We start from the raw sequence: 72,089 nt of genomic DNA on the forward strand, positions 1-72,089 counted from the left end.
AACCTCTGCTCCAAAGGTGGGGCTGGAACTCACAACCCTGAGATCAAGAGTCGAGGGCTCCACTAAGCCACCCACGTCCCACTACACATAGCCATTTAAATATGTTTACTTTACACTTTAAAGGAAAAGATAGTGAGGAAAGAATGCAAATCATGTTATAGTTTATAAATCCTAGGATTTGTACTAAAGTCATTTGCATTTTTTTTAGCCTCCTGGCATCTGAACTCCTTCCCTAAGCCTGTGGAATTTTTGCCCTCTGGTACAGAAGCCCCAAAGCCAGATACTCGCTTTCATAGACTCCATTGCTTTGAGGACAGGGCACGTGAACAGGGGCAGTCTGCATCCAGCTGGACATTGATCTGGGAACTGTTGAGAAAAGAAGCAGGCTGTGGGGATTCCTTCTGGCAGCAGCAGGGGCTGTAGCTTTGAAGATACAGTCACAGCTATAGCAGGGGGTCATCCAGCAGCCAGTGTCAGCGTGGGCAGTGTCAACGTCAGGGGAACAAGGTGCAAACCATTCATCTGGTGTTTGGTGAAGGTGGGAATAGTATCCTCAGCAGATTGAGTTCTACAGCATAATGTTCACTTCAAATATGTGTTCTCTGCTTTATCCCGCCCATTTTTCTAGCCTTCTCTCCACTGTTCTAAATGCCTCTATAAACTATCAATACCTTTCACAAAATTCCTTTTCCACCAAAGTCATCCAGAGTTAATTTTTATTGCTGGCAATAAGACCCTGTTGGAAAAATAAAATAATAAAAGCGCTCTAACATAGAATAACAGCAGAGATGATGCTCCCTCCAGATAACAGAGATTTTACAAATAAGTAGAAGGTATTTGGTCTTTCAAAAAAATTTTTTAAGTTGCTTTCAATAATTTAATATTCTGAGGTCAATACATGCTTCCAAAGTATTTTTCATAATTAATGTTATGTTTTAAAAAAGGAGACATTTTCAAAATATCCACTGCAGGGGAGAGGGGGGAGTAGACTTCTGTCATAATAATTTACACAGTGGATGACTGAGATTCTAAAAGAAAACGTTAAAATTAAAAAAAAAAACTGTTAAATGGAAACAAATACACAGCTAACATTTAAGGAAGTATTCTGTCTATGTTGTAGCACTCAATAGATAGGTTTGAGAAGATGCTATTGTATTCTGTGTGACTCTAAGATCTTTGAGACTAAGCATCCTACCTTTCCTTATCAATCGTGAACTTATCAGCCATCAATTTTACTGAGACTACTTTATATCTACTCAAAATTTCCACCTACATAAACTCGTTAGGTAAAGAGTTTCATGAATTTACTCTTTGCTATGTGAATTAGTACTTTTAATTTTTTGGTTCCATTATTCTTATACTATAGAATTTTATACATAAATCTATGTCTCTGTAAAACGTCTTTTGAAGAAATAATATGTAAACTCAGAGAATTATTTCCATTAAGGTTATTTATTTATTTTTTAATTTGTATCTATCTTCATCAGTCCAAGCAAAATCCCCTTTTAATGTTGTTCTCTTTTTTTTTTTCACCATTTTTCCTCAACACCTTCCATTCCTATGCTCATGGCCTTTCCCCATTGGCACATATTCTGTGTTTAATATAAGTATTCTTGAAAAATACAGAGTTGTTTTATTTTATGTGTAAATATACCAAATTACCTAAATTTTAACATGATATGAATTTCATTGCTCCCTACCTTGCCCTCAGGAAGGTTCCATTTTAGTGGAGACAAAAGACAAGTTCACACACAAAATAAGACAATAATTTCAGGTAGTGGTAAATGTTATTAAGGAAATACACAGGGTGGTGCAATAGTGATTGAGTTACTTTATAAAGGGTGGTTTCTGAGAATATGTCATTTGAGCTGAGATCGGAAACATAAAAATACTGTTATGAAAAACATCCAAAGAAAACATAGGCTCTGAAGAAAGAACAAACTAAACTTCTGAGACAAGTAGAAGAGACGACTGCTGTGTCTCACTCGAGTGCAATGAGCCAGAGAAAAAGCAGTTGTAGACAAGACAGGAGAAATAGGCAAGAACTGGATCATCTAGGGTCTTGTAGGCTGAAGCCAGGAGCACAGTTTTTTTTTTTTTTTTTTTATTCTAAGAACATCTGGAAGCCCTTGGAAGAGTATAACGGCAGGGGAGCAATGTGTTTTTTATTTAAAAAGCAAACTTTAGTTGCTGTGAAAAAAATCGGCTACTGGAGTGAGAAAAAAAGCAGGGAAATCAGTTAAGAGATCATCTTGGTCTGTGTGAGAGATGATGGTCTGGAGAAGAGCAGGAGGGCTGGAGATAGAAGCTTGTGGACCATAGAAGCCCAGAGAGGAAAGAGTTTCAAAAAATCCAAAACTGAGGTTGTAGTCAATCATTTCAAATGCTGCTGAGCTTACATATTTGAGGACAGAAAAAGAAATATTGGATTTGGCAACTTGCAAGTTGTTAGTGACAGAAGATAGATGGAAGTCATTGAAGAATGAATGAAGGCTTTTTTTTTTTTAAATTCAGAATACCAGATTCAACCCTCTGGTCCCTTCCAAACTTCCATGAAAATGACAATAAAGATGTAACAAAAATTCATAAACCCATAGGGAGAAAGAGCAGGGGAGGTTCAACGACAAAATTTTGGAGTTTGCAAAACAAATCAATTCGTAGTAAGTGTCAACAGAATGGAGAAAGGTTAGTCCAAAGCTAGTAGGGGAGGAAACAGGGCAGCAATCAATCCACTTTTCAGTGCAAGACCACTAGAAGATCAACCACTGGTGGTACCAGGTGCCTCTGGAAGTGAGGGGAAACATGGAGTTGGAAGAGGAGGACTAGATACGACTCTACCCCTCCCATCCCTTGATCCTCTCTGATACCCAAGGGGAAGCCTAGAGAGTCACTCACTGGAGAGTGCAAAACAGGAGGGTCTCTAGAACAGGGAACTTCAAGTGCAGTTGAGGACAGGAGTCTTATATTGAAAGCCCTCTTCTCCCAATGACAGTTAGGTTTACATCCTCCAGAAAGGTGATTGGAAGATTCTACTCTATGAATCTAACTAGTCATTTTGTTTCCCAGTATAAAAGTCCCATCAGGTCACCCTGTAAGAAAGACCACAGTCAACAAGTCCTCTCCATATACAGATTTTTCCAGTAAGCATTCGATATTCCTTTGTTAAAGATAAACAGGCAAGAAACACCAGACATTTGAGGAAAATATCTATTATGAAATTCAGAGAGTAAAACAGATAGGAAAAAAACTGCAGGTCAGAAGAAACAGTTATGCAAATTGATGAAAACTTTAAAATAAAATTTTAAAAACTACCATTAATATCCATACAAAGATGAAGTAAAAAAAATTACATTCATATAGTATAACAAAATCTTATACAGGAAGCATTCAGAGAACAAGAATGTGTTCATGGGAATTATAAATGATAAAAATTTTAAAATTCAATGCAAGGCTTAGAATAATATATCAAGAATACCCCCTAAGAAATAGAATAGGCAAAGACATGGAATAAAGTGAGCAAAGGACCCTTCCAAATATATTAGAAGATCAATATATTAGAAGTCTGATATAATAAGATTTCCAGAAGGGAGGAGTTAAGATGGCAGAGCAGCATGGAGATCCTGAGCTTGTCTCGTTCCTGAAACGCAACTAGATCAGCACCAAACCATTTTTGCACACCTAGGAAAGTGATGTAACAAAAAGCCACAGAACTTGGAAGGTATGCAGTGCAGAGGTGTGAACTGGGAAAACTGGGGGAGAGAAAAGCCACAGAGGAAGGGAGCTGCTTTCGCAGAGAGAAAAGAGAGAAAAAGAAAGGAAGAGAGTGCAGCACATCGGGACCTTGCAAGAAAAACACTCCACACTGACAGTAGCTGGGAAAGAGTGAAAACACTCGCAGGGGACTGAACAAGAAATCTGTTTCCCAAAACCATTGATGGGGAGAAAGGAGAGGGTTTCAATGCCACCAGGATTCTATAAATAGTGGAGTGCAGAGTCTGAAGTTTCGGAGTTCAGTGCCTGGTGGTGCTCTGATGAAAAGTAGGGCAAATCTCCAGAAGCAGTGAGTCTGATGGATCCGGATCCATATAGCACACAGGGAGAAGCCAGTCTGCTGCTTAGAGTACATTTGGTAGAGGCCATACAGCCTCAAAAGATATAAGGTGACAGAATGGATAAGAAAATAAGACCCATCTATATGTTGCTTACAAGAGACTCATTTTAGGCCTAAAGACACCTGCAGATTTACAGTAAGGGGATGGAGAACCATCTGTCATGGCAATGGTCATCAGAAGTAAGCTGGAGTAGCCATACTTCTATCAGACAAACTAGATTAAAAAAAAAAGACTGTTAATAAAAGATGAAGAAGGGCATTGTATCATGATTAAGGGGTCTATCCACCAAGAAGATCTAACAATTGTAAATATTTATTCTCCCAATGTGGGAGAACCCAAATATATAAATCAATGATCAAAACACAAAGAAACTCATTGATAATAATGCCGTAATGGTAGGGGAATTCAATACCCCACTTACAACAATGGACAGACCATGTAAGCAGAAAATCAACAAGGGAACAATGGCTTTGAAAGACACACTGGACCAGATGGACTTAACAGGTGTATTCAGATTATTTCATCCTAAAGCAGTAGAATACACATTCTTCTTGAGCGCACATGGAACATTCTCCAGAATAGATCACATACTGGGACACAAATCAGCCCTCAACAAGTACAACAAGATTGGGACCATACCTGACATATATTTCAGACCACAACACTATGAAACTTGAAATCAACAACAAGAAAAAATTTGGAAAGACCATGAATACTTGCAGATTAAAGAACATCTTACTAAAGAATGAAAGGGTTGGGGCGCCTGGGTGGCTTGGTCAGTTAAGCGTCCGACTTCGGCTCAGGTCATGATCTCACGGTCCGTGAGTTCGAGCCCCGCGTCGGGCTCTGTGCTGACAGCTCAGAGCCTAGAACCTGTTTCAGATTCTGTGTCTCCCTCTCTCTCTGCCCCTCCCCTATTCATGCTCTGTCTCTCTCTGTCTCAAAAATAAATAAACGTTAAAAAAAAAAAAAGAATGAAAGGGTTAACCAAGAAATTAAAGAGGAAATTAAAAAGTACATGGAAGCCAATGAAAATTAAAAAAAGACAGCCCCAAACCTCCGGGATGCAGCAAAGGAGGTCATAAGAAGGAAATATATAGCCATCCAGGCCTTCCTAAAGAAGGAAGAAGAGTCTCAAATATACAACCTAACCTTACACCTAAAAGAGTTGGAAAAAGAACAGCAAATAAAGCCCAAAGCCAGCAGAAGGGAAATAATAAAGATTAGAGCAGAAATCAATGATATTGAAATTTTAAAAAGAGTAGAACAGATCAATGAAACCAGGAGCTGATTCTTTGAAAGAATTAACAAAACTGATAAACCCCTAGCCAGGCTGGTCAAAAAGAAAAAAGACCCAAATAAATAAAACCAAGAATGAAAGAGGAGAGATCACAACCAACACTGTAGAAATAAAACAATAATAAGAGAATATTATGGGCAATTACATGCCAACAAATTTGGCAACCTGGAAGAAATAGACAAATTCCTAGAAACATACAAACTACAAAAACTGAAACAGGAAGAAATAGAAAATCTGAAATGACCCATAACCAGTAAAGAAATTGAATCAGTAATCAAAAATCTCCCAATAAACAAGAGTCCAGGGCTGGATGGCTTTCCAGGAGAATTCTACCAAACATTTAAAAAGTTAACATCTATTTTGAATCTGTTCGAAAAAATAGAAATGGAAGGAAAACTTCCAAACTCATTCTACGAGGCCAGCATTACCCTGATTCTAAAACCAAAGACCCAACTAAAAAGGAAAACTACAGACCAATTTTCCTGAAGAACAAGGATGCAAAAATTTTCAACAAAATACTAGCAAACTGGATCCAACAATACATTAAAAGGATTATTCACCATGATCAAGTGGGATTTATTCCTGGGATGCAGGGCTGGTTCAATATCCATAAATCAGTCAATGTGATACATTGATAAAAGAAAGGATAAGAACCACATGATCCTCTCAATAGATGCAGAAAAAGCATTTGACAAAAGACAGCATGCTTTCTTGATAAAATCCCTCAAGAAAGTAGGGATAGAAGGAACATACCACAAGATCATAAAGGCCATATATGAAAAGCCCACTGCTAATATCATCCTCAATGGGGAAAAACTGAGAGCTTTCCCCCTAAGGTCAGGAACACAACAGGGATGCCCATTATCACAACTGTTAATCAACATAGTGTTGGAAGTCCTGGCCTCAGCAATCAGGCAACACAAAGAAATAAAAGGCATCCAAATTGGCAAGGAGGAAGTCAAAACTTCACTCTTCATATACGACGTGATACTCCATGTGGAAAACCCAAAAACTACTAGAATTGATACATGAATTCAGCAAAGTCACAGGATATAAAATCAATGTACAGAAATCGGTTGCATTTCTATACACCACTAGTGAAGTAACAGAAAGAGAAATCAAGGAATCGATCCCATTTACAATTGCACCAAAACCCATAAAATACCTAGGAATAAAGCTAACCAAAGAGGTGAAAAATATATACACTGAAAACTATAGAAACCTTATGAAAGAAATTGAAGAAGACACACAAAAAAATGGAAAAATATTCCATGCTCATGGATTGGAAGAACAAATATTGTTAAAATGTTGATACTACCCAAAGCAATCTACATATTCAATGCAATCCCTATCAAAGTTTCTCTCCAAAATATCATTGGTACAATACCTCATTTCTAGCCTGTAAACTTCTTGAAGATAGGGACCATTTTGTGTATCATTAGTCCCTGGTGCCTACTACAATCACATAAACACACAAAACAATTCCTAAATATTGTTGAATATTAGAGAGCAATAGTTCTACATATGTGTGCAGGAAAAAAACTCTTCTCCAATGCAGTTAGACTGATAAGTGATGGATAATTTGAAAAATGTAGTTAAAATAGAAGATCATAAAAAAGATATGTATCAAATATTTTTAATTTAAAACACATACGTTCATTCCTACATTTGTATGCATATTAGTTTCTTCACAAACATTCTATTGTAAGGCCTTTTGTGTATATTAATTTCTTCACAAACATTCCATTGTAAGGCCAAGGCCTTTTATTTGAGTATGAACTGGCTTATGAGAATTATGCAACATCTTTCATGCACAAACCACACTAAAAACGCACCATTTGAAGATACTTTGTTTTGTTTTTTCAAAAGTAAATTGGAAGCAATTTGAGTAGACTCTTCAGAGATTTTTGTTTTCTCTAATTCTCATCCAAACATAATGTAGCAGCATTTTTAAAATAATTTTATTATTTTTTAGTTTTCCCATTCAATCTTATTTTCTTAGAAATAATTCCATGTATTTTCGGATGGTGTACACAGTGTTTATAATTAAACTGCCTATCAACAGTAAGGCCAATTCTCTGGCAATCTAGTGTCTTAAAAATTCATCGTTATTGATTGTAGTAATAGGCAAGTTTACTATATTGCTTATTTTCTCTCGTGGCTGGTCACATCCAGTTGTAAGTCAGCCCACCCAACAGGTTAACCCTGGCAGGTTTGGCCAGGGTGTAGAGTTCTTGGGACTTGGTCCTCTGGAAAAAAGGCAGCATGCCAGGTTTTGTAAAGCAACTATACCATTTGCCATGGTCACTTGAAACTGAACAAAAGCTCCACGATTTCACACTTGTGTATATTCAAATCTCTCAGGTAGATGGCAACCAGACTCCATAAATAAATGCTTGTTACCACTGTTTCAAAACTGAGACTTTTAAAAGCAACTACCTCTGTCTTGAAGGGTAAATCCCTAATGAAATTAGTTATGTGACACCTGAACAACAGTCTAAGGCTTCCAAATTAGGTAAGAAGGACTCTCCTTTGATGCATTTAATACAGTCATAATAAAATCAACTAAATAGATTTTGGGTGAGTCTTGACATGACAACATATGACTAATACACAGAGTGCACTCAGATTTTTTTTTTTTTAATTTCAGATTTGTTTTGTGAGATATAACAAAATAAGAGCAGTATTTCTTACTCTAGAATAACAAATTGAGAAATTGTGCATTTAAGTGGGCATCAGTGTGTATTTCACAACACATATTAGTTGTATTTAGCTACAGTAATAAAAATACTTTTACTTTTTAAAGAAATATCAGATATGAATGGCAAGCTGTCACATCATGAAATATAAGTAACAATGTCACTATGCTATTTCAAAATTATTTGTCTTTCTGCTCCACAAGATCTAAGCTCAAAGGCAACATAAGATTCATTCTGCCTACCTTAACTTTGGGTACAAAGTTAGATATATGATAAATAGTTGAACTGAAATATAAGTTGCCATTGTAATACATTAAAGAATGCAGGTCTTTTAATGTAAGTTCAAAGTTACAATGAGGTGATGGGACCAATAATTTTAAAACATTTTCTTTTGTACAATTGAGGCTCAGTAAGGCTTAAAATACGCAGCCAATCATACTTTACTTCTTAAATAAGAACATAGGAGATCTCTATATAAAATGACTGAAAGGGAAAAAAAAGTGTTAAATCTCCTAAGCAGGCATCACATTTTTTTTAAAAAAAATTACTCTATCAGATGCTCAAGGAAAGTTATCAGAAATTAGTACAAAATGTTCGAAATATCTAACATAGAATCTTCTCCATTCCCCATTTTTTATACGATTACCATGAAATATTTGAGTATTCCTTAAAAATATCTGATGGCTCTACGATAGGTACTTAGAAATTAAATATACAAAATTCATGCCTTCCCCCATCCAATATGAATTATATATTTTATCCAAAAGAGGAAAGAAATTTAAATCAAATAATTACAACAGTGATAAGGATTCATTTTATTGTGTTTTCCATATAGACAGAGGTTTTTTTGATGAAGAAAAATCTTTACAAAGATCATCTATAATTGAATCAGCACCAAATAAAATTTAGCTTTTAAATGAGTCAGGTATTCTACATTTGGAATTCAATTTCACAAACATTCAAGGTTAGTGGCTTTTGGTAAGAAAAAAAGACTAGCAGAAAGGAAAAAGACACTTTTTCAACAGATAGTAACATAGTTTTTTTTTTTAATTGCTCTGGGAAAACACAGTATAGTTATTTAAGAAATGTCTTTTAAGCAATATTTAAGTGCTTCAAGTCAAGAGGTCTTCAGACTAAAAAATATTTTAAAATTTGCCAAGATACTGCAGCATCAAAAATATTCTCCTTATTCACTTAATTTCATGTTGAAGGAAACATTTGACAGATAAGTAAACAAAAGGCAAAAAAGTTTACCTGCATTTTTATATAATAAATTTTAGATCTATAAAAATTTCCTGGTTTGTACACAAAGGCCAATGCTTGACCTTCATTGATCCATTTTTATGTAGTTAAAAAAATACAGTATCAAATCTTTCTCCCTCCCCCCAAAAAACTAGAAGAAATATTTTAAATTGTGAGTGTGTGAATGTAGCTATGCATATCTTTAAGTGCACAAAATACACAAATATCACTTTACTTGGAAAATTATTTTCATCATACTGTAAACATCTCTTTCTCTAAATCTGAACATTTCAAAATAGTCTTTGGTATTCTTAGCTATTGTGCTTTGAAATGGAAACTTAAAAGATTTCTGTAGCAGTGCTACATAGACATTTTAAGATATAAATAAGAAAAATGCACTTGGAATAAGTTATAATTAGCTGCTTTTGCATAATTTTCAACAACTACAGTGTATGCTTAGTCACAGTTTTATGAGAAAGAATATCTTCTTTTTCAACTCCTTAATTTTAAGGAACACTTAATCATTTTGGCTAAAAATCCATTTTTGCAGTGGATCTGACGGATTGCATGACACTAAGCTTGGATGCTCTCCATTTGCTGAAAGGCACATTTTTAAGAATGGATTATATAGAAGTTGATCCTACAATAAAAGGAAACACAATAGGCATTAAATTTCAAGACTCATAGCTAACTGATAGATATGGAAACTACATTACGATCTCATGGAAGCTAAAGGGAGACCCACATACCAAATGTACATTGTTCTTAACTTTTAATCTTCCTCAGATCAACTATGTCATAAAATCTTGTTGGTTTTTGGCATTTTGGCATTTATGCCACTACTGTTCAATTCACAGAAGGTATTACATAAATAAAGAGATGTAGACAGAGTGAGGGCTGAATCAAGTTTTCAAACAAGAAACATTCCATTGGGATATCCGTAAGTGACAAACTCTTTTAAAATATTATGTTATAAACACCAGTCTCTTATAGTGTTCTGGTAGGGCACAAAACAATTTTTAGGTAAGAACTGCTATGTTCTAGCTAAGCCTTAAAACAAAAACAGAGGGGCACCTGGGTGGCTCAGTCGGTTGAGCATCCGACTTTGGCTCAGATCATGATCTCACAGTTTGTGAGTTCGAGCCCTGCATCGGGCTCTGTGCTGACAGCTCAGAGCCTAGAGCCTGGAGCCTGCTTCGGATTCTGTGTCTCCCTCTCTCTCTGCCCCTCCCCCACTTGTGCTCTGTCTCTCTGCCTCTCAGAAATAAAAATTAAAAAAAAAACAAACAGAAAAACAGAAAATATATTTTATATATTCTTTCAATTCTAAATTCATAAAAAAGTTCTAAAACAGGTGAAAAGAATTAATTACTGTAGGTGAGGAAAATATAATGATTTTTTTTCCTTTCTGTCAGGATAAAAAAAATGTGGCTGTTGTCAGAAGCCTTATAAGAAACTCTTAAAAAGACAGATATAGGCAACTATTATTAATAATTCACAAAAGTGTTGATCTGTATAAATCATGCCTTCACTAAGCAACTTTACTATTATTTTGCTTCTAAGAGTATTTAATTCCTAGATATATTCTCTTTATCACATTGGTAGATATACACAATAACAAAGTTAACAAAGAGAAATTCTGATGGATAACATTAATATGCTATGTTTCATTCATTTTCTCAGATAAGCAATTAGAGCTAATCAAAATAATTACATGGAGAGGTGAATTAATTGCACTCAGTTACCTTTTGGATCTCCCATATCTGTTCTCCACTGGCCACTGTCTTGTGACCTTTGTAGGCACATGCCCTCAGCTGAACAAGACCTTGAGCAGCATGAAGACATAATTCCTTCTGGATGTTGTGGCGAATTTCACGTTGAGCCGAGTATTCAAAATACTGTGAAAAGAAGAATGCTATTACTGACTTGTATCCTCAGTTGCAAAATAATGGTCCAATAGTAATAATAATAATCACTGAATAATGAAGTCATGTGTACTGAACAAAATAATGCAATAAAAGTAGGCATTAGAAACATAAGCTGAGCTTTTATGACAGAAGATGCTAAATGCTTTTCCAGCGTATCAGCAATAGGTAGTTACTTAAGAATGTATTGTCTTCCTCTCATGTCAGAAATAGGAGGTTATCAGGTGGGATGGAGGCTAGCTAGGACAGGTACAGCATGGAAAAGGATCTGGAAACTTCTAGCAAGCATATTAATTGCCTCTTCCTCTCTGCAAAGTGTTCCTTTTCTCTTATTCCTCTCAATTAATGGCATTTTCATTTACATTAGGAACAATTCTCCATGTCTCAGTTTCCTTGCCTGTAAAATGGGTAATTTATTTATGTTTTTTCTTTTTTCGTTTTGAGAGAGAGAGAGAGAGACAGAGAGAGAGAGAATCCCAAGCAGGCTTCACACTCAGCATGGAGCCTGACACAGGGCTCAATCTCACGATTCTGAGATCATCACCTGAACCCAAATCAAGAGTCAGACACCTAGCTGACTGAGCCACCCAGGCACCCCTAAAATGGGTAATTTAATAGTTCCTACCCTACAGTGTTATGAGGATAAAAGGGATAATAAGTGTAAAACACTCAGAACAATAACTGGTACATGGTAAACTTTTAATTCATTTTAGCTGTTATTACTAGGATTGATGTTTCTCTCTCCCCATATGTCCAGTTATATAGCTTCTTAGCTCTACCAAATTTCCTTCTCAGACGTCACCATCCCACTTTCCTTGGTACATCACTTCTCTTATTCAGGCACTCAGAATCTTTACTGTAATACCTCCAGAGACCTGCAGTCTCTGCCCCCATAATCCAATTCACCCTGCTGCCAGTCTTTCATAACACTGATTCAATCTCCTACCTCCCTTACTTGAGTGAGTCACTAATGTTGCTAAGAGAAGTCTACACTTCTTAACTGGTACGTGAATTCTTCCATTTTCAATCTTATATCAACCAATGCCTGAACTGTATGCTATATTCTTTCCGCACAATTCTACCAACGCAGAGCATATGCATCCATAACTCTAAGACTGCTTTACTGTGCTGTGCCTGAAATATCCTTCTGGATCCTTCTCTGCCTAGCTAATTCCTTTTTAGCCTCAAAAAGCCAATTCAAATGTTACTTTGCTTCTTTAGTTTCCCTGAACTTGTCCTACTGAACAAAATTACACCTGTTTCAGGGTTCCCGTGGCATATCAGAAATAACTTTTATTGCACTCTATCGGAATTGTGTGTGTAGCTAGCTGGCTTCACAGACCAAAGTCAGGCAGTGTATCTAATAATAACATCCATTACAAATGAAATACTTCACAATGTTGACATTCCAAAGATAAAATAAGTGAACATAATGGATTTTTAATAATGAAGTGATTAGTCTTAGCACTAATATTTATTGAGCCTTTATTATGTGCTAAGCAGGGGCTGTTTTAAACCCTTTATGTATATTAGACTAGGCACTTCACAAACATTAGCTGAATTAACCTTGAGTTCCCCTGATCTTGGCCTCATGCTTAATTTAGCTCCTTCCATAAATATATCCATCATTTTTATAACTGATAGGTCTTCAGATGGAGACACTGAAAGGAGTATAGATCATGAAAATAGTACTTTGGCTAACATTCCTCAAGAAAGATAAATCTTAGAATTTCAAAGATGGTGTGAAAAGTTGGTCCAGTATCTTAGTTTACCCATGTTATATATTTTTTAATCATTAAAAGGTAGTTATAAAGAATAGGAAAGAGTTGAAGATACTTAAGCAACCAAAAGAATGTATAATTAGCTAGCTGGGGATAGTGGAGAGACATAACTTGGAACCAGGACAAATGCCCTGGAGTGGAAAGTAGCAGCAGCAAAGCATTACGTGTTATAAAGCCATAATGACTTACACAGCATTATTGCACCAGTATATTTGATCAATATAGTCACGTTATCAAATTACTTATTTTTTTTTGAATGTTTATTTATTTTTGAGAGAGAGAGAGAGACAGAGCATGAGTGGAACAGGGGCAGAGAGAGAGGGAGACACAGAATCCTTAGCAGGCTCCAGGCTCTGAGCTGTCAGCACAGAGCCCAACGTGGGGCTTGAACCCACGAGCTGTAAGATCATGACCTGAGCCACAGTTGGACGCTCAACCGACTGAGCCACCCAAGCGCCCCTCAAACTACTTATTTTTACTTGGCATACACAAATACTGTTATAATGGAGTTTTAATGTTATAAAATTGTCATTATCTGGTCAAAATAGTAGAAGGGAGCATGAAGAAATGATTAAGTTGGATGACAGATCAAAAACACTTAGCACTAAAGGAACTAAAATTTGCAATGTAGTTTAAATGCAATGCTTGACTTAAAATTTAAAGGAAAGAAACCAAAATAAAATCGACCACTGTGGTACAGTGCTAGAAACCAGAGTCATCTTCTTAATATTTAAACCAGGACCCACACCTGGGTGGCTCAGCCGGTTGAGCATCCAACTTTGGCTCAGGTCATGATCTCACAGTTTGTGAGCTCATGGGGCTCACTGCTGTCAGCACAGAGCCAGGTTAGATCCTCTGTCCCCCTCTCTGCCCCTCCCCCACTTGCATGTTTTTTTTTTCTCTCTCTCTCTCACACACACAAATAAACATTTAAAAAAATGAAACCAGGAAATATTATTCTCCTCAAAACTCTCAGATGGCCTCTGTCATATTCAGAACTAAATCCAAGTTCCTAGGGGAGGTCTGCAAAACCTTCAATGACCAGGCCCTTTATCGATGTCTCTGACCTCATTTCCTACCCTGTCTTCCTGGACCACTCTGCTGCAGCCACACTGACTTGCTGACCGCTCCATTTACCTGCCACTGGCTTCTAGCCTTGCACCCCTTCTGCCAGGATGCCCCCTTCCTGGAACACGGTTCCTCTCCAATTCCTTTAGGCCTCTGCTCCAACATCACCTTTTCAAAGAGGTCTTCCTGAACCTCTGAAAACAAAGCCCCCCTCCACCCTGCTCCTCACATTCAAATCACCCATCTACCTCACTTCATTTTTCTTTATGCCCAAAATTACATATGTTTATTTCTTCTCCTTCAAGAACACAAGCTCCACAAGGTAGGATTTTTCAATACAACAGTGCTAGTTACATTACAGGCTCTAAACAAATATTTATTGAAAGAACATGTGAACTACTTCTCCATCCCCCGAGTTTTATTATTTTTTAATTTATTTTTATTTTGTTAAGATTATTTATTCTGAGAGACAGAGACAGTATGAGTGGGGGAGAGGCAGAGAGAGGGACAGAGAGAAACCCAAATAGGCTCTGTGCTGCCAGTGCAGAGCCCAATGTGAGGCTCAACTTGGGAAACTATGAGATCATGGTCAAGAGTCTTATGCTTAACCAACTGAGCCACCCAGGCACCATGCCTTCCATCTAAATTTTTAAAAGACATCTATACTGTATTTATAATTTACAAGTTATTTCAGAGAAAAGACTATAAAAACATCTTTATGGCAAGGACAAGAGAAAAACAGATAAACAATGTATAAGATATTTTCAACTCTTATGATAAAATAAATGTAATGGTAGAGGAAGCTTAGGAAAATTTGTAAGTATTTACATTTAGTGATAAGGTTTTTACAAATGACTAAATACTTCTTATTGTCCAAAAACTTAATTTTAACTAGCATGGTTCAGTATTATTTCCCAAAAAAATTACAATTATTTATTTTTCTTCTAATATATAGAAGGCAATGTTATTTTAAAACGTGTGTGTGTGTGTGTGTGTGTGTATAATATATATATATATATATATATGCACATATGTAGATATATGTGTGTATAGGTATATATGCATGTGTCTATACCTGTGTGTATGTGTGTATGTGAATCTCCATCACATTCTATAATTATATCTCAATCACTAGCTATGGCTTCTGGGCTTCTGTGTTCTCTACCCTCAGTAGATTAGTTGGTTTGATGAGAAGGGACTAGAACTAGAGTAAGCTGAGGTTAATGACTAGGAAGAAACATGGAAGAGGATGGACCAGGAGATAAACTGATACTTTCTTAAAGCTGACATCACCAAAGTTCCATCCGCTTAAAATAGGACATTGTGAGTATTTAATAGTACGAAAATCCTCCACACACATCTTGAACTCTACACCAAAATACCTGCAATTCACAGAAGAAAGACATACCAGCTCTCCTCCTTAGAACCCCCCTTCACATTCTTCCCATCCTGTTCTCACTCCCACCAGCCATCTCATAACTGCTATGTACCTTTCAAAAAACGTTTTCAAATGTCATCTTTCCAAGGAAAATGTATGGGCACCCAGTCTAATTCATTCAGATGCCCTCCCCCATACTCTGGAAGCACTGAATGCTTTATCCCAGACCTTATCATGCTGACGGTAACCATCGGTTTTGAAATATAGATTTCTTGAGGGAGACAGAATCTAAATTTCTTGAACCCAGCAGAATACCTGGCATGAAGGGGTCACTCAGTGAATTTGTTGAATTAACAAATGAGTAGAGTTCAATCCTTCCAGGAGTTAACTTGTAAAAGGCAAGGCAAAGAAGCTAAATGCTAAAATTGTATGTTAATAAGTTCTCTACCCATAGTAGGCCAAACAGTGACACTTGACATTTGTCTTAATTGCTAAAACAGTCAAAGCGTGGTAACAAGCAGATAAATCATCAGTCAAGGATAATCAAGAACATGCCTTTTTTTATTAAAAAAAAAAATTTTTTTTAATGTTTTTTTTTTTAATTTATTTTTGAAGGAGAGAGAGACAGAGCATGAGCAGGGGAGGAGCAGAGAGAGAGGGAGACATAGAATTTGAAGCAGGCTCCAGGCTCTAAGCTGTCAGCACAGAGCCCGATGTGGGGTTCGAACTCACGAACTGTGAGATCATGACCTGAGCCGAAGTCGGACACTTAACCGACTGAGCCACCCAGGTGCCCCATAACATGCCTTTTTGTAAAGAACGTATTGAAATAATATCATGATCCACAAATATAACTTATAATACTGCTCTTCTGGTATCACATTTAATATAATTTGCTATCAAATGCAGTTAAATATAGCCTTTATGTATAATTTTGCAAAAGCACCTTGCCAATAGTCCCAAAACATAAAAGACCCACATACAAGATCCTGTTTTTTTTTTTTAATTTCAGATGGCATGACTCTATTATTTTCTCATTTGCCTTTCTACTGAATGGGTAGGCAACTTCAAATTGTTTTCCGAGTCAGAATGAAAGTCAAAACAAAGTATGCAACAACTTTAATATTAATTGCCAAACATTATTAACCTAAAAGCATTTTAAATACCAATTTATACCAAAATATAAAGCTGATTAGGGACTTCTGACAACTTATTTGTAAGAGCCAACAAAAAGGGAGGATTTTTAGCGCAGTGCTCACCTGGTTTCCCCCGAGTCCATGGCATGTATACAAAATTAATGGTTTGCCTCCTTGATTATTTTCTCCAACATCCAGACACAAAGGCTGACCAATGCTTTTAATCTAAAGGGAAATTTTCAAGTTATAAGAATTTTTTTTTAATCTATGTGGTTTATATATTTTTTTCAGTTAATTCCAGGAAGTAGTATTAATAAATAGTAATGTAAAATCTCAAAAGCAATAAAACCGGGAAGTATTTCAGCAATTTTCACTGAACCACATAAATGTTTGTGGCAAGGCATAAACCAAGTAAAAAGGAGGATGAAAACACTCACATATCCAGATATAACAGGATTAAGGTCTGGCACATATGCTTCTGGATAAATAGTGTTCAGATACCATGTAAAATTTTTACATTGAAGGCGGTGCTTTATTTCAAATCTTTTTGAAAGATCACCAAATGATTTCTGGAGAAAGAGAAGAAGTAAAAAGAATGCTTAATCAAAACAGCACTGATAAAGTAGTTTAAATGCTACTATTTGTGTTTACATTTGGATCTTAAAGAAAAAAATTATGGGCCAAAATGCAAGATACAATTTAAAGTATCCACCATTTATTCAGGCAACAAGTATGCCTGCCTGCTTGTCTCTGCCTTCAAAGAGAGTCACGTTACCACTGTGGTGCTGATGTAATACTATTTTATCCTTTCTTTGTGGTACCAGACGTCCCCCATGGGCAAAAGGTCTCTAGAGAAATGCTGTGGGCCAAGAAATGGTAGTGGGGGCATCCAAAATGGATCCTAATTTTATACCCAAAAATGATCTGTAAAGTGAGGTGTGAGGAATCAGGTATAAAGAAACAGTTGCCAATACAATGTAATTTATATCTCTTCTCTAGTCAAGACTACAAAAGACAACACACTTGGGAGTATATTTTTTTTCTAGTTTTAAATGAGTTACTTACTCCTAACAAAATCTTAAACATAATAATGTATTAGTAGAAAAAGGCAAGTTTTTAATAACTGCATTTTATTTTCCTTTATCGTGAAAGGACTAGGAAAAGAATTTTAAAGAACACTATTAAACTGAAAAGGTATTTGGTCTATAGGCAAAATTTTAAAGGAAAATTATATTTGGTACCTATTATATAGAAAGTTTAAATACTCAAGCTTATCATTTCAGTTAAGAAAATATTTTCTCTGCCAACTGTAATGTCTTGACCAGGGATTTTAGCAAAAAATATAAACTCTAAAGGACTTCTGACTAGCTTATTCATTTTATCACAAGATCTGTTTGCCTTGTGGTAAAAATAGGGGTTTACTGGCTCCCCTGCCCTATTGTGGGAGATAAGCACTTAGCGCCCACTTGCCTGCTTAGCCAAGTACACAATCTGCCCAATTTGTCCTGGTGGCCTTAAATAAAAAGATAGCCATCTAACCCAGTAGTGCTCTGACTTTGCATGCCACTGGCATGTTACAGGAAGTTACTGGAGACCACAGAAAAGCTGGAAAGAGGTAACCAGACCTTCTTTATGACAGTCAAAATGTTGATGCCCTTTAATCTCAATATATACCCTCTGCAAATCAGCACTGTTTCTTAAAAAGGGGGTTGGATGCCATTCACTGAAGCATGTTCTTAAAATGTTGAGCTTGTGAACCACACCCAATATTGAACTTGTTGGAGCTCGGTTCTAATGTCTTAAGCATTACAATTCTGCACAGCTTTTACTATGACGGGTCAGTAACAATAGTGCCATACATTTGTGAGCACTTACTTCTTTATTTCATAGCTACTCTGGGAGACAGGCAAGTGTTTCATCTCTGAAAACAGGGAAGCAGAGAGAAGCTTGGCTGAGCACACACCTCATGTTGGGCCAACTCTCAACCACCTTATGAAGTGTCATCCCATTTTACAGACTCAGAAGGGCTTTGCAAAGGTAACCCCTCCAGTGAGCTGTGGAACCAGAACTTGAAATAAAAAAGCCTTGATACTTCTGGTTTATTCTCCTACCACACTCTGACATTGTCTCCATCTCCAGTTCAAAGAGCCACTTAGCACCTTTATTTAGGTGTTAATCACATCACCTAAAACCAGTTAAAAGTGGTTCCACTTAACCATATTCTTTGGGTAAAATACTACACCAAAGCAGTTACAAAAACTAAATATCTTCCATACTTAAAGAGTAACATCAAGTGGAATGCCTAAATTTTTAAAAAGGCATATTACTTGATTTTTCCTCAAGAAAAAAAAAAGAAAACATCGGCATCAATCAGTTATGTGTGTGTGTACACACACACACACACACATAAATAGATATAATATACATAAATATTATATATATTTATATATAATATACATATGTATATATATAATATATATATTATATATTATATATATATTAATATGTATATTATATATATATTATATATATATATATTTGAGAGAAAGAGTACGTGCATGTGCACACGAGGGAAAGGGGCAGAGGGAGAGAGATGACCTGAGCCAAAATCAAGAGTCAGACACTCAACTGACTGAGCCACCAGGTGCTCCAATAAGTTATATACTCTGAGTTAAAAAACTCAATTTCAAAATTAACTTTTAAAAATGTTTTGCACTTGAACTGACACAAATAAGTAAAAGAATATGTGAACTTGATGTGGATTTTTATTGTAATTTAATGATTTAGCTCTAACTTACTTGTTTAACAATTTTTGCTGCATCTGTGTTTCTCCTATAAAATATTTCCTTGTATTCATCCATCCAGACTTCTGCAAGGCGAACTTGGTTGCGAGCAATCACCTGAGTGCCTTTTGGAAAGGTATGAGGGCTTTTGCTGCGAAAGACATGTCCAACAACAGAGCAAGGCATAATCTCCAACTGCCCACCACATTGCCATACCTGATAATTAATGATATTTGTTTAAATTCACAGTATTTTTAAAATATAAAAGTGTTGCTTTTAAATTCACCTTTAAGATACTAATAAAAACAAAACAGAAAAGATTTATAATAACTTCACAAATAGTCTCTGTCCTCTGCCAGTTCAACTTAAATTCTTAAATATAAAAAAACAACTTTATGAAATGGTACAAATACTAAAGACAACATAAGTATACTTTCAGGAAATATTTCAACAAAATAGTGATTTCAGATCTCTCATAAAAATAAAGCCCCACATTTTGTTTTTTGCAAACAATTATGCGAGCTCTCTAATATATACAAAAGACCAAAGACTCTTCTGTATTTGAATTCTATCTTCTTATACAAGTTATATGGCCACTTCACTTGAACCAGATTCTCTCTTCTCTGGCATGAACTAGCAGTCTTGGAGTAAGTGGACCCAGACTCTATTTACTCCTTGCATATTCAATTTTCTAATTTAGAAAACAATTCCAGATAATACCAAAGTACAATCTTTTAAGCTTGTGAAGTAGTTGGTCATTATTAAAGACTCATACCTATTTAGAGATAGAGGGACAAAAAAACTTATTTGCATTATCTCTAGATAAAATGAAAAATTATTAAATCAATACTTGCTCATTTAAAAATCTTAGCAATCAGTTCTGCCATAAACAAACAGTCACTAAGCAAAAAATCGAAAATGAAGACATGCTTAATAATCTGTGCTAGCATTAGGGCAAGAGATCATATTCTCTCTCTCTCTCTCTCTCTTTTGTTTTTAAACAAATGAGAAAACTCAGTGGTATTTTTAATTCAACAAATTGTGCCTGAGATCTAACACACGCTAGGGGTTGGGAATACTTAAATGGATATAATAAGACCCCTCCCTTGAGCAGTTCAAATTTGGCTAAGATCATCATTGCCATTATGTAATGGAGCCAGAGCTAAAACTTAAATCTTCTAACTACTAGTTCAGTTCTTTTCCCAGTACCTTCCAGTCTAAAGGATGAAAGATGAATGATAGAGTCATTGCAGAAAATGAATCATGAAATGAAATAAGTGTATGTGGAGACCATCCAAAGTTTTTGTTTTGTTTCTCATATTGACTTTTAATATGTATAGGGGGAAAAAAAGGTCATTTAATCCAAAGAGTTAAGGTCTTTTTAAAATTATACATAAATGTTTTTCCATTCTGACTCCCTTGATAATCAACTCATTTCCTGAAGCACTAGATTGAATTATATTTATCTTGGCTGGAATTCAGTAGCTACAAGTGCATTAATTGGTGCTATTGGCTGGACACAGGAGTTTAACTGATTCCTCTTGTTACACTGGCAGCAACGAGTAAATATATTAACGTTTTAAAAAGAAATACCCGTATTCTAAAATTTCTAGCAATTGAATTTTAGAAAGCACAAAAAGTAAAGCCTGCACACATCTAGGATAATCATATCAGCCAATTAGAACAAAATGTGTATTTTATTGTCTAATATGTGTTATATTTATAAACTTACTCTGAAAGACATTTCTATATTTTCACCTCCCCAGATTTCCATTTCTTCATCATAAGTTCCAATATATTCAAAATATTCTTTTGATATGGAAAAAAGGCCTCCTGCAAAAGTGGGTGTTCTGAAAAATAATCCATTGTCGAATTTTGTTATAAAAATAAAATACGGAAAAACAAGTTATTTAAAGAGTGACTAAATCAAATCACAAACAAATTAGATCACAATTTCAAGAAGTTTTATATTGGTTAATAGAAACTAAAAATGCTACCTTCAGAGTCAAATTTTATGGGGAAGCGGGGAGGGAAGTACTTTAAATATATTTTCCCAGAGAAACAAAATTATTAAGTGTCTTCTAACCAACTCTAAGGATTCTTTACTAATGATTATGAGAAGACAAAAGGCCTCACTGATTCTACTTCCTATTCGGTAACATCATGTTTAAGTATATACATAAATGGCTTCTCTATTCCCAACATAGGATGTGTGTGTGTTTCTTTATTTCATTAGTGTGAATTACCTTGGAGGCAAAAACTGTAAAAAGCAAAGTGTGAATACATATTCAAATAACTGAACTGCATATAAGACTTTGGGAGCAATCGTCTTACTTAATTGGGTAGGTTTCATCTTTCCTTCTTTGCCTCTCGTGATCAGGAAGCGATTCCCAGCCAAAGGAAAGGCTCCAGTCAAAGTTTCCACGGTTGTGATTGCTTCCATAAGGAGAGGGTTTGTTGAATTCAAATGTGTTCAGATCTATGGATGCAATATCCGGACTCACCACGGCAGTGTAATTCTCAGCTATCCTGGCCAACAAAGGTTCTAACCAACCATAGAAACACTCACCTGGAAGGGAACACAATTCTAATTAACCCAAAGAAAACACTGAGGGTTTTCTCTTTTGTGGTTTGAAGATGATTTAGAGAAACAAGAATAACAGCCATTCGTGTTTTGAACATTTACATAGGGGAGATTTCTTAAAGGTTTCTGGCGATAAGATGAGGGTTGGATGAAAAAGGTAAGGCACAATTCAGCATAGTTAGGAAAGTTTATCTACAGAGGATGATTTTTTTTTTTTAACGTTAGAGAGGAAATAAAATGATACTGGTGTATTTAAATTTCAGATGATGTGTTTTCCTCTAAAATGTGCCTTGGATCAAAGGTAAGTTTTTGCTGATCCATGCCACCTAGCCCCAAAAGTGTTCTGATTTATATAAACTTGTCTCCCTCAGTAAGGTATAGTAACAAAATCTTCATTTCTCTGAGTCTTAGGAGAAAATAAGCCAACGAGTCAGAATATTCTGATGTCAGCAGTTGGAGAAGGACCAGCCCTAATGGAAAGTGGGGGCAAAGGAATGCCATACAAAGTCTGGGTCCTGGCTGGGGGCCAGGCTCACTTAATACACAGAGTTCAGGAGACTCAGTCCTACCCAGGTCTCCCCATCAGGCAGAGTTTGGCAGTTATTAGGAGGACCACTTGGCATCAAGGAGGATCATCAGATACATTTGCCTCAGAGGAAGAATGCCCAGTGTGACATAATTGGAATTTTGGACCAGGAGAGGAAATATTGGAGAATGAACCATTTCCTTTTCAAAATGCTTCCCTTGGATTACCTATAGACCTCTCTTCATTTGAGGGCCAGGTATTAAGGGAGTACTGGATATGAAAACTCTGAAGAGACTCAAACAAATCCAAAAGTCCTCCTAGAAAAATTAGCATAGGACCAAAACCATTTGCTGGGTCAAACATAATCTAAGGGCTAGTCAGTTCAATTCAAAACAAAACAGTCATACAAAGTATAATCCACTAAATCTAAAGCTGAAGGACTAAGGGACATTTTGATGATCCCTAACATGCCCATTAAAATTTACTCTAAAAATACTTTCTAAATACTTTAAAATCATTGACACTAGAGAACAAAACCACTAAAAATAAAGGGCAAAAAAAAAAAAAAAAAGACAGTAGCAACAAAAACAAAAATTGATACTATTCGTAGAAAAGATACCAGAAAAAGCTGGAAGGGGACACCTCTAACTTAGCACAAGAGGAGTGTGCAAATCTTTGAAAAAAGAGTGGAAATATAGAAATTGAAAGTATCAGTACCAGGACAAAGTTTAAAGATAAAATTGCTTACACTTAAAACTTTCATTCATTTTAAACTATAAGAATCAATAATAATAAGGAAAAACATTGCGGGGGGCGGGGGTGGTGGACACAATGAGTATCTGAAAAAAATCCCAAGCAAGGATAACTCGCTGGGAAAGCTGGTCGCTGAAGGGAAGATACTGAAGTTAAGGAGCCTAACTCCATGTAAGTGAAAGGAGGCTCCTACCCAGAGCTATAACCTGCTTAGGCTGTCATTGCTATAAGCATCAGCTGAAAATGATGTTAAAGAAAATACAATTAGTTATTTAAAGAAAAGCCTTCTTCACTTTTTAAGTTAGAGGGAAGCAGAGGGGAAAATGTTACAACTACGTCTATACATATATACTTACAGTGAGCATCTAAAAATGTGAGGGTTTCAGCTGTTGCAACTGTTGCTCCTAGCAACCTGGCAGTGATCAGACCTTTTCTCTCTCTTTGTCTAACTATTTTTACTATAGAAAATTGTTTTATATATTCCTCTAGTTTATCATGTAAGTACTCTGTAAGAAAAAAAAATATCAGGATTAACTCTTCCTAGGTTTATTTTCATATATGAACACATGAAAGCAAATGAAGAAACCACAGGGCAATATCTCCACATTCGTCATCTTAACAGTTGCACACATCCTTCCATTAAGACGAAATTGTATCTTTAACTCTTCAAAGAAAAACAATAGCTATATATGCAAATCTTAACTTCTGAACAACTATAACACATACTGTGGTAACACTGACTTATCCTGTACATGCAATATCAATAAATATATTTTGTGGGGAGGGGAGAGACTTCAAATGGAGTAGACCCAGGAGTTAAGAAGGCACATTTAGGGGTCTGAGAAAACTAGCTAAGGGAGTGAAGGAAACTGAATTTGGCCAAAAAGATATTTGACACATTTTAAAATTGGAATTTAAGTCTGGAAATTTAAAGAAAAATGCCAAGTATCAAAAGGATTCTCTGATACTTAGGCAGTGATCACAATAATTTAAAACAAAAATGATGAGGAAAATGGCAAATAGGAAAGCCCAAGGCTACAGCAGTTTAGGAATATTTTTACAAAGAGTCAGCATAAAATTTTTGAAAGCTTTGGAGTCTGCTGACACAGAATTTTTTCCAGTAAAAATATGAAAGAAGAAAGGAGCATGTAGGTTAGGAATGGAGCTAAAAACAGGCTAAATCTTATTAATGGGTATATAATTTAAGATATTCAACATTCCAATTTGGATGAGACATGATAAGCAAGAATTAAAACAGTAGGTAAAAGAAAACACATTAATCATGTCAGTCAAGTGTTGTTCGTATTTTGAAACAAGTTCTTAAGTCTGCTTTTTTCACCAATAAATTCTTGATTCTTTGTTGAGTATACAATGTGTTTCTTCAGGTGGCCTTCTTGGGCCCATAGCACAGCCTCAAAAAGATCTGGGAATGCTGAGAACATCAGTAAATGTCCTAGGGTAGATGTTTGCTTCTGCCTGATTCCAGAAGCAAACATAGATGACTTTATCTATGATTATATATATATTTTTTCAGTTCTCCAGTGGTACAGATAAAAGAGTTGCTTATTCAAAGTTTAAACATTCATAAAGGAAGTGAGAGTTCAGGAACAACTTCTGTGGACAATAAATCTAAGCATTGTTGCCTCAAAATAATAGGCTAACTTTTTCATACCTTCTAAGAACCTCAGAATTAATTCTCTGAAAGACAAGCAGGATTGTAACTTCTCTTAAAATATAAATCATGGATATTTCTGCCTTAATCATAGATTTATAAAATAGAAACTTGTATAAAAACATTTCAAAGGCTTTAATGGGGATTGAATCTTTTTTAATGGAGTCACTATAGATTCCTTCAATAAACTGTCCCACTGTTTGAGTCGTTAAAGAATTTTTTATTGACCCACAACTTCCAAACTTCCTATAAATTTTTATCTGCCCCTTAAATTCAAGCCCCATCCATACCTGTATTTTTGCAAGGTTAAGAGCACAAAGCTGTGAAATCAGACCTCCTGGGTTTATTTATTTATAGCACCATTACTTTTAGCTGAGTGACTTTTGGTAAGTTATTTTATTTTACTTGGACCTCAGTTTATCTATAAGATGGGGATAATAGCATTTACCCTTACAAGGGATTGCTGAGAGTATAAAAATGAAAGATTGCTGTGCATTTAAGACAAGGCTTACCACATGGCCCATGCTCTGAAAATGTTGACTGTCTTGTTTTGCTGTCACTAGGACTTAACTATCTCTTTGTCACTTGATTATCCACATATTATGCTGCTCTTTCCTAAACCAATTGAAACCAGGGACTATAGTTTCTACATCACAAGCTCCTTTACAACAACTAGGAACACATTTTCTATAGCGGGTACTCATTAAATCTTTGATTCAATAAGACAAATTAATTACATTAGGATGCAAAAAGATTCCTCACCAAGAAAACTGTTGCAAGTTCATTGCCAATGCTATAAAGAATTAAAATATTCAGACCCTTTGACCAAGCAGTCTAACTTACCCAAAGATACAATTCAAAAGAAAGGATATTCATTACAGTGTGATATATACTAACAGGGTGGGGTGAGTGAAGGTGAATGGTAAAATAAGTAAAATGCATCTAGTCCATCATGGTCATTAAAAATAAAGTTTTGAAGGTAAAAGAAATGGGCTAATAATACTATATGAAAATGTCAGATTTCAAAATTGGATTTCTGACATGGATGTAACTAGGTAAACATTCTATGTTTATTTAGACAGCGATCAAGAGAGAAAAAGCAAAATTAAAATTAAATAGGAAGATTATGATTGGATATCACTTTTCTTTCTGATTTCCTTTAATTCTATTAATTTTGTTTGAGCAATAATAGAAGTTACCTTCAACTGAAGGCTTATTACAAGTAGCCTTACTGTGACCCTAATTTCTCACTGCTTGAAAAATCAAACAAAAACCATCTGAGAAGAAAGCTCAAAAAACCAAAGAGCGATTTTCTTTTCTTTTCTTTTTACAATACAACATATGAGAGACATGCAGAACTTAATCAAATGTCACTTAAAACTATGGATGCAGGGGCGCCTGGGTGATTCACTCAGTTAAGCGTCCCACTCTTGATCTCAGCTCAGTTCATGATCTCATGGTTCATGAGATTGAGCCCTGCATCGGGCTCTGTGCTGCCAGTGCAGAGCCTGCATGGGATTCTCTTTCTCTCTCGTTTTCTGTCTGCCCCCCTCTTGCTTGTGTTCTCTCTCTCTCTCTCTCTCTCTCTCTCAAAACAAATACATAAACATGGGGGGGAAAACACACCTCTATGGACTACAGACCAAGAATTAAAAAAAAAAAAATCATAACATTTCAAGCAGTAAATAAATCAGTTGGTTACAATTAAGTGGTGTTATAACCTGGGTAAGAGGAGTGGAGATTCAAATCTCTGATCCAGTACTGTGTACCCATATGCAGGGAACTTGAATTATAAAACTTCCCCATTTAGTGAATACATTTCACATCCATGTCAAACATCTCTGGAGATAAGCAAACTTATTCCACCTAGATGATACTTAACTTGAAAACAATCTCAATTCACTCATGATATTTTATTTTGAAGTTAAAGAAATGTTTAGGATTGTATGTAGAATATTAAATAAGCCAGGTTAGTAATTTTATGCTTTATTCACTTATTATCATTTCTTAAGTCTGGATACATCTTGTTATTGATGACATGTCACTTAATAAGCAGTATTTTTTTCTTTTTTCATGGCACATAAAGTAATGGTTTATCTCAAAACAGATGTTGCTTTCGGATAGATGAAAGAGTATCACTATCCCCATTTTACAGATGAGGAAACAGCTAGTTAGTATTGGAGTGAGAATTTGACCTTAAAGAATCAGGCTCCGAACTCAACTAATTCAGGAATAAATTTTGTGATCATTGAAATAATCTATATCTGTTTGGTTTTTAAAATACTCATAATGTTTGAAAACTTAGCAAATTAGGGCATTTGTCTGATTAGCCTTGCAATTCCAATTTAAAATGTACAATTTAGTAACTGACCGTTGATTTGTAATTTTAAGTAGAAATTCATTAAAGAATTCAGCTAACTTTGTAAACAATATTGAAATACTTAGCAGCCAAAATAAAACAGGATGTAGTGACTCTTTAATGATTTTTAACTACTCATTTATATTATTAATTAATGTATTATTTATATTAACTCATCTAATCTTCAAAACAATCCTAGGAGTTATGTATCATTTATGTATTTCCTCAATTCTAAGCTGCACCATTAGATACTTATTATAATCAATGGCATCTTAGTGTCATTGGTTGTGAGGGTTTTTTATTCTAGCGGTATGTAAACTAATGATGAAAAGATAAAAATTTAAAAAATAAACTAATGATGTGCAATAAATTCAATGAAATATGGCATTTTCCCCATTTTACAGATAAAGAAACTGAGGCATAAAAAGGTTAAGTAATTTGTCCAAGTTACACAGCAGGATAGGACCAGAACTGGGATTCAAACCAAGGCAGCCTGACTCAAGGCTCAAGTTTGTGTTCTTAACCACTATGCCTTACAATAAAAGTCTCACATTGAGGACCACAAAGTTAGAAGTCATGGTACTTCAAACATTTCTGAACTTTAAAATATTTAAATATAGATACCTTTGAATTCTACTCTCATCCATCATACCCATCATCCAAGGTATTATATTCAAGCGGGGGGGGGGGGGCGTTGCATACAGAGAGTACAATACAATCAAATAGACTTTGGACAACATCACATGGATTTACTTGGAAAACAACCTAATTTGCATGTGCTTTCTTACCATCTACACTAGCATCATCCACCAAAATGATTTCCTTCAGCAGTATGGCAGGGGAAGAATAAAGCACACTGTGGACAGTTCTAAGCAGCGTGGACCAGGCTTCATTATGAAAAACTATTATGACACTGGTGGTAGGCAGGGGAGGACAGCGCTTAAATTTTTGTTCAATACATCTAGAAGAAGTCAAAGAAGTAGAACAATTATGAATTTTATTACTTTATTTCAGAGCTATGCCATTACTAAAATTATTATTTAACCATTATCACCATAGAAACAATAGCAGACAATTTTTTTCTATGTAAGTTGATCTTAATGCTATGCAAATGCAAATCAAAACAAAATTTTTTACACAGAGATCATGTCCACTGATACAGATTCCAGGTCAAGGATTAAAACGTGCTATTGTAAGTTTTCTCAACAATATAATTTCAAATACAAATAGCATTTTAAATAGAAAATATAACCTACAAACGAGATAACCTATAACAATGGCAAACACTTGTAATCGCTCAAATAAAAACCAATTTTTCTCCCCCCCCCCTTGTAGAAATCATCCATTTTTCTTATTACCTCCAATTTTTTTTAACAGTGCAACTTCAGGGGCACCTGGGTGGCTCAGTCAGTTAAGTGTCCAACTCTTGCTTTCAGCTCATGATCTCGTGGTTTGTGGGATCAAGCTCTGCATTAGGCTCCATGCTGACAGCATGGAACCAGCTTGGGATTCTCTCTCTCCCACTCTCTCTGCCACTCTCTGTGCATGTGTGCACGCACACACTGTAGCTCTCAAAAATAAATAAACTTTAAACAGTGCAACTTTATTAAATGAATATTCATCTTCGTAGGGATTCTTACTTTCCTAAGTATGTAATATTTTTCAAGTTTTTAAATCAATTTACTTAATCTCTACTTGAACCAAAAGAGAAAAAAATGGCTTACTATAAAATCTATTTTTTTTATGATGCTCACAATTCAGCAAGACTTACTAAGTTGCTACCATATACCAACAATGTTGTGTTAAAGATTTTGCTCCAGTAACCTGATCTAGAGTTTAATTAAATAAGACCTAGCATTTTAAAATACTAAACTTAAAAATTTTACATAAAATCCTAAATCCCTGTTAAAAGTCATGTGATCTTTTTGCCATATGAAACATTGATAGGCACAAGGAGATAGACCCTAAGTCGTTTTTGGCTGATTAATGGTACTAACCATTAGCTAAACACATTAGTTACAAATTGATCTTGAATTTATTTTTATAATAATATCTTCCTCAATGAAAATAATCTTCATAAGAAGCTGTTGGGTATGAGTGGATCTGTACAGTACCCAGCCTTTGAGACTGAAGCTGACCACAGTCTCTCACCTACTGAGTTGAGGTGAGGATCCAAAGATATAACAGAGTAGAGGGTTTCAAAACACTGTAAAATCAGAGTAACCCTGGGACATAAAATATGTGTGGTCTATGGTAAAAATAAATAATCTTTAAGTTCACTTAAAAATCATAAATGGTTATACAATTTTAGACAGCAGAATATAAAATCCTCCCACTCAAAAGGCACTATAAATACAGCGTGTGAACAATCAAACAGTGCTGTTCAAACCCAAAGATAGGAAGCAAATCATTCACTTATGGAGATAAGAAACTAACACACTTCAAATGCTCTGTGAGGGAAACAGAGCCCCCAGTATGACCCTAGAGGCCTGGGAAAGCCACCCAAAGAAAGATATCCTGTATGTTCTCATTATTCACTTTTACAGCCATACCTCAGTTTGAATGTTTCAGATACTATTCTGAGAGGCTGCCTTTAGGGTGGAATATTAGTAGGGATAAACAAGGAATTAGGTTGAGGATAAAGTATTAATAGAGTGTGTCAACACTGTTGAGTAAGAAAAGGAAGCAAAGGTTATGAGTGAAAGTGATTTTGCTCTCTTTGTGCCTTCATGATTTCAAATATACATGCATAGTCAGAAGCAAATAATGACATTCATCCTCACTGACAGATGAAAGCAAATGATATATTTTAAAGTGAATTTTGGATAAACTGCCAATTAGAAGTAAGGTCCAAACACAAACTACCTATTCACAATTGGTCTTGACTTACAATTACACAGAAATGTATGACTAAATATAAGCTTGTATTTTTAAGACATAAAGGTTTGCAAACCAACATAAATTAAAAGTAAACATTATTTAAAAACTCCATGCTGTTTTTCTTAAAAAAAAAAAAAACCACCAAAAACCTTATGATTTATTGTCTTAGAAGCATTTGTATGGGGTGTTAGGATTAAAAAAAAAAAAAAAACCAAAAAACCTCACATACATTTACTTGTCATGTGACTAATATTAATAATTACAAAAAGGTTTCGAAATTTTAAATTCAAAAATTCACAAAAATTCACATTAATGAAATGTGATCACTTTATTCTTACAAAGCTTTCCTAAGTTCAAGCTAGGATTTCTTTGCTTAACTGATAACTGTTAACATCAAGTAAAGGTGTCATGTTATAGCATTAATGCAAGTGATACAATTTCACAGTATGATTTCATAAACCTCATTTATTCTGAAACAATAAAAAAAATTAAACTTAAGCTTTAGATATTGTTTTACATGTCACTTAAAGTAGTGAAATTAAATAACTTGCCAAACTGACTGCTTATACTCAAACCATTTGTAAAATTTGGCATATAGATATGTACTTAAATTATCAATCACATGACCATCTGACTTTGAGAGACACTGGATCTATATTTTCAATGAGCATGGAAATGACCAGCAATTCTTCAGAAAATGTGTTCCTTGCTGATATAAGTTAAATTTAAAGTAAGAAAGTGTTAAATCTTCACCAATTCTTCACAGTTCTAGGTATCCAATTCTTATCCAAAAAAGGTTCTTTACTTTAAGTACCTCGTTGTTTTTCACTTACAATGATTTCATTATTGAATATTATTGTAGTTCCTCAATGCTATATTGGGGAAAAAAAAAACTTGTCTTGAGCTGACATTGACTGTCATGTCAAAGAATAAAAATTATGCTTCTTGATTTGTGATGTGGATTGCTTTTCAGTCAAGACCTCTCCCCAAATCAGTCAAATGCAATACTGCATTTTAACTATTAACATAAGAAAAGAACTATTCTGTGCCTTGTTATAAAGGTAGAATATTTTATGGACATTCATTTGTTTCTTCACACATTCACTTAAAAATGTTTAGCACCTTAATCTTGAATCACACAGATTACAATAGAGAGACAGAAATCTAATCTACCCAACTTCAATATTAAGGGACTCTTAGTTAGAGCAAGTATTCATGATCATACATCTAGAAAAATAGGAGTGAAGCCATCGACCTAAGTCTATCAAAGTTCTTTTCTTCAGATGCATTTCCAAATGTAATTCTATTATAACCAGGAAGCAAAATATGTAGGCATTGCTTGCTTACGGTTTATCTCATACTTTCAACAAATCAACAAACGGTTTGAAAACTGCTGGAATTTATTTTAGTTATTTGAATTCAAATAGAACACTTGAACACCACCTCAAAGATAACAATGGACAGAGCATAGTTGGAACTGGAGGGAAACCAGAATAAAAATACTGTGTACTTGAGATACCATGTAAACAAAGGGACATAAAAGGCAATGTTGGCCTCTTAGAAGCTAAAGAGAGACAATTCTATACATATGATAACTTATTCAACAAAACTCTAGAGAAAAAAAATCATAATCGAATTAGCAATTTAACAATATTGTTCTTTAAAAGAAAGATTACAAAAGGTTACAAGGCATTCTGAAATACAATTACAGTACTGAAAGTAGCCACAAAGTCTGTGACTTAGTTCATAGAAAATTCTTATCTAACAGCTCCAAAATCTCGGCACTTTTTAAACATTTTTATTCTACAGCAACACACAGAGGAACAGAAACAGCTCCTCTGCCTCCCACATCTCCCATAAAATTGCCCAATATGCCCTTCTTAATAAATTAGAAAACTAAAGCATCTAAGAATTAAGAATTTCCTTGTGGTTCTACAGAAATCAGATCTAAAATTTAGTCTCCTAATTTGTAAGGTAACAACCTTCTACATCTGCAATGCCTCACCAAGCATAGATATGGAAAGCCTCAATAATAATAAGCAAACATAATTAAATTAAACAGCAATTGCTGATATTTTGCCTCAGAGAGTTACTACAGAACAAGCAAATTCCTTAGCTAATGCCCCTCCCCTGCAAACTCTAATGTTAAACAGTAAACAATGAATATTGTTTAACATACTCAGGAGGTCGAGTGTCTGGTCCAAGATCTCGGTGTAGAGAAATCCTGTCACTTGCAAAAGCATTAAAACAGTGTTTTGCTTCTCCACGTTCTTTTTCCTTCTGCTCTTCAATACTTAAATTGGTTGTCTTGAATGCTTTACCAGAAGCACCAGGTGCATTAGAATCCTGAGGTGGGCGGTCAAGAACAGGTTTCAATTCTGCTGCTGTATAATATCCTTGCAAACAGGGTCTCTCACCAGCATCAATGTTTTGCCTGACCGGTGCTCCTATTTGCATTTTTGGCATTGCATCTTTAATATTGTTTACAGCTTCTATCATTAAATCAAACATCTTGTTTTTGTTTTTTATGTTTCTTTCCATCCGTGATTCCTCTTTGGAATATTGAACACTTACTTCTCTTTGCATTAAAATCAAAAATATTATAAAGAAAAAAATTACTGCCCCAAGTTTCCAGAACTTTTTATGATAATGTCTTTTAAGATGTAATTTTACTAGTCGTTTTAGGTGAGCCATTCTGACATTAAAAGCTTCCCACTTGACAAATAACAGTTATAGTTTCCTCTGTTACTTATATTTTTTATCATAGATTTGCTGGCAAGAAGGTTTCATTAAATGGTAATACCTATAAATGGAAATGATAAATGGCATTAGTAGCTAATCATTCCTATAGGCATGGTTCAATTGATTCATTCAACCAACAACATAAGCTACAAACAACTGTACTCTTATGGTTAAGAAAAATACAAAGATATCTTGCCCTCAAGAAATTTACACTTTTGGAAGAACACATTTGCCATAATTAGCTATAATCTATTGAGGATATATTAGAGATTTCTCTCCAATAAAAAATACCTTGTAAACCGTGGCTAATATTTATTATATGATATGCATACAATTATTTTTATAAACATATTTAGAGTTTCTTTAAAAAAAAAAAAGAAACCTTAACTCAATGACCAAGGGGCCAAAGGACTTCATTGCATTGATTATAAAGAAAGGGGGAAATCCGTAAGAAAGCGTAGGTATACTGATAGGTACTGTTAGGCATACATCTAAAATAGTGGCTTTTATTTTATGGAGTTTGTCCTCAACTTATGCACCTCTATTCCAACTAAACCAGTTAAGATTATAAGTAGTTTTAACAAGTAAACTGGCACACTCTCAAATTTATTCACCTGATAATACTTGTGAATCCTGACAGAACCACTCTTCTTTCTACTGAAGAGTAGAAAATTAAGAGTGTCTAAGGTGTTATACCACAGCTATTTTCTATAGTTCACACAAATAATAAAATCTAATAACAAAAAGAAGATGGCACTAAGCTTTTTACTTGAAGTGACTCTAAAGAGGCAACAGTGTCTACCCTAAGAATAGACAACATGTTTACTAAACTCTAATATGGGCTACCAGAAGCAAAAGAAAGGAAAAGGAAAAAAGAGAACATCGATGACAGCCTGATTTTCTTCACGATGTTTTAAAAAATATAATATGAAGGGGTTTCAGTATATAATTACATAACATGCACCATTATACTCAGTCAAATTTGCAGGCACAAAGGGGAAGGAGAATGCCTGTTCTCCCTACATTCTAAACATATTTTAAGGAAAATTTAATTTATAGATGTGAAAACTAACTTTGACACTTTATTCAGTTTTTCTTCCAAAGATACCGCTAAATTTAAAATTGAAAAGCCAAGTTTTAAGATGGATTCTCTGGCCTTTAGTAAAAAATTTTAAGCTAAATAAACAGAAGAGGCAGAATTTGAATAGTTAGTTCTGTATACTACTTCTAATTGGAAAGATATGTATGTATGTATGGAATAGGCACTTTGGTTTCAAAAGATAATTCAATTATAATGTATACCGCCCAGAAAAATGAGATTCTAATACATCTGAGTTTTGGTTGCTTTCAGAGCCTCATGTAAGGATTAAAATGACCTCGTATACTTTTTACATTATTTGAAGACACAATGTAGTTTCAGAACCATACAATTCTTGCTGTGTATGTATGTAAGCTAGATTAGGCATTTGAGAAGGAATGTGCTGGTCCCCTTAGGATGTTTTAATACAACATAAAACAAGAAAGGGTCCAGGGAAAGCATACAGTAAAGGGAGATGACAAAACTAAATATTTCCATAGCAGTGATGGTTTTCCCAAGATACTATATGCCCAAAATCATATTAGAGGGTAGGCTGGGGAATGAGAAAGAAGAATGGAATTCTTCACCAATAGGGCAATAATCCTATCATTGTGTGTGTGCCTATCTGAAGAAGTGACTCAATTAGCAGGTTTTAGTTTAGGATGTCTCTAATGAGGGAGTCAAAGGAAGCTTATGAAGGACACAAATGATGTCTCCCTTACTCCTGGTTGTTTTTCTGGCACTCATGATGTCGGTGACACAGTGAGCACCCAATAAATTTTTTTTACCAGGAAAAGGAAAGAAGGACCAAGATTTAATTTATCGGAAATAATAAAATAATAATTTACTTTTGTTAAATACTGATTAGGTCCCCGATACTTTAATATTACACAGGTTCTCATGTAGTCTTCCAATAATCTTGAGAAGTCATTCCCATTTTGCCCACAAACACTGAGTGTCAAATAGATTCAGTGGCTTGGCCAACATGATTCAGTTTAAGTGGAAAAGCAGTACTCTCCCAACTGTGTTCAAACTCAGGTCTGATCTAAAATATTAAGCTTTTTGGGGCGCCTGGGTGGCTCACTCGGTTGAGCGACCAACTTCGGCTCAGGTCATAATCTCACAGTTTGTGAGTTTGAGCCCCGCGTCGGGCTCTGTGGTGACAGCTCAGAGCCTGGAGCCTGCTTCTGATTCTGTGTCTCCCTCTCTCTCTGCCCTTCCTCCACTCATGCTCTGTCTCTGTCTCAGAAATAAATAAACATTAAAAAAAAATTTTTTTTAAATATTAAGTTTTTTACTCCTGAAACCAATATTGCACTGTATGTTAGCTAACTAAAATTTACGTTGAAAACAATACTAAGCTTTTAGTTGAAGTTATCTGAAATAAGATCTTCAAGGGTCAAGAAATGACACTCTAAATGTAAGGAGATAAGGGGAAACCCTAAGGAAAGAACTACAAATAGCTTCGTATCACATAAGGTTTTCTGGACAAATGAGTCAAATAAACACACACACACACACACACACACACACACACACACACACACACACTGGAGCGCTGGGGTGGCTCAGTCAGTTGAGGGTCCAACTCAATTTTGGCTCAGGTCATGATTCCAGGATCCTGGAATCAAGCCCCATGTCATGCTCCTCACCGAGAGTGGAACCTGCTTGAGATTTTCTCTCTCTCTTTCTCTCTCTCTCTCTCCCTCCCTGTGCCCCTCTACCCCACTTGTGTGTGCTTTCTCTATATATAAAATGAAAATAAAAATAAAAAAATAAAAATAAATACCACACAACTGTTTTCAGAACGTGTTTTGGGAGATTGTAGATTTTAACAATGGAGGATTAAGAGATTGAGACCTTTTAGTGGCAGAGTTTACTAGAGTAGGAACATGACGCTTTGCTCTTTTCAGATTATTTCAGAAGGGAATAGTCTTCTTTTATCAATTGCTGATCACTTGAAGATTCTGAAATGAATCTCCCAGGGATTTTTATATGACTTTTCTGTCCTTTGCTGCTAATGTGCAATATTAGGCTTCCATTAATGATAAATTACACTCAACATTAAGCATCTCTATTTAGCGGTCTTCAACTCTGGATACACTTAGCAGAAAGCTCTTTAAAAAGAGTGCTTTAGGCCTCCCCTCTAGAGAGTTTGATATAATTGTTTTAGGGCCAGGGCCCAGGTCCTGCTTTTGTTGTTATTTTAGGCTCTCCAGATAATTCTAAAGGGCGGCAAGGGTTAAGAATCACTGGTGTAGGTCACGAGACTTTAGGCAAATCAAAACTAGCACTTGATAGGGAAATGACTGCACCTAACCAAAAGCAACCACACTATTAATTTCTGATACTCCAAAGACAGGTTTTTCAAAATAGAATGCTGATATAAAATGAGCAAAAGTTATTTTGACATGGAGAGATAAGATGAAATCCAAAGCAAGAATGACCCAAAGTTTCCTGAAAAGGCTCAGAGGTTAATGCTGATATAAATGACACATTGGGGTTTTACTACAAATTATGGCGTTGTAAAATTACTTTTAAAATATGTTATTCCCATCACAAAGATGGAAAAACTCAGATTCTGCGCAATAAAACACATAATCCAAAAGCCATACAATAAATGAATGAGTTAAACAAAACCAGGATTCTTAACTCCTATTCCTGGAAATAACATCACGTTCCTAAGCCTCACTACTTACCAAATGTCAAGACCTATGTGAAAACAGCCAATGAAACAAAACAAATTTCTCTTAATTTCAACTTCCAATTAAACTCAGAAGTTTCAAAAATGAAAAAAAAAAAAAAACCAGCACAACAGCAAATTCAGGATATAAAAATGATTAGCAGGTAGAGGTCTTATTGTACTTTCTAAAACCTTTAAACACACCTATCTAAAATGTCATTTGCTAATTATTAAAGGTCAGATTCACAGGAGAGATTAACATCATGAAATAGTTTTTTTAAACTAGAAAAAAAAAATAATTTAAATTCAAAGATCTATTCAAAGATCTCTAAATTATTATAAATTTCTAAAATTAGAAAAAAGTTAATATTCAGAGGCCTTATCAATCTATATGCTAGAATATATGTAGACATTACAAAAAGGCATTAATAATAAATTAAAACATGCACAAAATAATGATACTTTAAAATGACTAAAACAATATGCATGATTCTAACAGTCTGTGAGATTGGGTTAAAAACCAATGGGTTATTCTCCAGGGTAAAAACATGTTGCTATCTGAACAGAAAAGACTGAGCTATCACAAATCAAAATAACTACAGAGCTGTGGCTTTCAGTTATGTAGACTCTAGTTTCTCAAACTTTAATGTGACAAAGAGTCACCTGAGGATGTCGTTTACATGCAGATTCAAACTGGAAAAGATCCATCTTTAGTCCAGTTGTCCCTTCCAGGTGGAAAAGGACACATTGCAAAGACATTAGTTAAGTTGTAAGTTTAATTTAAATATTCCAACTGAAGAAATCTTCTAAAGCAGTGAAAAGCAGAACACTTCATAACCGCATGTGAAAGTAACATTTAATAAAATAAGAGGATAGTAGTTCTTTCCATTTCTTGTTCCTATATTTGTGACAACAAACCTTTACAGCTCCAGGGATTTAAGGTCTGGTTCCAGGTGACTTTAACTGGCACAAAGCCTAATTGGTATATGAAACTTGCTTGCTACAGCATGAATTAAAGCATGCGATAAAAAATTAAGGGTAATCACAAAAAACAAAACATTACAAAATTATATATCCAAAATGTAGCATAGATTGTAGATTAAGAAGAGTACACTACTGTAAGTTAATTCATATTTGATTTTTGCCACACATTACCTAGATCTCCTAATCGAATCAAAACAACAACAAAACTTGCTCTAATAATAAACCTTACGTGCTTGGGAAGAAACTTTATTAAGCACCTCTCATCTACTAGTTAGGGAATGGAGGGGTGGCAGGAAGTCATTTCTGCTTGTATTTATTGGTAAAACCAAATTTCACGGTGACTTACTATTATGGTTGGCTAGTTTCGGTTATGATTAAATCCATTTCCACACCCTTGCCTGAAATTCTTCTAAGCAGGAAGTGACCTGTGGATGTATGACAAGGGACAAACACTGATACAAAGCAAACTACCCTGAGATGGCTACATGCTCCCTCACAGGAGGAAGCAGCAGACATATCCCAAATATCCCAGCTGAAAAACAAACTGGGGTTGCTCTGGCTGGCTGGAAAATGCCACCAGTGAACAACTAACTGCATGTAACTGTCACAGAGTAAGATGACTTTCTGAACAAAAGTCATCTGCAGGTTATGTGACAAAAAGTCTGGTAACAGAGCTGAGCTCCAACAACTCAGAGGCACTGCTTTTATTTAATACTGAAAAGGGTGTGGTCACACATCCAACTTCTCAGCTAAACCTGGTCAGATAAGCATCTCTATTGACAATATTATCTTTGAAGGTGAAAGGTTATGAACAGGATCTTAATTTGTAGAGCAGCCAACTCTACACAATTTGGAGCATACAAGTAATTATGGAACTGCCCTACCCTTTGCAGGGGAGGGTAATATGGTGGTGAAGGCAAGCTCACATATTCTCTCTCCTGCTACTGTGATTGAATCTGCACCTGTGAAAGGTATATACTGATTGGTTATGGCATAATTTTGAGGAGTGAATTGAGTGGTCCCACAGATTACCCACTTAACTAGTACTTCTCCTGGGTAGAAGTACTACCTTTTAAAAGATCTGTCTATTTACTTTGTAAACACAGTTGATGGCTCTTGGATTAGTAAGGAGACAGAAACTACATAGTGATTTGAAAAAGGAAAGTATAATATATTATTCTGAGAGGACTGGAGTAACAGGGAATTGGTTAGTGAGAGTTAAAAAAAAATTCAAAATAATATAGGAATAGATATAAGGGGCAATCACTACCTACAAGGCTGAGATGAGAGCCCAAGGAAGAACCTTCCCCTCACCAGCACATAGATCCAGAGATCTCTACAGAAAGAGCAGTGTTGGCTCCTTGACAGTGGAAAAGTTACAGAGGTATCTCACTAGTGAAACTTGCCCAAAATCTGACCTGTGGAGTCCCAGAAGAAGCCATTCATAGGAAGATGTCAAACCCTGGAACTTGTTAGGTGCCGATGCTAACATCTGGCTGCTGATGGCACCTGGAGTTAAGAAGCTGTGCTCTGCAGGAATGTAGTGTACTTTGATGTATAGCCTGGGCCAATATGGTGCAGGTTGGTGCCTAGGATAAAATTTGGGTAGTTGGTGCCTTGGAAACCCAGTTTTGTGGGGTCCCCAATATGCACATGTATAAGGCTAAACAAAGAGTGTATGGAGCAGTGACCTGGGCTGGGGAACAGGTCCATGATGTCTATGACTCCAGGGTACAACCCTGCTGTCCAAGTCAAGCTCTGGAGAAAGTGCAGGGGGCAGAGGTGTGCCAACTCTAGAGAAAGCTGTGCCATGCAGTTACCTAACACTAGAGAAAACTATGTGGAGGCCTAGAAGTAGAGAAAAAGGTATATGCTCAGTAAGAGCCTAGCCAGAAAGTCACCCTGAAACCAGGAAGGAAAAGTATCTTCTACTTTCAGTATCCTTCCAGTGCCCTCTACTGACAAGGCTTAATTAACATCATGCCAGCCAGCAAAGGAGAAATATTTACAGATTTACAGCGCCCCCCCACCCCGCCCCGCTCCATTATTACAGAGCAGGAGAAGAGAATGAATTTACAGCTGAGAGACAATAAGCAGCATAGTCTACCCTTTTGACTGCTCAGTTTCCATATGCACACTTTCTCACACATTTGAACTCCGGTGGAAAAAGAAAACAAGCACCTAGCAAGATGCAAGCATCCTCATTACAAGTGAAGAGGAACCCTGGAATGAGACACAGAATGCCAACAGCCATTGTCTCCAGGGACAATGGGAATTACTTTTCAAATTCTGACACAGTCCCAACATAATATTCAGTTACCTAAAGACTAAATTGTAAACTTAATATCTAACAAATTCTATGCAATATTTTGTTAAAAAAAAAAAAAAGAAAGAAAGAAAACGGGAAGGAGAGAAGAAAATATTGCCTCCAAAACACAAAAAACAAAAACCAAAAAACAAAAGGCCTATTAAGTACAGTGACAACTGAATGCCCAGAAATGTTACCGAGGCACCCCTAAATTTTTGTGAGTCTGATCACTCGCTGGTTCTCATATGCTTCACTAAGATACCTAAAGTAATTGCTACTTTCTGCTCATCAAATACAATCAGCATAATATTATCAACATAGTAAACCAATGTGATATCTTGTGGGATGTTGGGATAATTAAGATTTCTAGGACAGGAGAACTGACCTGGCCCTGAGACAAGACTGTGAAGATACAATGTTGGCCAAGCTAGATAAGAGTAAATTGCTTTGGGGTGCCTGGGTGGCTCAGTCCGTTGAGCGTCTGACTTCAGCTCAGGTCACGATCTCACGGTCCGTGAGTTCGAGCCCCGTGTAGGGCTCTGTGCTGACAGCTCAGAGCCTGGAGCCTGTTTCGGATTCTGTGTCTCCCTCTCTCTCTGACCCTCCCCAGTTCATGTTCTGTCTCTCTCTGTCTCAAAAATAACCGTTAAGAGAAAAAAAAAAATTAAAAAAAAAAGAGTAAATTGCTTTTGGTGGTCCTTGTAAATTGGTACAGAGAAAAAGCAGTTAACCAAGTCGATAGCTACATACCAAATGCCAGAGGTAGTGTTGATCATATCAAGTAAAGACACCACATTCTGTTTCAGCAAGCACATTTGGAATCATCCAATGATTAAGTTTACAACAGTCCATTCATTCTTTAAGATCCATCCAACTTGGGCACAGGACAAATAAGTGAGTTCAATGAGATGTGATAGATAACTCAAGTCTTATTTCAAATCTTTGATGGTGGCACTGAGCTCAACAATTCCCTTCGATATAGTATTCTTTCTGATTTGCCATCTTAGAAGGAGGGCAAGTTTTAAGGTCTTCCACTTAGCTTCTCTTATCACAACGGTCCTCAACCCATGACACTTAGAGAACCAATATAAGGATTTTGCCAGTTATCCAGGATGTCTACTCCAATTATATATTAAGGAAATGGGGAAATAAGCACAGGGTAGATCTGCTGACCAGCTGGACCCTCCTGTGAGTCAGACTTTGGCTAAGACTCCACCTATTACCTAAATGCTATAACTCCACATGATGACTAGAGGGCCACAAGTGGTATTTTGGCTCCATAGGAATTGGTACAAAAGGTCTGAGTGTATTTTCTTTTTCCCAAAGCATAGCCTCTCTAATAAATGGCTATAGGTCCCTTTGGGGAAGGCTTTTGAGGAAAATTTGTGGTGTATGCTTGAAGCAATGGTGTAGCCTTCAAGACTGGCCTCAACTTCAATCAAAGGGCTCTGGGCCTGTAAATTGACTTGGGTTTGGAAACTGAGTGAGAAGTAATGATGCTCAACTGTGGCAACTAAAGCCAATGCTTTTTGCCACCAAGCCTAGAGTTTTTTCTGGTATATACAACAAGTGATACTGTAGTACTGCCCATCTATTTCATTCATCACATTTGCAAAACAATGCCTTCTGATTATATCTATGTCCCAGATTTCCATTATGGTGGATACCTACTTTGTCCTTGGTGGTTAAATGCTGCCACTTGTCTTCTGCTACTATGGAATCCCATCATCTCCATTGAAACCAAGGAGCCAATCTTAATGGCCTACAAAGGAGAGCAACCACAGATTTTTTTTTTTTTTCACTAATGCAGGGACTTCCCTCATTAATGTTTTTCTCAATATCTTAGTAAAAGGGAGGTGTACTGGGCCTTGACATGGAATATAACTGGAGGATGGGCACTCAGGTTGCAAACAATTAAGTCCAGTGAACATTCCTTTTATGAAAGAATCCCAAATCTCATGAGTAGTAGACAATTTCTACTCATTCTCCCTTTTGAGGGCCCAGAATTTAAGGGATAGGGGAATAGGGGAGCAAGTGAGCAATTGCTCAATTGCTATCACTTTGCATTCACCTTTCTACAAGCTTAGCTATAACTCACTGGGTACATACTCATCCTCTACCTCTCAGCTTCCATTCTTCTCTAGAAAAAGTGTCAGCAAACTTTCCATAAAGGGCCAAATAATAAATATGTTTTGCTTTGTGAGCCATATGGTCTCTATTGCAACTACTCTATTTTTGTGGTGCAAAACCAGTCATACACAATACACAAATGAACGGACATAGCTAGTTCCAATAAAATTTTGTTTACAAAAACAGGTGGTGGATAGAATTTGGCCCAAGGTACTGTGCCAATCCCTAGAAATTCAAAATGGCTTCAATCTCAACATTTCTTTATTTCCCTGTGCTTACCTCTTCTCCATTAGCGTCCACATTCCCAGATGTAAAAAAACAAAACAGTTCTTCACAAATCCATAACATCATTTAAAAAAAGTAAGGCATAAAAGCAATGTCTGCCTTTATGATTAGGCTATTTTTGCACCTATTTTGAAACATGCACTATCCCTCCACTTATCTAGTCACCATCTGAAATTCCTGCATTCCCCACTCCTCATGGTTAGAGTATGAAAAGATCTTATTAATACATGTTTCAGTTGGAAATAAACGAGTGTCAGACTAAACTTTTATTCTCCTTTGAAAAGCTAACTTCAAATAGGAAAATTTTCCTCATACATAGACAATTACCACACAGTGAGGTCTATGAGAATACTGAATGCCCAGCTCCATATAGGGAAGGAAGGGGTACCTAACTCTGTGGGGTTTGTACTTAGTTCTTCTGGCAAAGGGGAGAAGCCCTGAGGGGTATTAAGCAGGGTGATGACCTAATTACAACTGAAATTTAATTAAATTTAATTAAATTTAATTTAATTCTTGGGGCCCTGGGTGGCTCAATCAGTTAAGTCCAGCTTTAGCTCAGGTCATGATCTCACAGTTCGTGAGTTCAAGCCCCATATTGGGCTTTCTCCTGTCAGCACAGAGCCTGGATCCTCTGTCTCTATCTCTCTGTGCCCCTCTCTGACTGGCACTGCACACACACTCTTTCTCTCTCTCAAAAGTAAATAAACATTAGGGGTGCCTGGGTGGCTCAGTTGGTTGGGCACCTGACTTCGGCTCAGGTCATGATCTCACAGCTCGTGGGTTTGAGTCCCACGGTCAGGCTCTGTGCTGACAGCTCAGAGCCTAGAGCCTGCTTCAGATTCTGTGTCTCCCTCTCTCTCTGCTCCTCCCCTGCTTGTGCTCTGTCTCTATCTCTCTCAAAAATAAATATTTTTTAAAAAAGTAAACAAACATTAAAAAAATAAGATAAAATAAAATATAAAATAAAATAAAATAAAATAAAATAAAATAAAATAAAATAAAATAAAATAAAATGATTATTCTTGAAGCTGTTTTTAATATGGATTTGGTGGTGAGGGTGGTGAACCAGAGAGGAGACTGAAGGTGATTAGCAGACTATTAAAATTAATCCAGGTAAGAAATTGAGAAGGGGTGTGGAGGCTTGGGAAGAGATCCAGGAGGTAGAGTTGGCTAACTTCAGCAAATGAATCAATGTGGAGGCTGGAAAGGTTGTTAAATTGTGAATTGTGTAAGGATGGGTTCTTGACTTATTGAAAAAAGACCAGCTAATGAGTGCTCTCTGTTCTGGATTATCTGCAGTGGAAGAGCTGGAGTTAAAATAACAGGGCAAGGGGCTATGAATGCTAAAAGACTAATGACAGAGGGTAAAGGATATAAGAAGGAGACTGAGGTAATAAGAGCAACAAGTCTTAACCAGTTCAAAAAGATGGGTCATATCTGAAAGCTCAAATAAAACAACGAAAACAATAATTTGCATTAGAAGCCCTCTCTGTACTATGAATTGCCCCTCACAAGGGTCCACTCTGCCATGAGGTATTTACTACCAGGTATTCTTCTGCCCTTTACCCTATCCATCTGACTCAGAACTATCAAACTTGCATGGTCTCACACTACTCGCCTTCAACAAATTATCAATCAGGTATGAGGATAACTTCTAGAAATTTATCCCACAGATATGCTAATATGCAAGTAGAATGATAACCTGTAAGTCTGCACATTAAAGCATCATTTTAACATCAAGACACTAAAACAACCGATAACTCTACCAATAGGGAAATAAATTACAATAAATAAATTATGATACAGTCATATGATGGAATATTATGCCAGATTAAAAACAAAGAAGCTACTTTATATGCTGATATGAGGTTATCTCCACGATAAGTTAAGTGAAAAATGAGATTCGTTTGCATTTTTATGTATGCAATTTATATATATAACATATACTTTATTATATATACATATACACACACACATAGGCACACACATGTATATATTATACATATATAATATATATATATGTAAAAGGAGCATTGTTTGCTCATAGGAAAACCAGGTATTAGAGGGCAACAGTTAAAAGAAGACTTATCATGTATACGTCCTTAGTTTTTTTAAATTTTGGACCATGTGGATAGAGTAACTACTAAAAAAATAAGCAGGGAAAAAATTGAGAGTAGAATAAAAATTTTCGGGCAGGTAACATCTCAAATTTATTAATTCCATTCATCATTTCTCAAGAAGCTACTGGGGGATGTGTTCCATCTACATGAGAAAGTAAACAACAAAATCATCATATCTAAAAAATAGGGACTCCTTCAAAAATGTCAGTAAAGAAAAATCCCAAACAACTGCCATGAAACAGGCTTAGAACACAATAGGCCAAATTGGAACAAGAGAACAGAGAGCTCCAGAAGAGACCAATAAATCTGATAGGTTTGATTATGTGGAGGAATCATACTGAGAAGATATTGGAATATATAGAAACAGAAATTAATACTCAAAAAACCAAGCTATTTTTTTTTCTTAAATGAATTATTAACTCTATGGTTCAAAAATTTTTACTCAAAAAAATTTACTCAAATTTTGCTTGGCTCAGCAGTAAACAATATGTACATAATAATCATAAGTAAATACCAAAATGCAAACAAAAAAATGTGAGAATTATATTCAGAGATGGAGGGAGAGCAAGAGGCATGTGTGCGCAAGAGCTAAATATTTATCTACTTTAATGGGAAGTCAGTTGATAATGTCAAACATTGATAAATTAAGGAATTGTAGTATAAGCACATTATTGCAAAAGGCAAATAGGAAGCAACACCTAAAAGAGGTTAAAGCATTCCTAGACGCAGCAGCACTGGGGGAAATGAGAGTTGACTGGATTTTTGTTGCTATCGCTGCTGTAAGGCTTTTAATAATTCTTTTTAGTTTTATTTACATTTAAGTAGGATAGAAGCACAGGACTTGGAATCAGACAGCTTGGATTGGAATATTGGCTCCGACATTTTACTGCCTCGTAGACAGAGGCAAATTACTTACTCTATTTTCCTGTCTCTAAAATAGGGAGAAAAATACCATGCACCTCATTGAGTGGCTTTGAAGATTAAATGTTTAATTCATGAAATTGTTTAAAATATGCCTGGCACATAAGTGCTTAATAGTAAAATAGTAAAGAAGGGGTAATACTTATTAAGACAACAAATATTATCTTCTGTTACTTGATAAAAATGTAAAGGCATTAATAACTGAAATCTAATTTGAAATATATGAGCCACATATTAAAGTCTGCTCCCTTTGTCAGGAAACTTTAACTTTTTTAAAGTTAATACTCCCAGGTACTAAGTGGGAATTTGTTCCTTGAGGCTACAGTCTTCAATTTAAATCCATAGGCGGAAGCAGGAGGTCGGGGGGAGGCGAAGACTGGTGAAAAATTCTAGTTAGTCCTGGAAAAGGGGAGCTCAAACTGGCATCTGAAGGATGAGTTTTTAGCTAGATGGGCCAAAAGAGGAGGGAAGAGAGTTCCAGGCAGGGATGATGACACTTGCAAAGACCAGAGGCAGGAGGAGCGCATGGTCATAAAAAGGGCCAGTAGAGCCACACCAGAGTAACATGACACAGGTGTGTGCAGTAAGCAGAATCTCAATCGTGCCAGGCCTTTAGGCTGAGTGGAGGAGTTCGTCTAATCCTAAGGCAACGAAGGGCTTTGAGCAGTTTTGAATGTTTTGAAAAGATCCCTCTGGGAACTAACCAGAAGGAATTCAGGTAATCAATAGGGAGGCCATTTGTAAAAATCCAGGCAAGAGATGTTGATAGTGATAAGAGTGGAGAAAAGTAGATGGATTCGAAAAATATTTATTTAAGAGGTAAAACTGACAGAATGACTTTTTTTTTTTTTGGTCTAGTCTGATTAAATTACATTATTTAAGTAAAAGTTGCCCCTCTGGTAATTCCTCACCAATAGCAATATACTCAGTTGTACAACATTTATAAAGTAACACTATAAGACATTTCAATCACAAAGTTAACTTTTCACTTGTAAATGGTAAAACCCAGATCTTGGAACAAAACCAAAAGCCACAATAATATGGAATTCAAAGGAAGAACATGGAAATAAAGCAATCTAAATTAAATAGACTAATTAAGTACAGTGAAACAAGTTTCCTAAATCCTCAATTTCTGTGGTCGCTGCCCAATAGGAAAGCAAATATACTGCCTGCCCAATGCCTCTCCCCTCCCTGTGCCACTTTTACTCCAATATTTTTACTCCACAATAGACTTAGAGGAAAGAAAAATATTACATGCTTTGCAAATATCTAAATGGGTGTGTATGTGTACACAGGCACAAAAGCAGACTATATTAAATCACATATGTAAAGTGCATGATAGGAGTATGCATTAAGACATCACTCCTAGCCCAGATGTATGTAAAGGGGGGGGGGGGGGGGGATACAGTTTCCTAAGTGAGGTGAGGCCTCAATTGAGTTTTAAGAGCTAGAAAGAGGTATAGAGGTAACATCAATGGGGGGTTAAAAAAAAAAGCACATAAGAAAAAGCATTGAAATCTGTTGTTGGAACATAAAATTTGATTTATGGAGTAGAAATCCATAGGTAAGCAAGGGTCAGATTTGTGAGACCATTTTAAGGACCATGGGTTCTATCCTGAGTTATGTGAAGTTATTAATAGGTTTAAGCAGAGGAGAGAGACATCCAGGTTTACATTTTTACAGATCATTAGTGGAGGGGTTCTGCTGAGGATGGATTTGAGCATAACACCATCTGCTGAGATATTAGGTAGCAGGTAGCTATGGTACCCCATTTAAGAGTTGATGAGACCCTGAACTGGAGCAGAAGTAGAAGAATTTGTGGGGGAGGGGCAGAGGAAGAAGGGCAAAAAACATTAACAGATTCAGTGATATGATAGTTGTGGAGGTTAAGAAAAGAGAGTAAAAAAATGACCTCTGGATTTCTGACATGACACCTGGATAGTGGAACAGATCCATAACCCATTCTCCAAAATACCTGGAGCCAAATATGTTTTAAAATTCAGAACATTTTGGATGTTAGAAAGGAGCTATGGTTTACACACCCAATATAACAGTGTACCCCCAGCAGGGCCTGGAACAGTACCATGTAATTAAACACATTCCACCAAGTGGAATAGATGATAAAGAGCTTCCTGACAGTAAATTTAGGTTTTGTAGCAAATTGAGTTCAAGTGTTGCTGACAAAAAAGTTATCAAAAACGTTTTGGTTTTCGGGTTTTTTTGTTTTTGTTTTTGTTTGGTTTGGGTTGGCTTTGGAATTGTGGATAAGAAATGATAGATGTACTAACACCTGTAAATAAAACATAGGAAGTAAAACAGGCTGTTTTTGTTTTTGATGGAATGAAGGTTCTGGTTTACTCAGGTATGATCTCAGATAATTATGATATCTTAAAGATGTCTAGGAAGCAATGGGATAAATGAACAAACTAGTTGGGACAGTTTGAAACTAAAACAATTACAAGGAAAATGTACACTCAGGGAAATATTCTCTATTTGGTGCCAAAACTATGAACCCAACTCAGAGAATGACTCAAGGAGACTTCATCTGTCAATAGACACTAATGACCTAGAATTGAGAGTCCTATTTGTCTTTGCTTTACCACATAAGTTAATGCATTTTGGTCTCTTGCCATTGTTGGCATTGATTTGAATTCAATGTTGCTATTAACAGTACATTAATTTTGTTAAAATTACTCAAATTATATAAAAGAATTATTATGGTATTAACTAGATGCATAATTAGGTGATTGGAAATATGTCCTTCTCAATCAGATTTTCTAACCATAAAAGATCTGTCATAACAAATGCATTTCTACACTTTACGAACCAAAAAACTGACTATGTTCTGAAGACGATTTGGGGGTTGATCATTTCCAAAATATTAAATATACTAATTTTCTTTTAGAGAAAAATTCCTTCTACCAGGAATTAAAATTAATTTTTTCTATGGAAGGCTTAATCATCCCATGAGAGTTTCCAAGCCTACATCCCTACAGATCCTTAGAGACCTAATCTAATCTCTCAATCTCCCAATCTAGTCTTTTTAGGGCATAGGGGTCTGATTCCTAGAATTTGTCTCCTGTTTCACAGTAAAAGAAAAATATATACAAAATCTTAACAGACTACAAACCAATAATAAACTGGCTTATGTTTACTCTAATAGTTTTTTAAGCCTCTGTCTAGCACTATTAACATAGCCATAAAATTTAGAATTTGGAATAGAGGTGGGCAGAATTATTATTTTTTTTTTTTTTAACGTTTATTTATTTTTGAGAGACAGAGAGAGCCAGAGCCTGAGCAGGGGAGGGGCAGACAGAGGGAGAGAGAGAGAGAGAGAGAGAGAGACAGACAGACAGACAGACAGAATCCAAAACAGGCTCCAGGCTCTGAGCTGTCAGCACAGACCCTAACGCGAGGCCTGAACCCACAAACTGTGAAATCATGACCTGAGCCAAAGTCAGAGGCTTTGAGCCACCCAGGCACCCCAAATTATTTTTCACTTTCAAACTTTCACTTGATAATTGCTACCATCAAAAATTCTTCAGAAAAACCCTTCCAGTTTTCCCTGTCCCTAAACATACTGCATACACTATGCTGATGATCCATTTAAAATACAATAATGTACAGTGAGGTTTCATGCAGTTCCTTATGTTTGAGAAATTTAGTCTAGCACCAGATCCTAGAGTCTAAAGCCCTTCAATAAAAGTTTAATGAGGAATGATGGTATAATTCTACATTTTTAAAATATACAGTTTGTTTTTCTTTCTTTCAAGTATGTGTGTGTATATGACATAGTATGCTGATAGAAAAATCAGCCTTAAAAGTACAAATTCAATAGGATACTGCTATTTGCATTATACGTTCTAGCCCAACTGTGGTCCTAAAAGTCAACCAGTGTGTTGAGATCAGTATTTTAAAAATAAGATAATAGAGAAAATCCACGTTATGAGCCTAAACATTGTTTTGTGAGCCTTGTTTCATATATATACACAGAGAGTATACTGCATTGAGGCATAGAATTCATTTCTTATTGAGGATTGCAATCCAAAAAGAAGTTTTAAAAATACTAATGTTGAAGAAGTATGCTTGCCAGCCAAAACTCTAGAGTGTTGCCAATGGAGGGATGGCCCTGGGTTACTGCCTTATAAAATATATTTTAAGCCAATACAATAAAAGATCAGAAGACTAAATTGTGTTGTCCATGTTGACTCAAAAAATTAACTGTGGCTCTGAAAAACCAAGAAAGGATTAAAAATCTCAATCCACATGGCATCTTCAATACACATGTGAGAAGAAGAGTGACATCCTCACTCACTCTCCCTGGAGTCCGGCATCCTCTGGACAAGTAGAAATTAGGGTAAATCAGAGCTGGACAAAGAACAATAAAGTATTCTGTACTTACAAAGGCCTTACAAATTATACAAAAGACAAAAAGATAAACATCTTATGATAAGTGAGAGTAAGAGTGGTGAAAAGTAAAGATAATATGACTCTTGAGTCAAGTCTTTGGAATAATAATAATGCCACTAACTTGCTGGGTGAACTGAAATTAGAATCTCTCCCTCAGCCTTGGTTTATCATGAACTGGATGGATTGACTATCCAAACTGAGAAGAGGATCCTGAGATTGGTAGGGGTAGAGGAGATTCCTGATTTAAGGCCTCATTACCTTAATCTAGGGAAGTATATTTTTTTTCTATTTTACAGATAATTTAACTGAGGCACACTGTTACTCTAATGCAAACATGTCACATTTCTCCCTTAAGAGTAAAGGTAGTCTAGAAACCTCTGGCTCAATAATCAATGAGGTTTAAATTAATACTCTAAACTCAGGGAACAACACCTACACCTAATTTTTAACGAATATTTAGCATAGGTATTTCCCTGTATGGAGATGAGATTAAGAGGGCAGGCCAGGCTCTTTTGACATAAGCAGAAGGCACTGGTTGAAAATATCATTAATAATCACGTCCTGTTTGTGTGGTTGTCATGTATCTTTAATTGCACCTCTATGAGTTGTTAAGGCATTTTGTTAAGTGTGCAGTTTGAAATACATTTTTAAACCTCAGTGAAGATAGAAGTAAAATGCAGGCAATGGAATTGCCATTTATTATGAGAAACTTCTATGTGAAAATACTAGTTAAAGCGATATAAAAAGAAAGATGCTTGGTACAAATAAACTGTTCAGAATGTTTAGTGCATATGCTAGACTTCAGATATTAAAAGTAAAAGTTAAGTTTAAAGAATTCTAATTGTAGGGTATGACTTTAACCTCATGTGTTTTAACCACAGACTCAGAGAAAATGTACACAGTAAATGAAGCAACACATTCTCCCACAAGCAGAAATTCTCAAATGAAAACGCAGCAACTTTCTTATTTTTCCACAACAGTATTTGAACGCAAGTGTCTTCATTATATGTATTATAACTTTTATAACAAGTTATGTTGGCTTCATAACATTTTCTAAAAAATCAGAAAAGCTGTTAACCTATGGGGTTCTAAAAACAGAAATAGTTATTTGAAGAGTTTGAAGTGAAGTGTTTTTGATGAGTTTTGAGGGAGAAGGAAGCAAAAGGCTATAAGGTAAGCACCAGTTTCACCCTCAATTCTTAAGCTTTAGAAAAGCCTAATTAGGCAGGGAAAGGAATTTGGGCCTGGCACACCCAGGTTCAGACGTGGCAGGATCCTGAAACAAAGTTTTTCTGAACCTTTGAGTCATATGCCACAGGCAAACCAGAGCCGCGATATGCAGGTCGTTAAGTCAACAGGTCCTTTAACGAGATGGTGTGCGGTTGGTGAGTGGCAGTTGGATTTCTTCCTGCCACGAAGAAAATAACTCTACTCGATCAAACCGGAAAGTGGGCGCAGCTCTGGCTTAGGGAGTGCACCCGGAAAAGTGCAGAGAGAGAGAAACAGACAGAGACAGAGGGATGTCCGCGTCCCGACCACAGAGCGCTTTCCAAACCACTCGGAAACCATTTAAATGGCTCGGGCGGCCGCGGTTTCCAGCCTAGGACTGTCTGGGGTCCGGCTGGGAAAGTTGCCTGGCAAAGCCATGCCCTTTCCCGTCGCGGGTTTGCTCCCCCCACCTGGCACGGGGGGAGAGGAGACCAGCAACCTGTTAGCCCGCGTGCAAACGCGGCCACCCCGCGCCTGGCCCGGCCCCTCCGACCCCGCACTCCGGGAGACTCTCCCAGGGTCAAGCTGCGGGCCACCGGGACTCGGGCCCCGGTCCGGATCCTCTGGAGCCTCCCTACAGAGACTGTCAGGGGCGACAGGGCTACCCCCGGAGAGCCACCTGCCCCGGCCTCGGGCGCCCCTTTCGGCCTCTCCGGAGGGGCAACTGAAACACCGCTCTCGAGACCACCCCCAACCGGCCACCGGGACCGTACCCCTCTCCCCACCACGTGAACCTCGGCGTCCGTCTGCCCAGGGTCTCCCGGCCCCCGCCCCCGGCCCCAGCGCCGGCCCGCCCGCTTACCTGGCGGGTGGGCACAGCAGGGCGGCGGGAAGCAGCGGCCGGGCGGGCGCTGGACGTGGGCCGGGCGCCAGGTGCAGGTGGCGGCGGCGGCGGCGCCTCCGGTTGCTGTCGCTACTTTGCCGCTCAGTCCAGCTCCTCCTCCGCCGCCGCCGCCTCCTGCCTTCCCGCTGGGCCTCCTGCGTTGCCAGGAGAGGCCGAACCGAGGCTCCGCTTCCTCCTGGAGTCTCCCAGGTGAGCTCCAGCCTGCGACGTCGGCAGGGGCGAGGCCCCCGTCCCGCGCCTGCGCGCCAGCCTCCTGCCCCGCCCAAGCCCTACCTGAGCGCTCCAGGTGAGGACCGAGCACCGCGCGCGCAGGGTGGGAGCGCCGTCCGGGCGGAACGCAGCCGCCGCGCGGCTTCCCTCTCCGCAGACGGCGAGGCTGGTTCTCCTAGAGGGGCGCGTGCCTCCGCCCGTCTACATTTGAGGAGTCCCGCGCCGACCTGGTGCCAGTGGGCACCTTGTAACCAGAACACGGTCTGGGTCCTTGGGGAACCAGAGGGTCTAGATTGCCCTCACACACGTCTTCCCTTCTCTAAGGTTCGCCAAAATGAAGGGGTGCACCGCCCGGAGACCGGGGGGTGGGGGGGCCAGTGCCCCCCGAGAGCCACCTCATGACGGCTGCAACTGTTGTCTCGTATGGTTTCCTCGAGCAAGGTTCAGCAGCTTCTGTCACCAGTTAGGTTCGTGAGCTATTGGGTGAGCTTCCTTCCCATGTACTAGTCTTGATTTCATCACTTGACTCACTTCAGCGCAGCTAGTGGTTTCCGTTTCTGTAAGCGCGCGCTCTGGTAGGGGCGCCTCCCGTCCAAAGGAGGAGCCTCCCTCTTCCAAAGAAGAGCCTCTGGTATTTGGCAGAGCCTTGCTAACTTGGGGCGCACCACCCCTTCCTGGGCTGCTATAGAAAGGCAAACCGATTCCCAGATGGGAGAGCGAGCAGCGACAGTACAGAGAAACCTGCTGTCCTTGTTTGCAAAGACACGGGTTTCCTGGAGAGGTTTTGCTTCTGGAGGTTTGCTTGAAAGCTCATCTACTGGGAGGGTGACGATGCAGACTTTAGGGAGATAGGGGATTTTGCCGTTGTTTTTAAAGACATCATTTTTTTTAGACAGTATTTTTTTTTCCTTTTATGATATTTACAACTTTGTTTCAGCCTGCCTTCTGCTGTTATGACAAACATTGACACACCCAAAACCAGGACTTAAAAATGACCCCTAGGAGCACCTGGGTGGCTCAGTCGGTTAGGCCTCAGACTTCGGCTCAGGTCATGAACTCACAGTTTGTGGGTTTGAGCCCCGCGTCGGGCTCTGTGCTGACAGCTCAGAGCCTGGAGCCTGCTTCAGATGCTGTGTCTCCCTCTCTCTGCCTCTCCCCTGTTCGCACTCTGCCTCTCTCTCTCTCTCTCAAGGAAAAATAAAAAAAAAATAAAAAAATAAAAACAACTTTAAAAAATGACCTTTATACCTTCTTATAAACTCATCCAGTATTTGGCTCTATCTTCAATGTACGTAGGAATAGAAATAGAAATAGCCGAAAACGTTTTAGTGGCATGCTTAATTACATGGTGGCAGGTTTTTGTGTAGTTTAGTTCTGGCCTTCCTCCTGTATTTTGACACATACACTTATGGTTTCTATTTATTGGTATATTAGTGTTACATATGACCTAAAATTAAAATTTAGAAATACTGGTTAGTGTAGTATCAGTAGGTGTAACTTTAGAACATGGCTAGTCTGACACTGGGCTTAGCATCCATGGTACTATTTTATACCACAGCTATGAATCTGATTTAACACTTTAGTTTTTTGTCTTGTATATTGTAGTTATTTTGCAAGCATCAAGGAACATTTCTGTGTTTGTGATATTTTAATATCAGTACCTGCAAGCAGTTTTTAAGCTTTCCCTCTCTCCCCCGCAAAACATTCAGGAACTGCTTATGTGCATTACCATATTAACTTGATGATATTTGTCTTTAGATCCAGAGCTGAAAATACTACCTACCCAAATCCACCCTACCTCCCGCCCCCCCCCCCCGCCCCGCTTTTTTGATGTTCTGCCATTTTCTTTGTTGTTTGCTTCTAGATGGAGATTAAAGTCTCAGTCTTTGGGAAATTTGGGAGAAATCCTAAATGTATAACCACGGAGTCTGTATCTCTTGTCTTGCACCACCCATCTCTGAATGAGGGAGGAGCCAAAGACTATGAGAGTTTCATGTCCCACCAGGCAAAGAGCAACAATTTTCGCCAACAAGAGCAGAACGGAGCAAATGGATATAGAAAGCAATTTGGAATCCAAGGACTGAGATTCATTGACAGCAAGACTAGTACAGCCAAATAATAACTGTAAAGAGAAGCTAGAGCAGATCTACAAAAAGAGAGAGCAAGCAAATAGGACCAAAATACTGCACGAGGGGTAAAAAAAGAACAGAACAAATATAAAAATCAGGAGTTACTAAAAATTGACTGCCAGCTTTACAATGGAGACAGATAATTTAAACAAGAAAGCAGTGTTGTTTGGGTCTGGCATATCTACTAGCATTGCACATAGTATTTCATTTCATTCCGAAAGCAAAGTCTTAAAACTAATAAAAATTTTTTACCTAACAATAAAATTCAAATGCTGCAGGCCCAGAAAAAAAAAGCATGATGCTGCAACGTTTAATGCCCTAAATCCAGTGAGATGAAGGGTTTTTGAAAGTATCATCCCATTTAAAGATTATGAAATAAAGAATTTGTTTTATAAAGGAGAAATTAGTATTTCTTTATGAAATAAAACCCAGGAAACTTAGTGTAGACATGCTTCTCAGAAACAAGTTTGTTGTAATTCTACATGTTTGGCATGTAATGGCAGCTAAAATAGAAAATTAAAATGATTCATACAGGAAAGAGAAACATTTCTCTCTCTCTCCACACATACATGCACACACACACACACACACACACGGAGAATTAGCTGTAAAATTCTTATGTATATAGATTTAAAATAATACTGTTTAATAATTTTTGTCAACATTTAAATTAATGCCAAGACTGGTATGTAACACTTAGTAGGTACTCAATAAATATTTGTTAAGTTAATAAATTGATCCATTAAATACATGAAAAACCCATTATGCCTAATGTCTTACACAGAGTACAAGTCCAAAGAATGGTTTAGCCAAACAGTATGGAGAAATAATCTAGGGCAAGTAAGAATGATAGACTAAGAATTTGAGGGACAGCATCTAGTAACAATAGCTCTCAGTTATCATTTATCATCCTTTCAAAAGGCACTACACAAAGCAACTTATAAAGTACAAGTTACTTTACTTCTGGGCTTAAATTTTCTCTTTCTCAAAATGGTACAAGGTGATCACCAAGTGCCTTTACACACTGATGCATGTAAATTCCATGATAATTGTCATGCAAAAAAAATCCTCTGGATATAGGAATAACAATTAATGGAAAACAAAGGTGAAAGAATGGGAATCACTTAACTGAGAAATTTTAATTCATAAAATCAGTTATAATATACAGTGTAACTAGTAAAAGTATTAAGATTCACTAAGTCCAACTTTAAATGTTTTTAGTTTGTTAATTGTTTAATTGTTGGTTACCCTGGGCTTAGCAACTTGAGTTTGAAACATATTGCCTGCCTGATTTAGCCTTTAAAAACAATTTTGCCTTATGTGGAAACTGGAGTCTCCAGTCAGGATCTCAAAGTCAAATTGAGAGTTTTGGCTCAAAGACTAAACAGATTGAAATAATTTCTACTAAAAGAATTGAAAGGCTATTGATTTAAAAGGAGAATAGTGTTGGTATCATAGTGAAGAGCCACAAATATGTGGGTTTTTTTTTATAAGTGTTCAGCATAATTCTGCATTGAGTTTAAGAGTTAAAACAGTAAAAACATGAAGAGATTATTTTTAGTACAAACTTTTTGAGACAGTATCTTGTATGAAGATGACCTATGAGGGTCCCCCCCCCCGCCTCAAGAATAGCAACAGAACAACCATCTGGGACTTTCAAAGAGGTACACATTTCTGTGAGTGTGCTTATTGACTTAAATTGCAACAGAACTATGTCTTGTTAATCTTGTATCCTTAATGCTTGGCACATAGTAGGTGCTCAATAAATATTTGATGAAATGGATTGGGTAGAGTGCAGAGTTTCAAGCTTTTAAGCATTAGCATAAGAGCAAAAAGAAATACCATGCTGAGTCAGGCTAATATTCAATCTAGCTATCTCAAATTCTGACAGTGGCATCAAAGGATTTTTTCTGGGAAAAGATAGTGATAGTCCTGCATGATGTTGACCTTAGATATGTACTCCAGGTGTCCCTGACTCACTCTTTCCTAATTGATCTTTTTCTGTAAAATGACTTTTTAAATTATAAATCAATTCATATTTATTTTAGAAAAATGAGAAAATACAGATAAACTAAAAGGAGCCAGTTGGAAACATCCCCAAATTCCTCCCATGTAGATGAATCAGTGCTAACTGCCAGACCTTTTTTTTTCTTCTGTTTATCTCTCCAGATACTTTTGAAAAACTAGGGAGAGTAGAATGGAAGATATAGGGGGAGACAGAAACATGTTTTTAAAATAAAAACTAGGTCATATTGGGATCTTGTTTGGTAGACAGTTTTCTACTTAACTTATCTTTCCATGTCAATAAATTCATTTTTTACAACATGCTTTCTTTGTGTATGAATGTATTTATTCAGTCACTTATTGGATGATGAAGATTGTTTTCTAATTTTGCTATTGAAAACCATGCTGTGATGATCACATTCTTTAGTGTTCTCTCTCTTCATCTGTTGAAACATTTACAATGATATTCTTCTGGCTCTATTAAACTACTTTGTATCAGCCATCCAAGATCCTAAACAATGATGATAGCAGAAGAATCATATCACAAAGAGAAATCATAGGAGATATATTAATGATTTAATATTTGCTATTTGTAAAAATATTAATCCTTGTTACCAAAACTTTATGTAAAGCATGCTTATTTTGATTAAAATCTTGACACTTTAGAAATAGGGAAGTAGAATATGCCCTTACTATGGAAAAGTCAGATCTCTTACCTTCTCCTGATGATACCACATTCTCCTGATCATACCACATTCAGATTCCCACTTCTGAAAATCTGTGTGTCTCACTTCACCTCTCCAAATCCCATCCAGCCCAGCTGAAGGCCCTAGCCTCCCATGGAACCTCCTAAATCAGCCCAGATAACCTTGATATTTCTTAATTCCAGTGCACTGTCATAAAATAAACTTCCCTCCTCCCTTGGTCCTTGCCCCCCTCCTTACTCCAATATTGTGAAGAGAGAACTATGGAGAGACACTACCTGCACATGATATCATTTGTTGCCCAATAAGTTATGATAAACTGTTAAATAACTTATATCAAAGAAGCTAGGGATGTTCTTGTAGCATAATAGGTCTAAAGCATTAGACCAAAAGAAATAGCATCATTGTAATTACAGAGAAATGTTGATTTTTCATGCATATTAGAAGGGGAATTTTGAAGGAAATTATGTTTTTTCAGTGCCTTTGATTTTTAATTTATTAACAGAAAAGTAATTTGCCACCCGAGATAGGATCTCATCAACATACCTCCTTCTCTACATCTAGTCACAAAATCAGAATGTACCTGTTCCCCATTCCCAACAGTTTCAGCAGACTCTAAGACCACATCACACTTCGTGCCTCTGCAAAGTTTTAAGGACAGGGGTTCCTGATATGTAACGACATTTGGGGTTGACACAAAAAAATCACTGCTAGAAAAAAAAAAATCACTGCTAGGGAAGGAAGTTTGTTTATTTCAATTGGAGCAGCTGGTGAATAAAAGAGAAAAGGGGAATGGGAATGGAGATATCATAGAAAGAGGTTAAAGGGCTTAGAAATGACAGAGAAGGCGAAGAGTAGAGGACAGAGGAATCACCTGTGTGGAACATCTTCTCAAGGATTAAGGAGAATCTTTGGGGACACATCCACCCAAGGTCTGGTAATGTGGCTTCACTTCTGGGAGTGAAAAGGGAGAGGGGGTAAACCAGGAACAACAACCAAATTCTTTCCCTTTCCCCTTCTCCCCACCTCCCCCCGCCCCTCGCCCCTGACCCCCACTGAAAACTCTGTACAGCTTTGGAATGATTAGCTAACTTCTGTGATAAAGATTTTAGCATTCATTGAGATAAGGTATATATTTGATTCACAGTAAGATCATATCCAACAGGACCTCTCTTAGCAGCCTAAACAGTATTTTGTGTAAATTAGAAAATTTCATCCATGGGCAGGAAGAGTCCACAGGTACCTGGCTTGGCAAGTGGATGACCCCTTCCTCATAGTAGATGCAAATCTACTCCAGAGCATCCATGAGCTGAATGGATCCCAGTCTGCATTTCAGATCTACTTGTCCTTTGGCAGGATACTTTTATGCAGGGCACAGCATTCACACCTGGTGTCCAATCAGGTGAAATCTGTTTTCTGGAGTATCTGGGGTAACTGTGCCACTTGTATTGACCGATAGAATATAGTGGAAGTAATGTTATGTCCCTTCCAAGGCTATGCTTTAAGTGATTTTTCACCCTCTGCTTTTACTCTCTCGGGATGTTGCCATGCTGTGAAGAAGCCTGGAGTGAAAGACCATGTAGAAAGAGACACCTAGCTGTCCCAAATGTTTCAGCTGAGCTGAGCACAGACCCCAGCCAACAACCAGCTAAATGCAACTTTATGACTGATCCTAGGCCAATACCAGCAGGAGGGCCACCTGGTCAACCAACAAAACCATTAGAAATATTAATTCATTGTTGTTTTAAGCCACTAAGTTAAGGGGGAAGTTTATTTATTTATTTATTTAACTATTTCCTCTAAACTTGGTGTCTCAACAAGAACAAGGACATAAGCACCTTTTACATTTGTGTACCCTCTGTATTCTCCCTATTCATATAGAGAAAGCTTTGAGATGCAAAAGCTTGGATTTATTGGAATTTTGAAAGTCTAAGCCTTGAATGACTCTGCACAAAGCATGTATTATTAACTATATATTTTAAAGAATATGTGCTCAGTCTGAATCCATTTTCTATCCCCACCCCAAATCTTGATAAAATTTGTGCAGAATGGGGAAAAAGAAGAAGAGTCAGGGTGGATTAGAGACAGGGGCATTGGCAGCATGCCTGAGCCAGAAGCCCTATAACCTCACCATGCAGCAATGCTATATTGCACAACTACTTGGTCTACCATTCATAGAAGAAGACGTACAGGAAGGCAAACTTGACCCTAAAAAACAGACTGTGAAGGGACTCTGAGAGCAAAAAAAAACTCCCCTGGAGAGCAGTAAGACCCCAGGGTTATTTCTTGCCCAGTGTTGAAGAATGGTAAGAATAGAAAACATTTCTAAATGGGGTATTGGACAGCTGCATAGCCCTCTTGTGCCCCAGGAAGATTTAGAGAGTCCCCAAAATGTTTTCCAATGTAGGAGAGAATGATTTCGATCTGGATGTTTTTATAAATTAAATTTTATTGGAAGAGAGGCATTCCCATTCTTTTACCTATTGTCTATGACTGCTTTGATGCTACAAGGCAGAGTTGAGTAGCTGTGTCAGAAACTGCATGATCTGCAAAGCCTAAGGTACTTATTATCTGGCTTTTTATAGAAAAAAAAAAAAGCCAATCCTTATTTTAGATGAAGCACAGAGAACTGGGAAAACCTAAATTTTGTGGGATAATGCAGACCAAAAATGAAATGTGTAGACCAGGACTAAAAGGTGCATTGGAACCAGGATGTAGTTTCAGTAGATCACAGCCTGGATACCTGTGATGGCCTAATGCCAATTGTCTCGCACAAATACATTTCCCAACTCCCATCCCGTACTTGGAACCTCCTAGGAAGGACCTATAGAATGCAGTGTGTTCCTCATGAAACAGGGGAAATCCCAGACTTACTGATAAGTATTACTACCTGGTGGAATAGGGACTTGAAAGAAAATAAGCTTAGGTACAAACATAAAAAATAATTTTACATTGAGTTTCTTATATATCTGATTCTGTCTTCAAAAACTAGCACCCTCTACAAAGGCTTCCATAGTTATAAGCATAAAATGGATGCAAAAGAAATCTATGTTGAATGTTTAGCCTCAGTGGGGTTTCCTTTGGTCTCTTACCTTGTAAAACTGCATGATGGCACTGCCTTTTCATATAGGAAGTATGTATTCACAACTCATGTCTTATATAAGCTTTCTCTGACGGTGATGACGTACATTCCTTTTTAGTTCCATTGCTTCCCTCCATTGTAAGTTTTTTTTTTTTTTTAATGTTTTTATTCCCTGAGACAACCATTCTCTTGTTCCAAAAGTAAAAGAGAATAGTGGTTGGAAATCATGTATGAAGTGAGTAGGAGGAGACGGTGGGGCGGGGATCCTGAGGTCTGTGGTTTATGTTACAAAAAAGACTGGTAAGATCTTTGGATGAAAAGGAAGTTGCTTATAATCTGTTGCGATCACTTTATGTTCCTGCACTGAGAAAATGTTACTTCCTGCTTTGAGCTGGGATGTGGAGCAGGGAGAACATTTACTGAGTACTAAGTTCATCCCAGCAATTATTCCTACATTATCTCATTTAGTCTCCACAAAACTCCTGTATAATCTTTCAGGTGAGGAGCTCAAAGATGTACAGCTAATAGAGTTGGACTGGGCAAACAGGTCTGTCAGACCCCAAACCCATGCTCTGTCAACTACATCATGTCATAGAAGTTTTAAGATTATTTTATCCTGAATCTAAGGGTAAACAATTTTGTATCTTCAGCTTGTCTTGAAGGCATTCATTGACAATTTCTATTTTCACAGTTTCTATTTCACTCGTAAATGATAACATATGGAAAAGTTAAGCAATATATGTTTTTTTTCTTCTACATATAAATCTTACATCTTCAAGTATATTAAAACCAAAGTTGTTAATTTTGTTTCATATAAAGATTCCCTTAAATATAAGATGCTATGAAACCAAAACGCAAACACACTGATTTCTACAATCAAAACATTGAGGATCATGGGAATCCCTAGACAACAAAAGAGGATAAAAGAGAGCATGAAGCTATTTTAATACAGTTCTCCTTTTTAACAATAGATACAAGAATTGTTCATTTAGACACTTTATGTACAACTTTCAGTGTAACGAAGATTCCCCCCAAAATGGTTAAAATTATGCTATAATTGTATAACAACTGGCAATGTTATATTTAAAACTGTAAAATCCTCCAAAGTAATGCTTTGTACTATTTAATAGTATAATTTTGTCCATTTAGTTATAACTAGAAAAATGTAAATAAAATATCTCCAAATTGGTATTTTGAAGTAAAAAATAAGAGTCTCTGTTTCTTTCATATAATACACAAACTTCCATTGAAAGTGAAATACTTGTGGGGCGCCTGGGTGGCTCAGTCGGTTGATCATCCAACTTTGGCTCAGGTCATGATCTTGCCGTTTGTGAGTTCGAGCCCCACGTCGGGTCTATGCTGACAGCTCAGAGCCTGGAGCCTGCTTCGGATTCTGTGTCCTCCCCCCGCCCCACCCCTCCCCGACTCACACTCTGTCTCTCTCTCCTTCAAAAATAAAAAACATTAAAAAAAATTTTTTTTAGAAGAAGAAAGGTACATACTTGTGAAGAATTTGGGGCCAATAATTCTTAATTAAATCAATCTCTTGACAGAAGCAAAACTGTGAATTGAGAAGATACAACAAAATTTACTAATATAAAAAATGGAATTATGAGTTTTGTAATTGTATTGTAATTTTGTAATTGTATTGTATTGGAGGCCATCAAAACACACTAGATAGATGTATAGAATTGCAGTGCGTGGGCTGTATTTAAGAAATCATTCTAGGGTGCTTGGGTGGCCTGTTAGGCATCTGACTTCGGTCCAGGTCATGATCTCACAGTTTGTGAGCTCAAGCCCCGCTTCAGGTGAGACAATCTCTCCCTCTCTCCCCCTCGCTCACTTGCACCCTCTTTCTCTCTCCGAGAGAGAAAGATCATTCTAGAGGTACATAATATAAAGGTATTCAGTAAAAAGGTAGACCAAAATAAGAATCATCATGTATGAATAATGTTTTACAACATCTGAGTGAGAGAGTTTTCAAAATAACTCTTCATTTCTAAAGATCGTCAAATACATAAGACTTGAGAGAAGCTGTCAATTTGTTATGGAATTTGACCTTTGGTAGCATCACTGACGGTAATGAACTGGACTGACCAGTTTTGCCATATTTTTCCTAACAGCAGTCAAACACTACCATAATCTCACAGAAATCAGGAAATGATGTCCCAGACCACACACAAGTAGCTGAGTTTTAAAGGACTGAAAGATTATGTTTTTAAAATATTTTGCTTAAATACAATAATGGCAATGGTTGTGTAGTAGTCTTTGCTTTTTACTGGTTTTACCAAATACTGAGGAGTTTCAAAAGAACATTTATTGAATATATACTATATATAAAGAATGATTATGCCAGAAATAGCTGTGTACCTACCACCTATTAAAGAGAAACAATATTATTCTGATGCCTTCTGTGGGACCCTCTCGGATCCAACTTTTCCTAACCTTGAATTTTGTATTCATCATACCTTTGCTTTTCTTTAGAGTTTGCCACACACATTTGTATGCCTAAATAAAATACTGGCTAATTTTATACATACTTTTCCCTCAGGTCAGTTCCTTTTTTTTTTAATTGAAGTATAGTTAACATACAGTATTACATTTGTTTCAGATATACAATAATTCAACAGTTCTATACATTACATTGTCCTCATCACAATAAATGTGCTTAGTCCCCTCTATCTATTTCATCCATCTCCCCACCCCCCCTCCTTTCATACATTTTTACATTTTATATATGATAAAAATATATGTATAATATTCTGCTACTTGATTTTTTTTTTTGCTCACGATGTAGATGAGATTTATACATGTTTTCTCATGTAGCTGTTACTAATTAATTTCACACTATATTGACTTTATCCATTCTGCTCTTGATCAACATTTGAAAAATCTCCAGGTGCACATATGAGAGAGAAAGACATCACAAACAATATTGCTAAGAATGTTCTTATACTTGCCTCTGGTACATGTGAAAGAGGTTTTCTTGGGTAAATATCTAGGAGTGAAATTGCTAGGTTATAGCAAATTTACCAGATAATGCCCAGTTATTTTCCAGAGTGGTTATGTAACACATCCTTATGGTTTTGATGGCATGCTCCTTTACTGAACTGTAGAATATATGTGTATAGATGTACACATAGATCTGTACATGCATATAATTATATATGTATTACTCTTTTTGATATAATTTTCTGAAAATAATTTTATATACTAGAAATCTAAGTCATAGTATTAGTGCTGCCTTTTCAAAAGAACCAAGAATTGTAAAAGATGTGGTTGATTGGGAATTTTTGTTATTTGTTGCCAGGAAACAAAATATTAAGGAAAAAATGGGAAGAATGTTTTAGTTATGTCTTAACAGATGGAAAAACAAATGTATTTATCCTTCACTTGCCTTCCATTACACTACTGATGTCTTCATTTCTAGGACTGAAATAGGCATTCACTCCATTCTCAATCTTGGTCTTTGGTCTTCTGAAGAAGTTCAAGGGCTGATTGCTGACATTCGAAATAATGTGTTATGCAAGAAACCAGTTTCAGGGATGGAAGGAAAACTACGCTTCTTTAGCTAGAACTCCTAAAAATCATCAGAATGGGAGTACTGAAAAGGATTTCAATGTCTTTTTGTCTCCTCCATAATTTTTTTTGGACTTTTTTTTCTTCTTGTAACAATCCTCTACTTTAAGTTGAAGAGGGTTCATTAACTGCCCAACTGGGTATATTTCAAATATTCTAAAAGTTTAGACTTTACTTAACTAAAATCCTCTGGGTACAATACCACCAGAAGCACATGCTTCTCATTTATATCTAATAAGATTTCTTTAATCAACGCAGGCCTATAAAAACGTGCTGTTCTTTGGAAGAAACATTTTGTAAAATGTCCCAAAAAAAAGGTTATTTTTTTTTAACTCCGTTTGTGTAAACACTACTTTTCAAAGCTTCCTAATGTTATAGGAATTCCAAATTATTTAAATTAGAATCAAACAAATGATAATATTATCTTGAAAACTCCTTGAGTGGTATCTCCCAGCTCTTGTGTTCAACTGATTAATGTTTGTGCCCTGATGATCTCTTGCACTAGGACCAGAAACCTATAAAACCCTATCTTGCAATTAAGGTTCAGTTGCTTATATATTTCATAATGTGTCCATTCCAGTGGGGTAGTGGACTCCCTAATATACTTTATAAATACTAAATGAGTAGCCTGAGTTATTTATAAGAAATCATTACTATGAACCTAGTGAGAAATTTATTGAAATTTCTGCTAAAGATTAAATGGAGAACTGCAGAAATTTTCTAAGATTTCCAAACAAAATATATATGGGCCCTAAATGATTTGGTCATTCTTCTAGCTTTGTTGATGGAGAGCTATTCAGTGCTGAGATACTTTCTAATCTACAATCCAATATTGCAAAGCAAATTAATGTATCGGTCACTGAAAAAAATCTAACATAAGGGGCACCTGAGTGGCTCAGTCGGTTAGGCATCTGATTCTTGATCTCAGCTTAGGCCATGATCTCACAGTTCATGAGATCAAGCCCCACATCAGGCTCTGTGCTGACAGTGTGGAGCCTGCTTTGGATTCTCTCTTTCCCTCCTGCTCGTGCTCTCTCTCTCTCTCTCTCTCTCAAAATAAATAAACTTAAAAAAAATCAAACATCTTAAGCTCAAGTAACAATGATATTAAGAGTGAATATTAATGAATGCTTATTACGTGTACTAAGCATTTTACATACCTTATTTCATTTAATTTCCACAAAAGCTCTATGAGATATGTAATAGTATTACCACGTTAAAGATGAGGAAAGTGAGACTTCAAAGATAATGTAAATTACTCCAGGCTAGAAAGCTACTAAACAGCCAAGTGAGGATTCAGCCCATGTGGGCGGATATAGAAGCTTGTGTCCTTAATCATACTGTGCAATTCTAGATAATAGTATGAGTTTCCTATTGGTAGCTTCCTTCTCTCATCTAAGAATTCTGATGGTTCAGGGGCGCCTGGATGGCTCAGGTCATGATCTCACGGTCTGTGAGTTCGAGCCCCATGTCGGGCTCTGTGCTGATAGCTCAGAGCCTGGAGCCTGCTTTGGATTCTGTGTGTGTGTGTGTCTCTCTCTGCCCCTCCCCTGCTCATGCTCTGTCTTTCTCTCTCTGTCAAAAATAAATAAACAGTAAAAAATTTAAAAAAAAACGAATTCTGATGGTTCAAAAACTATACACACACACACACACACTTATGTGTGAATGAAATGACTACTGTGTACACTATGCTGTGGGGAGTAATACAAGGACCCATTCACAGTCCCTCCCCATAAGAAGCTTACACTATACATGGGGGGATAAAACATAAACACGAATACATATAATCAAAAGCAAAATATGACACGTGCCATATGAGACATACTGTGGTGATGCCCAAAGAAAAGAAGTCCTGGAGCGCCTCGGTGGCTCAGTCAGTTAGCAGCGGACTTCAGCTCAGGGCATGATCTCAAGGCTCATGACTTAGAGACCCGTGTCAGGCTCTGTGCTGACAGCTCAGAGCCTGGAGACTGCTTCGGATTCTGTCTTCCTCTCTCTGTCTGTCCCCTGCTCACTCTCTGTCTCTCAAAAATAAATACACATTAGCAAAATAAAAAAAAGAAATCTTTTTGGCTAGAGGGACATGAAGAGTCTTTGTAAAGCAGGTGATAGGAATCTTTTGAGGAGGGTGAAAGGGAAAGTCAGGATTTTGCACAAAGCATGCCCTGCAACCAGAGCTTAAAGCACGTTGTAGGCCAGACAACCTGGCTGAGCCAGGACAGCTTACATATAAAGAAAACCTAGATGCTGGGATGAAGATTTTGTGTGAAACTATTAGACAAAGGGGAGCCACTGAAGGTTTTGAAGTAGGGAGTGACCGCTTTCAGTATGATGCGTCAGCGCATGTGCTAGATGGAGGGGTGAACAAGGCCAGGTCATTCCCTGCCCTCATTGCTCTTAGAGGCTGAAGGCAGAGAAAGAGGCCAATTTTCATCACCGCTAACAGAGTGATGATTATGCACAGAACAAGGGCAGAGACTGAGTAGAAAAGCACTTCGATGTTTTGGTTTATTTCCTCTGAATACCTTTTTTTTTTTAAGAAATAAACATTTTTGTTTTAAAATAATTTGAATTCTATTGAAATTTATTTTAAGATAGTATTAAATAATGATGTTTTTCTATATAAAAAAAGTACATAGAGTCTGAACTTGACTGATTACATTTACAGATACACGAAACATTTTCTTTTGCTTAAGAGTAGTTTCTAGCACAGGTAATTTACAAAATTCATCTCAATCACTATTAAAATTGACATTTGATCATTTAAGGAATATCATTTGATATTAGAACTCTGTGGGGTAAATCTCAGAAAGACTAAGGCTACTTTCACAGATTGGTTACTTCCACAATACAAATTACTACTGCAACTAGGTATACATGTTGAAGGGATGTCTTTGGAACTTCTGAATTTGACTCGAATCTCTCTAAATATAGCAAATCACAAGGTTCTCTCTGAGCTGGAAAATTTTGTAATGACCAATTACAAATATAGGAAAGCCAACTTAAAAAGAGGTCAATAGGAAAGGTATATAAACTGTCCAACTATAATCTATCACCTTTATGAAAAAAATTTTTGTGGTAAGACCTGCTTGTATTAGAAGTTTTTATAGGCTTAGAAAACATAAAACTCAGAGATTTTTGAAAATGAAAAACTAAAGAAAATTACTGAATTTATTCTAAGATAACTAATGTCTCAGTAGAAAATAGCAGTAAGGTAAGCCCTCCACAACAGTCTAATTTAAACTGATAATTGGTGGTGGTGGTGGTGGTGGTGGTGGTGGTGAGGGAGGATTAGTTAGGAATAAAAAATCAGATTGTAGCCAAACTTTAAAAAGAATTTAAATATACTGATGTTTCGTTTCCTTTGAACAGCTCAATACCTGATACTGACAAATGTGGATACAGGTGATAAAACTGTGTGTGTTATTGTCAACACTACATAACTAACATTTACTAAAAACAAAACAAAACAAAATAAACCCAAAAACAAAAAAAACCCACTTTCTTCCAAATAATTTTGTTTTCATCATTAGATATCCATATACATTTAGTATTTTTTATTTATGCTCTGAAATGTATGCGTATTATATTTTTCTTTCTCTTTTCAGGGTTAAAAAAATAAAGTTTTATGCTTTCTACTATACTTTAAGAATAGGCTAAATATTGAAGATTTTATTTGCTCAAATAAATTGTATTCTTATGACGGAAAGGGCTCCTCATTGTTTCCATACCAGTGATATTTCACTCCAATGTTTACTTGCTCTGAAATTTCATAGCAGCAGAAATTCTACTATATATTGTATTTTTATCTGGTATCTATTAAGAATGTGTTTGGCTGCAGTTGACAGGGGAAAAAAATCTAACTAATAGTGACTTAACAAATACAAGTTTATTTTCTCACATAACAAGTCTAGAGGTAGGTGGTTGCTGCCTTTGGTTTGGTTACTCAGTAATATAATCAATAACATTTATTTTTCTGCCCCACTGTTGTCAACATGTTGGTTTTCCTTTCCCCTGGTTACCATCTCAGGGCCACAAAATGACTGTCACTGGCCAGCAATACACGCATGCTCAAGTTAGGACAGGATGGAGGGTTGGGCTCCCAGCTACTTCTGTCTCTTGTCGTCAGGAAGACAAAAGCTTTCCCAGGAGCCCCCTTAGCAACCTCTTACAGCTTAAGGACCCCACAAATTTCGAACGAAGCTGGGAAAGCAGGAAACAAGGTTCCCATGATCGAGTTAGATTATTGTGAGACAGAGGCACCTCGGTGGCTCAGTTGGTTAAGTGGCCGACTTTCGCTCAGGGCGTGTGCTGACAGCTCAGAGCCTGGAGCCTGGTTAGGAATCTGTGTCTCCCTCTCTCTCTACCCCTGTCCTGCTCATGCTCTGTCTCTCCTTCAAAAACAAATAAACATTAAAAAGATTATTGTGGAATACTGCCCAGAGATGGCTACATTGACATTTCAACAAAGCCATAAATTCTCAGGGAAGAAGGTGAAAGAATGGGTATTTGGTAAGGAGCATAAAAGGGTCTGTCTAAATGCCCTAATTACTTGGAATGTAAAATTCTTAAATATGGGAATTGTGTCCAGTCCTTCCCTTACGTATAGCACTTAGGTCATAACGAAAGTTGTTGATGGTACAAATCCTGTATCAGATATAGGTATAAGAGTATATTCTATATATTAAGGCAATTATCACTAAATTTTACTCAGTTGTACCAGTGGGAGAGGTACTACACAAAACTAGAGGGTTATATATATATATATATGTGTATATAATATATATAATCTTAGCTCAGACTGCTAAATACCATGCACTGGGTAGCTTAAATAGCAGACATTTACTTCTCACAGTTCTGGAGGTGAGAAGTCCAAGCCCAGGATGCTACCAGATTCAATTTCTGATGAAAGCGTATATTCTGGCTTGCAGATAGCCTCGTGCCTTCTTGCCGTGTCTTCATATGATGGAAAGAGAGTGCTTTTCTTCTAAAAATACTATTCCCAATGAAGCCCAATTTCATAACCTCATCTAAACCTAATTACCTCTTTAGGGCCCTACTTCCAAATACCATCATATTCGGAGTTAGAGCTCAATGTGAGGGTTTGGGGAGGGACAAAGATATACAAGCCATAGCATATATATGTAATATGCCATATTACATATATAAATATATAATAACACACATATATGTATATTTTTATTCTAAGTCTTCAAGTATTTATTATACATTCCTATGAACAAAAAATTGTAGACACTGAAAAATACTAACAGCAAAGAGTTCCAGCTTTTAAAACATTAAAGGTAAGATATTGAAGCAATAAATACAGATCCAAGCTGAACTAAAATGTTATATAATCAATATAACAGTATCAGCCTTTTACCTGATGGCTATTATATATTAGTGATATAAGTATTTTATTTTATCAGAATTTCCCAACAATGCTGCTAGGTAGTCATTGACCTCATCTTGAGGATTAGGAAACTAATGGGCACCTGGCTGGCTCAGTCGGTAGAGCATGTAACTCTTGGTCTTAGGGTTGTGAGTCTGAGCCCCACATTGGGTGTAGAGATTACTTAATTAAAATAAAAAAAAAAAAAACTTAAAAAAAAAAACTAAAAACAAACAAAAAAAAGGATTAGAAAACTGAGAACACCGAGAGTTTAAGCACTTGTTCCCGATCACCCAGGTCTAAGCAATGGATCTGAAGTTCGGAATGGTTCTCTTTTTTCCCAACGCTATGTCTACACATAGAGCACACACCACCACAGGCTGCTTACTTCATTTTGTGAATAGAAGCTTCCCTCATAATGTTGCTTTGTTTTACCCTTTTTCTTTTCTAAAATTTTGTTTTTTATTTATTTTAAGAAAGAGAGAGAGCATTCATGAGCAGGGAAGAGGCAGAGAGAGGGAAGAGGGGGAGAGAGAGAATCCCAAGCAGGCTCCGCGCTGTCAGAGCAGAGCTCGATGCAGGATTCAATCTCACAGTGAGATCATGACCTGAGCTGAGATCAAGAGCCGCACCCTTAACGAAGTGGGCCACCTGGCACCCCTTACCCTTTTTCATTCCTAGCTTTCTCATGGGTGACTTAGGTAAATGGGCAGATGGAAAAAAGATCAGATTATGGAGATGATAAAGTGATGAGATGAGATTATAAAGAGAGAAAATGTGAAGAGTGAGAGGTGAACGAAAGAGGGGAAGAAGAGCCAAGTTAAACCCTTGGGATTCTGAAGGGAGCAAACAGGAAAGGGGAGAGAAGGGAATGAATACCGACGAGGTATTTCTCCAGGCTGTGGGTCAGCGGAATGGCAGTATCCCACTCCGTGTCCCTGGTCTCTCTGATCTCGGGCCATGCATGTGGCTTGGCATTGTACCTCTAACAGTAGGATTCTGGGAGAGGCTTGTGGTAGTTACTGAATTACACTTTCCCTAGCTATTCTTGTGTTCCAGTTCTCCCTTGAAGGTCTTTTATGGTTAATCTCAAACCACATAAATATTTAACTCTCCTTTTAGTTACATTCCAGAAGCCTGTTCTCAAACAAGCATAAGTTAATACTCTAAATTTCAGTAACCACAAGCTGAGATTAATCTGCCCTAATGTCACTGTGTTCCTCCTCTTCAAGTGAGTGTAAAGAATGATGTGCAAAAAGCCTTGACCAATTTGCAACTCCTTTTGCTTCACTATTAATGTAGCACAGAATCTCATATATGGAAAGGAGCTTAAGGTCCTAACCACTCAGCCAACATTTCAATCTACCTACCCTGTTTAAAATCCTCCAAAGTGGTCTTTTAGCCTTATTTGATGCTTCCAATTCAGGGAGTTCAGCACTTCTGCAGGTAGTCCTTTCCATCTTTGGACAACTCTTTTAGAGAGAGCTTTTTTTTTGTTTGCCAATTGGAATAACAGATATTCCACAATAACAAAGGCCATGAAATGTCAATGACTTTTTAACAGCAGAGACTCATTTCTTGCTTACGTTACATGCCTACCACAGGTCAGCTTGGCCCTGCCCCGCATTGACTTCTCTCTGGGGAAGGAGGAAAAGAGGAAAAGAGTTCATGGCAAATCCCATGCTGTACTTTAAGTATCTACATTTCATTAGCCAACAGAAGTCACACAAAATCCTAACCCTGGGTGGGACAAGAGGAGAAATATCTCAGAGAAAAAAAATATTTTGAGTAATAATACAATCTACCATGTGTTTGTTGAGTCAAAATCCTTTTCCAACTATCATCCCCCCCCGTGGTCCTTCCTCATCACCTTTGCTCTCTACCAGTTCTACAAGAGTTAGAAAATTGCGGTTCTTTGAGCTGTCTCCTTTCTAGTCTAATCTGCTCCAATTCTTTCATCGGCTTGATCTCTGTATTTAGTGCTCTCACCTAACATCACTTTTAGAGCCTGTTCAGCCATCTTAGATCCCCAGGTGAGAAAATTGTTGGTTTATTCTCTAGAGGAGGGCATCCCTGACACACTCCCCTTTGGGATGATGGGTTTTGGCTGATGCTGAGTGTACAAGACAAAAGAAAAAAAAAAAAAAAAAAACCTTTCCTTAAATAATACCTTATCTAATAGTCCCCATATTTTTTCATCAGCTCAGACCCTTAAGTTTTTTGTTTTGTTTTTTTATTGGAAATTTATCCATTCATTTTTGACAGAGAGAGAAGGAGAGCACACAAGAGTGTGACTGGGGGAGGGGCGGAAAGAGAGGGAGACAGAGAATCCCAAGCAGGCTCTGCACTATCAGCATGAGCCTCACAGGGGGCTCAAACTCAGGTCATGACCTGAGCCAAAATCAAGATTGGATGCTTAACTGACTGAGCTGCCCAGGGACCCCAACCGTTAAGCCTTTCACAAACTTCCAGGTCCCTTAGCTATTACACCGCAGAATGTAGACTTCTTTGAGCACTTTTTTTTTTTTTAATGTTTATTTATTTTTGAGAGAGAGAGACAGAGTATGAGCAGGGGAGGGTTACAGAGAGGGGGAGACACAGAATCCGGAGCAGGCTCCAGGCTCTGAGCTGTCAACACAGAACCCCACACAGGGCTCCAACCCACAAACCATGAGATCATAACCTGAGCCGAAGTTGGGTGTTCAACCAACTGAGCCACCCAGGCGCCCCATCTTTGAGCGCTTCTGAAAACAGATGTCGTATCCCTGACTATAGTTAATTTAACAATTTGAAAAAGGATGTGAATGGAAAAAAGCAGTTGTATTGGCAAAATTGCCCAAACCTCCGCTTGTTGTATAGGACTGGTTCACAGTGTGGACTTTGAAACAATTGGTCTTAGTTAAAACGTGATTCCACTAAATACTACCTATGTGACCTTGGGCAAGTTACTTAACCCTGAGCTTTTATTTCCTCATCTAGTGAGATACTTTATGTGGTTTTTGAGGGCACTAGAT

At 37.0% G+C, this 72,089-nt stretch overlaps 1 protein-coding gene across 4 annotated transcripts; it reads right to left on the reverse strand.

Annotated features, from left to right (window-relative positions):
* Positions 1–8,902: 8,902 nt before the first annotated feature.
* GALNT3 (polypeptide N-acetylgalactosaminyltransferase 3) lies at positions 8,903–52,176 on the reverse strand. 4 transcript variants are annotated; one of them, XM_042994613.1, is made up of 13 exons: positions 51,931–52,176; positions 41,665–41,755; positions 38,032–38,110; positions 32,378–33,001; positions 28,107–28,279; positions 23,644–23,793; positions 21,759–21,993; positions 21,157–21,274; positions 19,440–19,640; positions 17,079–17,210; positions 16,765–16,866; positions 11,099–11,251; positions 8,903–9,993 (listed from the first exon to the last, which is right to left on the reverse strand). In XM_042994613.1, exons 4-13 carry the CDS (start codon positions 32,890–32,892, stop codon positions 9,871–9,873), a joined length of 1,902 nt encoding a protein of 633 aa, XP_042850547.1. In that variant the 5' UTR covers positions 32,893–33,001; positions 38,032–38,110; positions 41,665–41,755; positions 51,931–52,176; the 3' UTR covers positions 8,903–9,870. The 4 variants fall into 4 exon arrangements, with proteins under 4 accessions (XP_042850547.1, XP_042850545.1, XP_042850546.1 ...); XM_042994611.1 differs by lacking the exon at positions 38,032–38,110; XM_042994612.1 differs by lacking the exons at positions 38,032–38,110; positions 51,931–52,176 and adding an exon at positions 50,758–50,772.
* Between the last annotated feature and the right edge of the window lie 19,913 nt (positions 52,177–72,089).

The sequence above is a fragment of the Panthera tigris genome, chromosome C1 (assembly GCF_018350195.1).
Source record: "Panthera tigris isolate Pti1 chromosome C1, P.tigris_Pti1_mat1.1, whole genome shotgun sequence".
Taxonomy (NCBI): Eukaryota; Metazoa; Chordata; class Mammalia; order Carnivora; family Felidae; genus Panthera; species Panthera tigris.

What these genes read in the sequence shown, in the direction of transcription:
- GALNT3 (XM_042994610.1), bottom strand. Translation starts at nt 32,892, where the DNA reads ATGGCTCACCTAAAACGACTAGTAAAATTACATCTTAAAAGACATTAT. An exon ending in GATGAAACCTACCCAATTAA is followed by an intron (nt 21,275 to 21,758) that starts GTAAGACGATTG and finishes ATTATTTTTCAG; the next exon opens with AACACCCACTTTTGCAGGAG. An exon ending in ATCCTGTTATATCTGGATAT is followed by an intron (nt 16,867 to 17,078) that starts GTGAGTGTTTTC and finishes ATTTCCCTTTAG; the next exon opens with ATTAAAAGCATTGGTCAGCC.